At 42.5% G+C, this 72,089-nt stretch overlaps 1 protein-coding gene across 3 annotated transcripts in view; it reads left to right on the top strand.

The window, feature by feature from the left end:
* LOC111142485 (trafficking protein particle complex 8) overlaps positions 1-344 on the top strand; it is a 76,740-nt gene extending 76,396 nt beyond the window's left edge. For all 3 annotated transcript variants that reach the window (XM_022495687.1, XM_022495686.1, XM_022495688.1), the window contains one exon: positions 1-344. This exon is cut by the window's left edge and continues 700 nt beyond it. The gene's annotated coding sequence lies outside the window, so the exon portion shown is untranslated.
* The last annotated feature ends 71,745 nt before the right edge of the window (positions 345-72,089 follow it).

Below are 72,089 nucleotides of genomic sequence, written 5' to 3'. Positions count from 1 at the left end.
CAGTTTTGACCTTTGGTTATAGAGTCTTCATACTTCAGTATCTGGTGGTTCCTATGGCTTATACATAACTTTGTAAAAAGAAAAAAAATTTTTCTGATGCTTTGAATATAGTTTTGAAAGGAGTTTGACTTTTTTTTCCTTCATTCATCTCAGCATAGGGTGCACTATTTCACAATATGAAAATTTTTTCATTTAAATTATCATATTCTTTATTATGTAACTTTAACAATTGAGTTGATCTGTTTAAAATATAAATCTACTCAAGTTAATTAAAAATAAGCTTTTCAGAAATGTATTATATTTATAACAAATGTAAATAGAATAAAGACATGCTATTCACTGTATAGATTTATTAGAATTATTTAATTCAAAGGACTTAACATAGTCTTTATTTAAAATGAATGCCAACCATATTTAATTGTAGCAGGCCAAACAAATTTCCTGAGAAAACTTTGTTTCCAAACATGAAGTACAGTTTTTGTTCCTACAGTCCTCAGTGGCTATGTTTTACACAAGCAAATGAATTTTGTCTTCAGATGTGTCATGTCTGATGCCCCGTTACAAATTTGGATAATTGTTTTATATCCTGGGAAAAAGGAAGATCATGCTTACCGAACTGTTGAAAATAACCACATGGCTGACTGTGCTGCTGCGTATGGTAGACCAGGTGATTTAGCTTCCAGCCGAAGAAAAGTAAAGAGTCTAAATAAGAGAGAAGAAAACAGCTTACTAAAAACAAAATGTTAACAATATAGTCCGTTATTAGTGGACCAGAATCTAGGAGAAGAAAGTCTAGAGAGAAGAGACCACCATTTGGGGCTACTTTGCCTTGGGAGTGTTTATTTACTTAGGAAGAAGCAGCTGAGAGGCAGAGCCTTACATTTGATGCACTCTGAAACGAGAAATACGGGTCAGGAGAAATCAGGTACGCTGAAGCAAGAGGACAAAAGTTTGGAAAAATAGTCACAAGAAGATAAAGGACCTACTGGTTTCAGTGAAAAAGTTTTATGTTTATTTGGAGTCCCAGAAAGAGGAGAGAGAGAGGGTAGGGCAGAGGTGGTATTTGAAGGGAATTTCTGAGGATTTTCCAAGACGGACATCAAGTTACAGATTCCCATAGTAAATCCCAACAACATAAATATAAAGAAACTGTATCGGAGGCCACATAGTGAAACTCTTGGGAATTTTAAAAAGGGGATATAGTCTTGAATACAGAAGACAAGTGGTAGCACAACTGATAGCAGACTTCTTGTCAAAAATCATGGAAACCAGAAAATGGGGTTGAGGGGTGGTATCTTTAAAGCGTTGAAAGAAATGAGCTGTTAGACCAGAATTCTAAACTCAGGAAATATACCTTTTAAGAATGAAATGAAACAAAGATATTTTCAGACAAAACCAGAGAGTTTATTTTCCAGGTGGCTCTAGGATAATGGTGTTTAACAAAATCTTAATCATTCCATTCATCTGCAATTAAATATACAAATCACCAAGCACAAATAAAGCTACACCTAAGTCATACTACTGGCATAACTAGACAGAAGACTAGTAACTTCAAATTATCTGTAAATAGAGAGTTTAGCACTGAAGGCCAACAAGCTGCCTCAAGCATGTACTTAGAAGCCTTTGTAGAGAGTGGAGGTGGGGAAGACAGGAATCCAGAAGGAATTGTGGAGAGACGACAAGAGAACGCAGGGTTTAAGGGCCATCTGAAGAGTCACTCTGAAACAAGTCTCTCCCCTAACGGTAAAAGTGCTCAACAAGTGATCTGACCGAGCTCTAAAGACAGGCTTTGTAGTGGGGCCTTGTGGAGCAACAAGGGACAGGGTCCATTCATCAGGCAGCTAAGGAAATGCCTCCTAACAGGAGTAATCTTACAAATTGGCGACTTAGAAGAGCATTGAGTATTTTCAATCTTGTAGTGTCTCGAAAGAACGTTCAATCTCAACTGAGATTTTTCCATTTAAGATTCATACCCCTAAGCCTGATTTCCAGAAGACTCCATTAAAATGCAAATACCTGCAAATACCCTGATAACCTACTGTACTGCAACCTACTAAATAACCTACTTGAATGCAAATACCTGGGAATACCCTGATAACCTACTATAATCAGTAATACTTCACAAGTATAAGCACCTTGTGAGAGCAAGGCTTTACTTGGAATGGGACCCAAACACTTTGCTTAGAAGGGAGGTGAGGGGTGCTCGCCAGAGGAGCAGAAATGGGGTCAAGGGGCTGAATGGGCCAAAGAAAAACTTAGCCTGTTAACAGACTTTTGCTTAGGGTCAACCCTGTTTGGTAATATTCTATTACTCCTTCCCAGGATTATTTGGCCTCAAGAAAAGAGTTTGCATGTCATGTTCCCCTTTCTCCCCCTTGTTTCTCTTTTGATTTGTAAGCTGTGCTAGAAGTCCGCTTTCTTAACTTCAACATTTCTTCCCTTCCTTAGTGATTGAATTAATTATGCTGTACTTGGTGGCAGAAAGGGACACATCTGAGAATTAGGTGTTTTTGTGAAAGGCAAAAAAATGTTCTGTTTTGCATTTAAACAGAATGTCTTGCTTCAGTAAACATTCCAGGAGGATTATCCTTTGAAGACTATTACTACCTGTTGATTAGAAAGTCTGATTTCAAAATAACTTTTTAACCAGAGAAGGGACATTTAGCTGGGAGAGGCGCATCTAATTTTACTACAGAACCTTGGTACATGGCAGATAAAGGATGAGGAGGAGGCATTTCCAAGGGAGGCCTCTGTAATTGCAAGAGGAGGACAGGCTGTGGTGTGGGCTGGAGGGAGCCAGGCTTGGCCAAGTCTGGAGTCAGTGGAGCAGAACCCGTGCCTGCTGGGGCTGCCATAGTTTGTTCTACTCTGCATCCCAGCAACCCTCTAGGGGGAACTGCAGGAAAGTGAGGAGAGCTCAAAAGACCTCATTCAAAAACACTGAAGATTCAAAACAGCGCAAAACAGCTCTTGTTAAGAGCAGGGTTGTGGGGCACCTGGGTGGCTCAGCAGGTTAAACCCTCTGCCTTCGGCTCGGGTCATGATCCCAGGGTCCTGGGATCGAGCCCCATATCGGGCTCTCTGCTCGGCGGGGAGCCTGCTTCCCTCCTCTCTCTCTGCCTGCCTCTCTGTCTACTTGTGATCTCTCTCTGTCAAATAAATAAATTTAGGAAAAAAAAAAAAAAAAGCAGGGTTGTGCACTTCTCTGACACTGCTGCTTGCACTGTTGGGTCTTGTGCTACTGTCCCCAACTCTGCATTCAGTGACGTCTTGCACTGGCAATTGGAATTGCCCCATAGTGGAATATTTACCCCAGGGGCATCAAATACTACATATTAGGGCTTGATGTATTGATTTTTGCTGTTTACTCTAGATCTTGAAAGCAATGGAGAAAATGTTAATAATGCAGATTAAGTTTAAAAGTGTTACATGAAGGTAGCTGTTAAATTACGAATAGCACAAGTACTTGAAGTATTATTCCTCCAGGATCTGAGAACTATTTGGCCAGATCGGCAAAGAAGTTGCTCAAGTTATTGATGAACAACATCAGGTGAGGATTAGCATATCTTCTCACTTTTTTCTTCCCCCTTCACATAAACAAAAATCTCAATCAACGGTCATACTGGATTATTTTCATTTGTTAATTGCAAGATAGGTTGGTTGTCCAAGAGCTTGGCAAAACTCAACAAGGGCCCTATGTAAGGATCACTGGGCTATATGGAATTTGCAATATAGAACATTGCCCTTTTTATTATTTGTCAGTTGTGTGCTATGAAGACTTTATATCTGCTTTAAAAGTTTTTTTTTTTTTTTCCCCTGCAATTTGATAGACATTTACCAGCATATCTTTGGGTATGGACATAGACCATAAAAAGTTTAGTATTCTGACATCCACACTGCGGTTAACCAGGAGCTGAAGCATCTTCTGGAATATTCCAGGCTTTAGGACTCAATAGGGCAGTGATTTGCAAAGTGTATGGCCCTAATTTTTTACTACTAAAAATGTAACTCCAAGAGGATACTTCCCCAGAGATTGGTGGTCTACCTGCCTAGATCAATTTTGTTGGTCTGGTTTGAATATGGAATCTTGTTTTTGTTGTTGAGGTTTATTTGTTTGTTGGTTTTAACAAGCCCTGATACTGAAGAGGGGACCTGTACACTACACTTTTGGAAACATGGCCTTTGGGAGCCTGAGAAGCACTGTGTCTGGATGCAGATTTTTATTAAGTTTGTTTCTATATATTTTTTGGTCACATCATGGAAATTATTCTTCTTCAAAAGTTCTAAGTGACTAGGCCAGTGTTTTAAACATATGCCCCTAAAATGTGACAAATTGTTCAAAGATTAATTTTCTACTTAAGGATACTGAAAGAAAAATTGAGTTTATAATAGCTGTTTGCTCAATTAAAGTGAACAGTGGGGTTGTGGGTAACATTCAATCCCAGCTTGCTGGTCACTTTATTATTTCTTGGCTGTTGATCATAAGTAACTATCAGATCTTACTAGCTTTGGGTGTTTCCAGTTCTGCTATTCACAGTAACTGGATTCTTTTGGGCTGGTATTTGTAGTCTCTGCTAGAGATTATAGATAGGATGACCATGTAAGTCTTTACCCAAAATGAGATAATTTGAGATTGAAAGGAGGCGCTATTAATAATCACAGTGGGACAAACAGACATAAACTGGGTCCGTTCCAGGCACGCTAATATGTGTTCATATTAGCGTAGGGTTTTCTTCCTCTCAGGCTATTTGTTGACTAGTGCATTACAATGAATTCTGCTGCGTGTACAAATACTGCACATTCATAAGGCGGCTATAAGCCTCATTCCTAGATGCTTGGAGAAGTTCTAGTTCCCTGCTTTTTTGGCAGAAATGTTCACTCAGTTCAGATGTGATGATGAGTGGCAAGATTCAGCTAATCTTCAGATTGGAGTCAGTGACAGAATTCCTTGATACTTAAGTGGCCTGAACCAGGACTAAATTTTTGTCCTAAGCAGAGATTGTCACTCCAGGGGGTATGGGCTACTGACCTATTAAGATTCTTATACCTTTCCATGTAATTGTGGAAGAACTTGTACATAATATTTCTAGCCAATACACATATCTTGAACCACTTATATCACCTTTATGTTGGTAATACTCTCCAATGCTAAGTGAGGCAGCTGATATTTGAAAGGTTTGGGTAGCCATTTTTGGATTATGGACTGAAAAGATATTCAATGGCTAAATAACTACCCCTGGGTTAGGTACTTCAGATGTTTTTTAACTACTCCTAGGTGGTTAAAATGAACTTGATTTATTTATCACCCTTTGGTGAGCTATTTTATTTCTTTTTAAGATTATTTAGAGACAACAGTGAGAAGGGGAGAAGGAGAGAGAAAATCTCAAGCAGACTCTCCGTTGAAGGCAGAGCTGTCACAGGGGTCCATCCCATGACCCCAAGATCATGACCTGAGTGGAAGTCAAGAGTTGGGTGCTTATGGGACGCCTGGGTGGCTCGGCTAAGCGTCTACCTTTGGCTCAAGTCATGATCGTTAGGTCCTAAGATCAAGCTCCGCATTGGGTTTCCTGCTCAGTGAGGAGTCTGCTTCTTCCTCTCCCTCTGCTTGCAGCTCCCTGTGCTTGTACGTTCTCTTTCCTGATATCTATTCAAGATAAATAAATCTTGAAAAAAAAAAAAAAAGTCAGACCCTTAACCAACTGAGCCACCCACACACCCGTGGTGAACTATTTTAAAGTAAATTATACTCAATAAAATGTTGGGTTGTAATTTAAGTAAATGACTAGATGTACCAGGATGGAATATTTCCTCTTAGATTGATAAGAACTGTAATAACGGGGTGCCTGAGTGGCTTGGTTAAGAATCTGCCTTTGGCTCAGGTCGTGATCCCAGGGTCCTGAGATCAAGCCCCACATCAGGCTCCTTGCTCAGTGGGGAGCCTGCTTCTCCCTCTGCTTGTGCTCTTTCTCTCTCTGTCAAATAAATAAAATCTTAAAAAAACAAAACAAAACTGTAATAAAACTTAAGTTTTCAAGCACAATATTATAAAATGGTATTTCCCAGAATGTTTCCCACTGAGTAGGATGTTAATAGATATTAGATGAAAAGAAAGAAAAGTTCCCTGACTATAAACAAAATTAGCGGTTTCTTTACTGCTCATGTGCATTCATGGCAGTTTCCCAAACATACTCAACTAGGAATCATCCCTCCCTTGTCAAGCATTTCTCAGAACTAGTGATATGCTCATAAAGTAAATATGGGTAAGCTTTTTCTGTAAAGTATCAGACAGCCTTTCAGGTCTGTGGGGGAACATACAAACTCTGGCTGCCAAACACAAGTTTGTACATGAATGGGCGTGGCTGTTTTTGTAACTAAACACCTGTTTCTGTAAGTAAGAGAACAGTAAGTGTTATTTGTTTTAAAACTAAGTGACATCATTAGTACATCTTGGGAAACTGGACAGGACCAGAGAATAAAGGAGGAAAAAGGAGAGAGGACTGAGCATAAGGAGAAGGAATGTCTCCTTCCTCTGTGGCAGGTTTCACTAAGACTTGGCAAGTGATTCTCAAAACCATCTACACCCACTAGAGGGCACCAGGAATGCAATTTTCTTTGGCTGCCATTCTCAACTTTTGCTTTTAAAATGTTGAAATTAGCATTTGATGAGGTAGCACTTAGTGGAGTTTGGTTTAGCATTTTTCTTCTGCTACAGAGAATTAGAATCAGGCAAGTTAATGATAATTTACCAACCTAACATATCAATGATACTAACCCAGGAGATCTTTCATAATTAAAAGGATTATGGACTTTTTAGTAGCCTTTACATTATCTGTAGAATCAAGATGGATGGATTCTCTTGAAACATTTAATATCTTATTTTTTTATTGGGTGGGAAGGGGCAAAGGGAGAGGGAGAGAAAGATTCTTAAGCAGGCTCGACATGGGCTTGATCTTGGGACCCTGAGATCATGACCTAAGTCAAAATCAAGAGTCTGATGTTTAACCAGCTGAGCCACCCAGGCACCCAAGATTTTACTTACTTATTTATTTATATTAATTTATTCATTCATTTTATTTATTAAAATATTTTATTTTTTTATTTGCGAGAGAGAAAGAGTACAAGCAGGGGAAGGGCAGAAGGAGAAGCAGACTCCTAACATGGGGCTTGATCTCAGGACCCCTGGATAATGACCTGAGTCGAGGGCAGACACTTAACCAACTGGGCCACCCAAGTGCCCAAAGCTTTTAATATCTTAAGACACGGTAAAGTTTTACTGATCAGAGAGTCATTTAAATTTGTCATAGTAGAGGGGTGCCTGGGTGGCTCAGTCGGTCAAGTGGCTGTCTTTGGCTCAGGTCATAATCCCAGGGTCCTGGGATCGAGCCCCACATCGCTCTCCCTGCTCAGCGGAGAGCCTGCTTCTCTCTCTCCCTCTGCCTGCCGCTCTATCTACTTGTGCTCACTATCTCTCTGTCAAATAAATAAATAAAATCTTAAAAAAAATTTGTCATATTGCCATCTAAAATGGAGGCTAAAATTGGAAATTGTTAAATCAACAAAACCTCTGATAAATGATGAGGATAAGAATTCCTCAATCTGGGGTTACCTGCCTGGGTCAGATTACGAGACTCTTGATTTCCAGGTTTTGAGTGCAAGCCCACATTGGATGTAGAAATTACTTACTTAAAAATAAAACCTTTTTTTAAAAAAGAATTCTTCCATCCCCACTTGTTGGCTATGGACAAATCTTTTAACTTCTTTACTTCCGTGTGTGTGTGTGTGTGTGTGTGTGTGTATCAGTGACTGACAGGTAATAATTAATACATGTTTTCAAATATGATTTACTTAAATTCCCTCTGAGAATGCCCTTCATAAGGTCTTCTAACAGATGCAGTTTGAAATGGCTGCGTAAACCATAAACCCATAATCTATTCTATCTATAGCAGCCATTGCACTATTTTAAGTTTCCGGTTTTGTTCAAGATTATAGGTTTTATTTTGATTGCAGGCTTGGGCTCATGTACATTAACCATGAGATTTGCTTCCTTCATATCATCCCCTAATACCTGTAGCCATGCTGGATGCACCATAGAAATGCTTTTGAATTGAAGAATTGATTAAATTATCTTTTGTCCAACAACCTGAATGAATTTCATGATTAGCAGTGCCAATATACAACAGCTCTTCAATGGCTTTAATATAATATGTATGGAATGCTTTATAAATAACAATATTCATAATCCTGGCACTTAGTTTGCTAAAAATGAGCTTTCAAAACTGAATTCACGTAATTGTGTGCACAGGAATTCATTTTCTTGTTTAAAGAATGGGAAAAACTGTAAAAACTGAGCCTTTTACCCATGATAAAAAGTTTAAGGAATTTAGGAAAGTGGAAACATTGGATTTGATTCTGTATTGTGTTTTCTTGCCAACATTGTCATTAAATGTGATTGTATAGAAGTTATAATGTGTCCTTTATCCAACAAATATTAATAGACTCTTTCTCTGGCACTATTTTTTGGGCTAGAAAAATGGAAGTTATAATGTGTCCTTTATCCAACAAATATTAATAGACTCTTTCTCTGGCACTATTTTTGGGCACTGGCTGCGGGGATATCTAATGTTAATTTAAGAGATTAATTTTTTTTAAAGATTTTATTTATTTGACAGAGATCACAAGTAGGCAGAGAGGCAGGCAGAGAGAGAGAGAGGGGAAAGCAGGTTCCCTGGTCAGCAGAGAGCCCGATGCGGGGCTCGATCCCAGGACCCTGGGATCATGACTGGAGCCGAAGGAAGAGGCTTTAACCCACTGAGCCACCCAGGCGCCCCAAGAGATTAATTTTTAGCTTAACAGAGATAGCAGTCTTTGGACAACAACTATATGAATACTGCATTTGTGAAGAACCGGAATTTAATTTTGAAAGATGCAGGAAAATGTTTTGCTGTGTACATTTACTAGACCAAGCAGTGAAATATTTTGTTCACATTTTACTGGTTATTACATTTAAATTCTTTTGTTCACTTTACTTACGTACTGTAGAATTAATTGCTTCCTCACAAACGTATGTAGTCCTGTGACTGCCATCCAATGCAGACACAGAACAGTTCCACCACCTCCCCAAGTTCCCGCCTGCTGCCTCTTTACTTCGGTTTGCTACGGCTGCGATAACAAGGTACCGCAAACCGGCTGGATCACACGACAGAAATTCACTGTCACAGTTCTGGAGGTCGGAAGTTCAAGGTGTTGGCAGTGTTGGTTCCCTCTCTGAGCGAGCGTCTGAGACTCTGTTCCTTGCTTCTCCCCTGGCTTCTGGTGATTTGCTGGCAGTCTTTGGCTATTCCTTGGCATGTGGAAGCATCACTCCGTCCCTGCCCTAGTCTTCATGTGGTGTGTCCGTGTCTGTGTCCCAGTTTCCCCTTTTTGTGAGGACACCAGTTGTTGGGGACGGGCCACCCTACTCCGGTGTGACTTCATCTTAGCTAATGACACCAGCGATGACCCCGTTTATAAACAAGGTCACATTCTGAGGTACTGAGGGGTCAGGACTTACACATATGAATTTTGGGGGACGCAGTTCAACCCGTAACGGTAGTCAACCACTCTCCTAACCCTCAGCCTCTGGCTGCCACGGACCCGTTCTGTTTTCTAAGTGTTCCTTTTCCAGAATGTCATATAAATACAATTATACAGTACACGTACCCTTGTCTCTGGCTTCTTTCATTTAGCATACTGCACCTGAGATCCACACACACTGTGTTTCTTGTTTGTTTTTTTAAAGATGTTATTTACTTATTTGACATAGAGCACAGGCAAGAGTGGCAGGCAGAGGCAGAAGCAGCTTCCCCGCTGACGTGGGGCTTAATCCCAGGACCCTGGGATCATGACTTGAGCTGAAAGCAGACGCTTAAGGAGTGAGCCACCCAGGCGCCCCCATAGACACTGTTTTATGTATGTGTCAGTAGTTTGCTTTTATTGTTGAGGATTATTCCAGGATGTACTAAGTTTGTTTATCCACTCACCAGTTGAAGGACAGTTGAGTTATTACCAGTTTTTGGAGATCATAAATCAACTTGTTATAAACATTCACATTCATGTTTTTATGTGAAAATAGTTTTGACTTCTCTTTGGTGAATTCCTATGAGTGGGGTTACTGTGTCATGAATGTGCAGGTAGTGTATGTTTACTTTAATAAGAAACTCAAATTATTTTCTAAAGTGGCTATACCGTTTTCATTCTCACCGGCAATGAATGAGAGTTCCTACTGCTCTTCTCCTTGTAGCAACTAGTATTGTCAGCTTTTTAATTAATGTTTAAAAACTCCAGTTTTTAAAAATTAATGTTTAAAAATTCCAGTATAGTTCACATACTGTATCATATTAGTTTTGGGTGTACAGTACAGTGATTCGGTCCTTCCGTACATCACCCGGTGCTCATCATAAGTGCCCTCCTTAGTCCCCATCCCCTCTTTAACGCATCCCCCCACCTACCGCCCCTCTGGTAACCAGCAGTTTGTTCCCTATAATTAAGAGTCTGTTTTTTGGTTTGCCTCTCTCTTTTTTCCCCCCTTTTCTCATTTGTTTTGTTTCTTAGATTCCACGTATGAGTGAAATAGTATGGCATTTGTCTTTCTCTGACTTATTTCACTTAGCAGAATACTCTTTAGTTCCATCCGTGTTGTTGCAAATGGCAAGATTTCATTTGTTTTTATGGCTAATATTCCATTGTGTATGTACACCACATCTTTTCTTTATCCATTCATCAGTTGATGGACATGTGGGCAGTTATAAATGTACTCTTAATCTCCTTCATCTATCTCACCCATCCTCCAACCTACCTCCCCTCTGGTAACCATCAGCTTGTTCTTTATAGTTAAGGGTCTGTTTCTTGGTTTGTGTCTCTGTCCTTTTTTTTTTTTTTCCTTTGTTCATTTGGTTCTTAAATTCCACATATAAGTGAAATCATATGGTATTTGTTTTTCTCTGACTGGCTTATTTTACTTAACATTTTACTCTCCAGTTCCATCCATGTTATTGCAAATGGCAAGACTACAGATTTTGGTTACTAGCCTTTTACCTGTTAAGACATTTTCAAATATCTTCTCCCATTCTGTCTATTATCTTTTGGTTTTGTTGACATTTCCTTTGCTGTGCAAAAGATTTTATCTTGATGAAACCCCAATAGTTCATTTTTGCCTCTCTTTCCTTTGCCTTTGGAGTCATGTCTAGCAAGAAGTTGCTGTGGCTGAGGTCACAGATGTTGCTGCCTGTGTTCTCCTCTAGGATTTTGATGGATTCCTGTCTCACATTTAGGTCTTTCATACATTTTGAGTCTATTTTCGTGTATGTTGTAAGAAAATGGTTCAGTTTCATTCTTCTGCATGCCTGGTGTTTTGGGTTTTCCACATAAAGTATCATGTCATCTGTGAAGAGAGAGTTTGACTTCTTTGCCGATTTGAATTGTTTTTATTTCTTTTTGTTGTCTGATCGCTGAGGCTAGAACTTTTAGTCCTATGTTGAATAACAGTGGTGATAGTAGACATCCATGCTGTGTTCCTGACCTTAGGGAAAAGCTCTCAGTTTTTCCCCATTGAGAATAATATTCACTGTGGGCTTTTCTTAGATGGCTTTCATGATATTGAGGTATGCTCCCTCTATCCCTACACTGTGGAGAGTCTTAAGAAAGGCTGCTGTACTTTGTCAAATGCTTTTTCTGCATCTATTGAGAGGATCATACGGCTCTTGTCCTTTCTTTTAGTAATGTAGTGTATCACATTGATTGATTTGTGGATGTTGAACACCCTTGCAGCCCAGGAATAAATCCCACTTAGTCAAAATGAATAATCCTTTTAATGTAGTGTTGGATCCTATTGGTTAGTATCTTGGTGAGGATTTTTGCATCCATGTTCACCAGGGATATTGGTCTGTAATTCTCCTTTTTGGCAGGATCTTTGGTTTGGGGATCGAGGTAATGCTGGCCTCATAGAAAGTCTTTGGAAGTTTTCCTTCCATTTCTATTTTTTGAAACAGCTTCAGAAGAATAGGTATGAATTCTTCTTTAAAAGTATGGTAGAATCTTCCTGGGAAGCCATCTTGCCCTGGACTCTTGTTTGTTGGGAGATTTTTGATTACTGTTTTAATTTCCTTACTGGTTATGTGTCTGTTCAGGTTTTCTATTTCTTCCTGTTTCAGTAGTTTATGCATAGTTTATACCAGTAGTTTGGTAGTTTATACATCTCTAGTAATGCATCCATTTCTTTCAGATGCTTAATTTGTTGGCATATAGTTTCTCATAATATGTTCTTATAATTGTTTGTATTTCTTTGGTGTTGGTTGTAATCTCTCCTCTTTCACTCATGATTGTAATATTTGGGTCCTTTCTCTTTTGTTTTTGATAAGTCTGGCTAGAGGTTTATCAATCTTAGTAATTCTTTCAACGAACAAGCTCCTAGTTTTGTTGATCTGTTCTACTGTTCTTTTGGCTTCTATTTCATTGATTTCTGCCTCAATCTTTATTAATTTTCTTCTCTGGCTGGGTTTAGGCTTTGTTTGCTGTTCTTTTTCCAGCTCCTTTAGGTATAGGGTTAGGTTGTGTATTTGAGAACTTTCCCTTTCTTGTTTCTTGAGAAAGGCTTGTATTGCTATATACTTCCTTCTTAGGACCTCCTTTCCTACATCCCAAATGTTTTGAACAGTTGTGTTTTCATTTCCATTTGTTTCTATGAAATTTTTTCCATGAATTTTTAATATTCTTTAATTTCCTGGTTGACCCATTCATTCTTTAGTAGGCTGCTCTTTAGCCTCCATGTATTTGAGTTCTTTCCAAATTTCCTCTTGTGTTTGAGTTCTAGTTTCAAAGCATTGTGGTCTGAAAATATGCAGGGAATGATCCCAGTCTTTTGGTACTGGTTGAGACTTGATTTGTGATCCAGGATGTGATCTATTCTGGAGAATGTTCAATGTGCACTAGAGAAGAATATGTATTCTGTTGTTTTGGGATGGAATGTTCTGAATATATCTCTGATGTCCATCTGGTCCAGTGTATCATTTAAAGCCTTTATTTACCTGTTGACCTTTTGCTTAGATGATCTGTCCAATTCAGTGAGGGGGGGTGTTAAAGTCCTCTACTATTATTGTATTATTGTTGATGTTTTTCTTTGATTTTGTTATTAATTGGTTATGTAATTGGCTGCTCCCATGTTAGGGGCATAGATTTTTTTTTTTTTATTGTGTTATGTTAGTCACCATAAAATACATCATTAGTTTTTGATGCAGTGTTCCAAGATTCATTGTTTAGGTACAACACCCAGTGCTCCATGCAATATGTGCCCTCCTTAATACCCATCACCAGGCTCACCCATCCACCATACCTCCCTCCCATCTAAAACCCTCGTATTGTTTCTCAGAGTCCATAATAAGGGCACAGTTATTTAAAATTGCTATATCTTCTTGTTGGACAGACCCTTTAAGTATGATATAGTGTCCTTCCTCATCTTATTATAGCCTTTAGCTTAAAATCGAATTTGTCTGATATAAGGATTGCCACCCCAGCTTTCTTTTGATGTCCATGGTAAATTGCTTTACACTCCCTCACTTTAAATCTGGAGGTGCCTTTGGGTCTAAAATGAGTCTCTTACAGACAACATATTGATGGAGCTTGGTTTTTGTTTTTGTTTTTGTTTTAATCCATTCTGATACCCTGTGTCTTTAATTGGGGCATTTAGTCCATTTACACTCAGGGTAACTATTGAAAGATAATAATTTAGTGCCATTGTATTGCCTCTAAGGTGACTGTTACTGTATATTGTCTCTGTTCTTTTCTGATGTATGTTACATTTAGGTTCTCTCTTTGCTTAGAAGACCCCTTTCAATATTCCCTGTAGGGCTGGTTTGCTATTTGCAAACTCTTTTAGTTTTTGTTTGTCCTGGAAACTTTTTATTTCTCCTGTTTTCAGTGACAGCCTAGCTGAATATAGTATTCTTGGCTGCATATTTTTCTCACTTAGTTCTCTGAATATATCATGCCAGACCTCTCTGGCCTGCCAGGTCTGTGTGGATAGATCTGCTGCCAATCTAATATTTCTACCTTTGTAGGTTACAGACCTCTGTCCAGCGCCGCTGTCAGAATTTTCTCTTTATCTCTGAGACTTTTAAGTTTTACTATTAGGTGATGGGCTGTTGACCTATTTGTATTGCTTTTGAGGGGGGTTCTCTGTGCCTCCTGGGTTTTGATGCTTGTTTCCTTCCCCAAATTAGGGAAGTTTTCCTCTATAATTTGCTCCAATATACCTTATTCCACCCCACACTTTCTTCTTCTTCTGGGATCCCAGTTATTCTAATATTGTTTAATCTTATGATATCACTTATCTCTCAAATTCTCACCTCGTGATCCTGTAGTTTATCTCTCTTTTTCTAAGCTTCTTTATTCTCCATAATTTGGTCTTCTATATCACTAATTCTCTCTTCTGCCTCACTTATCCTAGCAGTAAGTCTCCATTTTTTATTGCACCTCATTAATAGCTTTTTAAAATTTCAACTTAGTTAGATTTTAGTTCTTTTATTTCTCCAGAAAGGGATTCTCTAGTATTTTCTAGGCTTTTTTCAGCCCAGCTAGTATCTTTATAATCATCATTCTGAACTCTAGGTTTGACATCTTACTAATGTCTGTAGTCTGTATTGATTAGGTCCCTAGCAGTTGGTACTCCCTTTTGGGTTTTTTGTTGTTGTTGTCGTTTATTTGTTTGTTTGTTTATTTTATTTTATTTTAAACATATATTTTTATCTCCAGGGGTACAGGTCTGTGAATCACCAGGTTTACACATTTCACAGCACTCACCATAGCACATACCCTCCCCAATGTCCATAACCCCACCCCCCCTCACAACCCCCCTCCCCCCATCAACCCTCAGTTTGTTTTGTGAGATTAAGAGTCACTTATGGTTTGTCTCCCTCCCACTCCCATCTTGTTTCATTTACTCTTCTCCTACCCCCTTAACCCCCCATGTTGCATCTCCTCTCCCTCATATCAGGGAGATCATATGATAGTTGTCTTTCTCCGATTGACTTATTTCGCTAAGCATGATACCCTCTAGTTCCATCCATGTCATCGCAAATGGCAAGATTTCATTTCTTTTGATGGCTGCATAGTATTCCATTGTGTATATATACCACATCTTCTTTATCCATTCGTCTGTTGATGGACATCTAGGTTCTTTCCATACTTTGGCTATTGTAGACATTGCTGCTATAAACATTCGGGTGCACGTGCCCCTTCGGATCACTACGTTTGTATCTTTAGGATAAATACCCAGTAGTGCAATTGCTGGGTCATAAGGTAGTTCTATTTTCAACATTTTGAGGAACCTCCATGCTGTTTTCCAGACTGGTTGCACCAGCTTGCATTCCCACCAACAGTGTAGGAGGGTTCCCTTTTCTCCACATCCTCGCCAGCATCTGTCATTTCCTGACTTATTAATTTTAGCCATTCTGACTGGTGTGAGGTGATATCTCATTGTGGTTTTGATTTGTATTTCCCTGATGCCGAGTGATATGGAGCACTTTTTCATGTGTCTGTTGGCCATCTGGATGTCTTCTTTGCAGAAATGTCTGTTCATGTCCTCTGCCCATTTCTTGATTGGATTATTTGTTCTTTGGGTGTTGAGTTTGCTAAGTTCTTTATAGATTTTGGACACTAGCCCTTTATCTGATATGTCGTTTACAAATATCTTCTCCCATTCGGTCAATTGTCTTTTGGTTTTGTTAACTGTTTCCTTTGCTGTGCAAAAGCTTTTGATCTTGATAAAATCCCAATAGTTCATTTTTGCCCTTGCTTCCCTTGCCTTTGGCGATGTTCCTAGGAAGATGTTGCTGCAACTGAGGTCGAAGAGGTTGCTGCCTGTGTTCTCCTCAAGGATTTTGATGGATTCCTTTCTCACATTGAGGTCCTTCATCCATTTTGAGTCTATTTTCGTGTGTGGTGTAAGGAAATGAGCCAATTTCATTTTTCTGCATGTGCCTGTCCAATTTTCCCAACACTATTTATTGAAGAGGCTGTCTTTTCTCCATTGGACATTCTTTCCTGCTTTGTCGAAGATTAGTTGACCACAGAGTTGAGGGTCTATTTCTGGGCTCTCTATTCTGTTCCATTGATCTATGTGTCTGTTTTTGTGCCAGTACCATGCTGTCTTGATGATGACAGCTTTGTAATAGAGCTTGAAGTCCGGAATTGTGATGCCACCGACTTTGACTTTCTTTTTCAATATTTCTTTGGCTATTTGAGGTCTTTTCTGGTTCCATATAAATTTTAGGATTATTTGTTCCATTTCTTTGAAAAAAATGGATGGTACTTTGATAGGAATTGCATTAAATGTGTAGATTGCTTTAGGTAGCATAGACATTTTCACAATATTTATTCTTCCAATCCAGGAGCATGGAACATTTTTCCATTTCTTTGTGTCTTCCTCAATTTCTTTCATGAGTACTTTATAGTTTTCTGAGTATAGATTCTTAGTCTCTTTGGTTAGGTTTATTCCTAGGTATCTTATAGTTTTGGGTGCAATTGTAAATGGGATGGACTCCTTAATTTCTCTTTCTTCTGTCTTGTTGTTGGTGTAGAGAAATGCAACTGATTTCTGGGCATTGATTTTATATCCTGACACTTTACTGAATTCCTGTACAAGTTCTAGCAGTTTTGGAGTGGAGTCTTTTGGGTTTTCCACATATAGTATCATATCATCTGTGAAGAGTGATAGTTTGACTTCTTCTTTGCCGATTTGGATGCCTTTAATTTCCTTTTGTTGTCTGATTGCTGAGGCTAGGACTTCTAGTACTATGTTGAATAGCAGTGGTGATAAGGGACATCCCTGCCGTGTTCCTGACCTTAGCGGAAAAGCTTTCAGTTTTTCTCCATTGAGAATGATATTTGCGGTGGGTTTTTCATAGATGGCTTTGATAATATTGAGGTATGTGCCCTCTATCCCTACACTTTGAAGAGTTTTGATCAGGAAGGGATCCCGTACTTTGTCAAATGCTTTTTCAGCATCTATGGAGAGTATCATATGGTTCTTGTTCTTTCTTTTATTGATGTGTTGTATCACATTGATTGATTTGCGGATGTTGAACCAACCTTGCAGCCCTGGAATAAATCCCACTTGGTCGTGGTGAATAATCCTTTTAATGTACTGTTGAATCCTATTCGCTAGTATTTTGGTGAGAATTTTTGCATCTGTGTTCATCAAGGATATTGGTCTGTAGTTCTCTTTTTTGATGGGATCCTTGTCTGGTTTTGGGATCAAGGTGATGCTGGCCTCATAAAATGAGTTTGGAAGTTTTCCTTCCATTTCTATTTTTTGGAACAGTTTCAGGAGAATAGGAATTGGTTCTTCTTTAAATGTTTGGTAGAATTTCCCTGGGAAGCCATCTGGCCCCGGGCTTTTGTTTGTTTGGAGATTTTTGATGACTGTTTCAATCTCCTTACTGGTTATGGGTCTGTTCAGGCTTTCTATTTCTTCCTGGTTCAGTTGTGGTAGTTTATATGTCTCTAGGAATCCATCCATTTCTTCCAGATTGTCAAATTTGCTGGCGTAGAGTTGCTCATAGTATGTTCTTATAATTGTCTGTATTTCTTTGGTGTTAGTTGTGATCTCTCCTCTTTCATTCATGATTTTATTTATTTGGGTCCTTTCTCTTTTCTTTTTGATAAGTCTGGCCAGGGGTTTATCAATCTTATTAATTCTTTCAAAGAACCAGCTCCTAGTTTCGTTGATTTGTTCTATTGTTTTTTTGGTTTCTATTTCATTGATTTCTGCTCTGATCTTTATGATTTCTCTTCTCCTGCTGGGTTTAGGGTTTCTTTCTTGTTCTTTCTCTAGCTCTTTTAGGTGTAGGGTTAGGTTGTGTACCTGAGACCTTTCTTGTTTCTTGAGAAAGGCTTGTACCGCTATATATTTTCCTCTCAGGACTGCCTTTGTTGTGTCCCACAGATTTTGAACCATTGTGTTTTCATTATCATTTCTTTCCATGAATTTTTTCAATTCTTCTTTAATTTCCTGGTTGACCCATTCATTCTTTAGAAGGATGCTGTTTAGTCTCCATGTATTTGGGTTCTTTCCAAATTTCCTCTTGTGATTGAGTTCTAGCTTCAGAGCGTTGTGGTCTGAAAATATGCAGGGAATGATCCCAATCTTTTGATACTGGTTGAGACCTGATTTAGGACCGAGGATGTGATCTATTCTGGAGAATGTTCCATGTGCACTAGAGAAGAATGTGTATTCTGTTGCTTTGGGATGAAATGTTCTGAATATATCTGTGATGTCCATCTGGTCCAGTGTGTCATTTAAGGCCTTTATTTCCTTGTTGATCTTTTGCTTGGATGATCTGTCCATTTCAGTGAGGGGAGTGTTAAAGTCCCCTACGATTATTGTATTATTGTTGATGTGTTTCTTTGATTTTGTTATTAACTGGTTTATATAGTTGGCTGCTTCCACGTTAGGGGCATAGATATTTAAAATTGTTAGATCTTCTTGTTGGACAGATCCCTTGAGTATGATATAGTGTCCTTTCCTCATCTCTTATTATAGTCTTTGGCTTAAAATCTAATTGATCTAAGGATTGCCACTCCTGCTTTCTTCTGATGTCCATTAGCATGGTAAATTCTTTTCTACCCCCTCACTTTAAATCTCGAGGTGTCTTTGGGTTTAAAATGCATTTCTTGTAGGCAACATATAGATGGGTTTTGTTTTTTTATCCATTCTGATACCCTGTGTCTTTTGATTGGGGCATTTAGCCCATTAACATTCAGGGTAAGTATTGAGAGATATGAATTTAGTGCCATTGTATTGCCTGTAAGGTGACTGTTATTGTATATTGTCTCTGTTCCTTTCTGATCTACTACTTTTAGGGTCTCTCTTTGCTTAGAGGACCCCTTTCAATATTTCCTGTAGAGCTGGTTTGGTGTTTGCAAATTCTTTCAGTTTTTTTTGTCCTGGAAGCTTTTAATCTCTCCTCCTATTTTCAATGATAGCCTAGCTGGATATAGTATTCTTGGCTGCATGTTTTTCTCGTTTAGTGCTCTGAATATATCATGCCAGCTCTTTCTGGCCTGCCAGGTCTCTGTGGATAAGTCTGATGCCAATCTAATATTTTTACCATTGTATGTTACAGACTTCTTTTCCCGGGCTGCTTTCAGGATTTTCTCTTTGTCACTAAGACTTGTAAATTTTACTATTAGGTGACGGGGTGTGGACCTATTCTTATTGATTTTGAGGGGGGTTCTCTGAACCTCCTGGATTTTGATGCTTGTTCCCTTTGCCATATTGGGGAAATTCTCTCCAATAATTCTCTCCAGTATACCTTCTGCTCCCCTCTCTGTTTCCTCTTCTTCTGGAATCCCAATTATTCTAATGTTGTTTCATCTTATGGTGTCACTTATCTCTCAAATTCTCCCCTCGTGGTCCAGTAGCTGTTTGTCCCTCTTTTGCTCAGCTTCTTTATTCTCTGTCATTTGGTCTTCTATATCGCTAATTCTTTCTTCTGCCTCATTTATCCTAGCAGTGAGAGCCTCTATTTTTGATTGCACCTCATTAATAGCTTTTTTGATTTCAACTTGTTTAGATTTTAGTTCTTTTATTTCTCCAGAAAGGGCTTTTATGTCTCCCAAGAGGGTTTCTCTAATATCTTCCATGCCTTTTTTGAGCCTGGCTAGAACCTTGAGAATCATCATTCTGAACTCTAGATCTGACATATTACCAATGTCTGTATTGATTAGGTCCCTAGCCTTTGGTACTGCCTCTTGTTCTTTTTTTTGTGGTGAATTTTTCTGCCTTGTCATTTTGTCCAGAGAAGAGTATATGAAGGGACAAGTAAAATACTAGAAGGGTGGCAACCACCCCAGGAAAATATGCTTTAACCAAATCAGAAGAGATCCCAAATCGTGAGGGGGGAGAAAGGGGATAAAAAGAGGTTCAGAAAGAAAAAAAAAAATGAAACAATTAAAAGAAGAAAATGAATAAAGAACAAATATAAAAAGGAAAAAATATATTAGATAAACTAGTTTAAAAACGTTAAAAAAGAAAAGGGTAAAAGTTTAAAAAATTTAGTAGAAGAAGAGAAAAAAATTGAAAAAGAAAAAAAAATAACTGCAAGGCCAAAAGAATCATGGGGAGAAAGCCATGAGCTCCAGCTTTGCTTTCTCCTCCTCTGGAATTCCGCTGCTCTCCTTGGTATTGAAACTGCACTCCTTGGTAGGTGAACTTGTTCCTGGCTGGATTTCTTGTTGCTCTTCTGGGGGAGGGGCCTGTTGTAGTGATTCTCAAGTGTCTTTGCCCCAGGCGGAGTTGCACCGTCCTTACCAGGGGCCGAGCTGAGTAATCCGCTCGGGTTTGCTTTCGGGAGCTTTTGTAGAGTTCCGGAGGACAGGAAGATGACAGCCTCCCATTCTCCGGCCTGGAGGAGCCGAGAGCCCAGGGCCCCCCTCCTCAGTGCGCCCTCAGAGAACAGCACCCAATTATTCCCTTCACCCTGGCCTCCGGCTGCGCTCCGAGCTAACCGAGCCTGCGACTGGTTCAAGGTAACCCTGAGCTTAGAGCTCACTCCTCGGCTCTTCTCTGTAGCCGGCTTCCCCGTTCTAATACCTGTAAGCTCTGCGGCACTCAGACACCCCCGATCCTTCTGTGACCCTGCGGGACCTGAGGCCACACTGACCCCGCGCGGGCTTCACCCCAGTTAAGCCTCTGGAGCGATGTCCCTCAGCGGAACAGACTTTTAAAAGTCATGATTTTGTGCTCCGTTGCTCCGCCGCTTGCCGGGAGCCGGCCCCTCCCCCCGCGGTCTATCTTCCCATCGCTTTGAATTCACTTCTCCGCCAGTCCTACCATTCAGAAAGTGGTTGATTTTCTGTTTCTAGAATTGCAGTTCTTCTCTTCAATCTCCCGTTGGATTTGTAAGTGTTTGCAATCTTTAGATAAGCTATCTAGCTGATCTCCCGCTACCTGAAGTAGTCTCAGCCTGCTACTTCTCCACCATCTTGACTCCTCTCCCCTGTTTATTTTTTGAGGTGAGTTTTTCCACCTTGTCTTTTTCTTCAGATGAATGAGAGAACAAAATGCTAAAAGGGTAGCAACGACCCCAGAAAAAATATACACTAAACAACTCAGAAGAGATCTGAAACTGGAGGGAAAAGAGGGGGAAAAATATGATCAGGCTGCTAAATAGAACAGAGCCACACAATTGATTTTGGTTGTATTTTGTTCTGTTAGGAAGAACTGCCTCCCAAAATTTTAAAGAAAGAAAAACTTACATATATACAAAAATAAGAGTAAATATGATGAAGGGATGGAGGATGACTGTAAAGATGGAAATAAAAGGAATTGATAAGTTGGTTGAAAAAAGAAAGAAAAAATTTAAAAAAAAAAGGAGAGAATGTGATCAGATGGGAGACTAGAATATAGACTTATGCTAGGTTTAGGGTATATTTTGGTCTGTTAGAAGAAATGTTTCCCAAAATTTTAATGAAAGAAAAACTTATATGTGTACAAAAAAAGTTAAATACAATGAAGGGAAAAATATGAATATAAAAATGAAAATTAAAGATTTTTTAAAAAGTTATTGATAAGATGGTTAAAATAGGAAAGAGGGAAAATTAAAAAAAATGAAAAAAGAAAAAAATAAAGAAAATTAAAAGAATTTAACTTTGTAAGACTAAAGAATCACAGGAAAAAGGCCATGAATTCTATGTGCTGTATTCCTCTCGCTCTGGAGTTTTGCTGTTCTCATTGATTGGTAAAACTTGGTCTTGCTTAGATGTTCTTGCTGATCTTCGGGGGAGAGGCCTTTTGCAGTGATTCTCAAATGTCTTTGCCTGAGGTGGAATTGTACCACTCTTGCCAGGGGCCAGTCTAAGTAATCTTCTTGGGTTTGCTCTTGGTAGCTTTTTTTCCCTGAAAGCTTTCTGTACAGCTTTGGAAGACAAGAATGGAAATGGTGGTCTCTCAATCTCCAGCCTGGAGGAACTGAGAGCTTGGGGTCCCCTCTTCAGTGAGCCCTCAGAGAAAAGCCATCAATCACTTCTGTCTCCCTGGTCTCCGGCCATGCTCCATGCTCACCTAGGCCTGTGACTGAGCATTTCTATCTCTGGCACACCACCTGTTTGGAGTCTTCAAACTCAGCAGATTCCTGCAGCACAATCCCACACTGCTTCTTGCAGGGAAGGAAGTGGAGTCTGCCCAGATCTGCCACTTATGGGGTTCTTCCTCAAAGAACAGTGGCCCAACTGTGCCAGGGATCATAGTTTATGGCAACACTGAGCTGAGAACCCTCTTCTTGGCTCTGTCTTTGCAGCTGGCTTCCCTGCTCTAATACCTGGGAACCCTGACACACTCAGGCTCCCCCAGTCTTTCTGTGACCCCGAGAGACCTGAGACCACACTGTCCCAGCGAGGGCTCCACCCCCCGATTAGCCGCTAGAATGATGTTCCTCAGTGCAGCAAACTTCTAAAAGTTCTGATTTCATGCTCTACTGCTGTCACTTGCCTGGAGCCAGCTGATGGAGTCTCCCTCCCACCACGGTCTATCTTCCAGTATATTGCCTTGGATTCACTTCGCACATCCTACCTTCCAGAAAGTGGTCACTTTGGTATTCATAGAATTGCTGCTATTCTTTTCTTTGATCTCCTGTTGAGTTTGTAGGTGTTCAGAATGGTTTGATGACTACATAGCTGAATTCTTGGCACCAGATGAAATTTAGGTCTCCTACTCCTCCACTATCTCCTCCTGAGACTCATTTTGAACAAGGGGATACATCCAGACTGAAAGTGAAGGGATGGAGAACCATCTTTCATACTAATGTACCTTAAAAGAAAGTGGGGTAGCCATTTTTATATCAGACAAATTAGATTTTAAGTTAAAGACTGTAGTCAGAGATAGAGAAGGACACTATATCAGTCTTTGTTAAAAAATTATTTTATTTATTTATTTGACAGAGATCACAAGTAGGCAGAGAGGCAGGCAGAGAGAGAGGAGGAAGCAGGCTCCCTGCTGAGCCGAGTGCCCCATGTGGGACTTGATCCCAGGATCCTGAGATCATGACCTAAGCTGAAGGCAGAGGCTTAACCCACTGAGCCACCCAGGCGCCCAGGCACTGTATCAATCTCAAAGGGTCTATACAACAAAAAGATCTAACAACTGTAAATATCTATGTTCCCAACTTGGGAGTAGCCAACTACATAAAGCAACTATTAATTAAACAAAGAGACATATTGATAAGAATATGTTAATTGTAAGGGATCATAACACTCCACTCTCAGCAGCAGACAGATCTTCTAAGCAGGAAATCAACAAAGAAACAAGAGCTTTGAATGACACACTGGTCCAAATGGACCTCATAGATATATACAGAACATTCCACCCTAAAACAACAGAATACTCATTCTTCTCGAGCACACATGTTACTTTCTCCAGAATAGACCACATACTGGGTAACAAATCTGGTATCAACAATACCAGAAGATTGAGATTATTGCCTGTATATTCTCAGACCACTTTGAAACTGGAACTCAGTCACAACAAAAAGTTTAGAAGAAATTCAAACACTTTGAAGCTAAAGACCATCCTGATCAAGAATGTTGGGTTCAACCAGGAAATCAAATAAGAACCTAAACAATTCATGAAAACCAATGAATTAAAAAACACATCAGTCCAAAACCTAGGGGATATGGCAAAGGCGGTCTTAAGGAGGAAATATATAGCCATCCAAGCCTCATTCAAAAAAATAGAAAAATCCAGAATATGCAAAACCTATTTCCACCTTGAAGAACTGGAGAATCAATAACAAATTAAGCCTACCCCCATGCATGAGGAGGGAAATGATTAAGATTAGAGCAGAGATCAATGAATTAGAAACCAGAGATACAGAAGAACACATTAATGAAACAGAAGACTGAAAAACCACTGGCCAAACTATTCCAAAAGAAAAGAGAAAGGACCCAAATTAATAAAATTATGAATGAAAGGGGAGAGATCGTGACTAACACCAAGGAAATAGAAACAATCATCAGACTTTATTATCAACAGCTATATGCCAATACGTTAAGCAACCTAGAAGAAATGGATGCATTCCTGGAAACCTATAAACTTCCAAGACTGAAACAAGAAGAAATTGACTACCTGAATAGACCAATATCTAGTAACGAGATTGAAGCAGTGATCAAAAACCTCCCAAAAAACAGGGCCCAGGACCCGATAGATTCCCTGCGGAATTCTACCAAACATCCAAAGAAGAAATAATACCTATTCTCCTGAAGCTGTTTCAAAAAATAGAAACAGAAGGAAAACTTACAGACTCTTTCTATGAAGCCAGCATTACCTTGATCTCCAAACCAGGAAAAGACCCCATCAAAAAGGAGAATTTCAGACCAATATCCCTGATGAATATTGGTGCCAAGATTCTTAACAAGATCCTAGCTAATAGGATCCAACAGTACATTAAAAAGATTATCCACCATGACCAGGTGGGATTTATCTCTGGGATGCAAGGGTGGTTCAACATTCACAAACCAATCAATGTGATAGAACAAATCAATAAGAGAAGGGAGAAGAACCACATGGTCCTCTCAATTGAGGCAGAAAAAGCATTTGACAACATAGAGCATCCATTCCTGATTAAAACTCTTCAGAGTATAGGGATCGAGGGAACATTTCTCAACTTCATAAAATCCATCTCTGAAAAACCCATGGCAAATATCCTTCTCAATGTGGAAAAGCTGAGAGCTTTCCTCTCAAGATCAGGAACATGACAAGGATGCCCACTCTCACAACTATTGTTCAACATAGTACTAGAAGTCCTAGCAACAGCAATCAGACAACAAAAAGAAATAAAATGTATTTAAATGTCAAAGAAGAAGTCAAACTCTCTCTCTTTACAGAATGCATGATAATTTATGTGGAAAACTCAAAAGACTACACACCCAAATTACTTCAACTCACACTGCAATTCAGTAATGTGGCTGGATACAAAATCAATGCACAGAAATCAGTTGTATTCTTATAAACTAACAATGAAACTGTAGAAAGGGAAATTAGAGAATTGATTTGATTTACAATAGCACCCAAAACCATAAAATACTTTGGAATAAACCTCACCAAAGAGGTAAAGGGTCTGTAATCTAGGAACTACAGAACACTCATGAGAGAAATTGAAGAAGACACAGAAAGATGGAAAAATATTCCATGCTCATGGATCTGAAGAATAAACATAGTTAAAATGTCTATGCTGCCCAGAGCAATCTATACTTTCAACACCATCCCAATCAGAATACCGTCAGTAGTTTTCAAGGTGCTGGAACAAACAATCCTAAAATTTGTATGGAACCAGAAAAGACCCCAAATTGCCAAGGAAATGTTGAAAAATTTTTTAAAAAGCTGGGGGGCATCACGTTGCCTGATTTCAAGCTGTATTACAAATCTGTGATCACCAAGACAGCATGGTACTGGTACAAAAACAGACACATAGACCAATGGAACAGAGTAGAGAGCCCAGGTATGGACCCTCCACTCCATGGTCAAATAATCTTCAACAAAGCAGGAAAAAATATCCAGTGGAAAAAAGACAGTCTCTTCAATAAATGGTTCTGGTAACACTGCACAGCCACATGCAGAAGACTGAAACTGGACCATTCTCTGACACCATACATGAAGACAAACTCAAAATGGATGAAAAACCTCAATGTGAGACAGGAACCCATCAAAATTCTAGAGGAGAACATAGAGCCAGTAACCTCTTTGACATCGGCCACAGTAACTTCTTGCAAGACATGTCTGTAAAGGCAAGAGAAACACAAGCAAAAATGAACTTTTGCAACTTCGTCAAGATAAAAAGCTTCTGCACAGTGAAGGAAATAGTCAACAAAACAAAGAGGCAACCCACGGAATGGGCAAAATATTTGCAAATGACACTACAAAGGGCTGATATCCAAGATGTATAAAGAACCTGTTTAAATTATACACACACACACACACACACACACACACACACAAATTTTGGGCCTAGCTTCAGGATTGCAAAATATGACACTAATAAAGATTTTGTCATCAATTCCAGTTTTATACTGGAAGAGAAATGCATGACCTTTAAAATATGCAAAAAAAAAATTCTTCATGTGTAGGTTACTATAAACAGAACCATTAATCCATATAAGAGATTATATAAAAGAGCTATATAAAAAGTACTCCCCCATTACCCAGCAATTGCTCATCTCCACTGGTCTTAGAATGTGTACTGGGCACCTGCATGGCTCAGTTGGTTAGGCATCTGCCTTTGGCTCAGGTCATGGTCTCGGGGTCCTGGAATCGGGTCCCACCTTGGGCTCCCTGCTCAGCGGGGAGCTTGCTTCTCCCTCTCCCTCTGCCTGTGGTTCCCCTTGCTTGTGATCTCTCTGTCAAATGAATAAAGTTTAAAAAGAAAATTGAGGGAATCAGTCCAATTTTGTCCTCTTATTACTTATGAGTCCTTCCTGAAGAAAGTTACTACTGACTACCCCAGAATGAGTAAAGCCTTTGGACCCACAAGACCTGTGACTCATATGCTCATAGGTTTGAGCAGTTCCTGTCCACTCATTCTTGCTCTGTTTCATGGAAGGTTTGAGCAGTTCCTGTCCACTCATTCTTGCTCTGTTTCACGGAAGGTTTGAGCAGTTCCTGTCCACTGATTCTTGTTTTGTTTCATGGACCTAGGAGGGCCCGTGCCTAACTCTGTAAAAACCATCTTGTCAAGCGTTTCTACATATCAGAAGATAAAATGCATTAATACAAACATCTATGGTAATGGAAAAACAGATGCCTGATGGCTATCTCAGAGAATTATAGTAATATGTACCTATGTTGACAGACGATACAAATTACACACACACTGGGAGGCAAATATTTGCAACAAGTAGAGGCAAACAAAGAAGCTTTCAGTCATCCTAGTATTAGTTTTAATTACAGCTTTACTACTTTTTATTTGAAAAGTCTCAAGAAAAGAATCTTGCCTAAATTTAGTGTCCTAATCGATTGAATGGGGGAAAATGTGGTAAAGCTAGAAGAGTTATCTAATGGAGTTAAAAGAAAAATGTGTATAATGCACCCAACATTTATTAGAGACTGAGTAAATTATAGGAAAATATAAAAATGCTTTATAGGAAGGTAAATTAATGTGAATATTTAATATAGGTAAGAAAGTTGGAGGCCCACTGGAAAGCACACATGTGTATCAGAAATGTACTTTCATAAACACTGTCAGCCTGCCTGACCACAGTCTGGAAAGAATTTGTTAAACATCAACTTTAATTATTTAATTATTTATCTATTAATTTATTAATTAAAATTTTTATTGTGTTATGTTAGTCACCATAAAATACATCATTAGTTTTTGATGCAGTGTTCCAAGATTCATTGTGTATGTACAACACCAGTGCTCCATACAATACATGCCCTCCTTAATACCCACCACCAGTCTCACCCACCCCTGCTACCCCCCTCCCTTCCAAACCCTCATTTTGTTTCTCAGAGTCCACAGTTTCTCATGGTTCATCTCCCCCTCTGATTTATCCCCCTTCACTTTTCCTTTCCTTCTTGTAATATCTTCCATGTTATTCCTTATGTTCCACAAGTAAGTGAAAACATATGGTAATTGACTTTCTCTGCTTGACTTATTTCACTGAGCATAATCTCCTCCAGTCCCATCCATGTTGATGTAGAAGTTGGGTATTCATCCTTTCTGATAGCTGAGTAATATTCCATTGTATATATGGACCACATCTTCTTTATCCATTTGTCTGTTGAAGAGCATCTCAGCTTGTTCCACAGTTTAAAAATGAATTTTAAATTATGTTGGCCAAACCCTAATCTCATTACATTCTCTCTCTCTCTCTGTCTCTCTCTCTTTCACACACACATCCTAAAAGATGTCTTAAAATAACACTTTAATTGGAGGAACAAGGCCACTATACTTAGTAGCAGAATATATTAGATTTTGATGAGTGAGATTTTGAGAAGAATAGAAAGGTTAGAAGGGAGTTCTGGGAGGAAATCAGGCCTTTACTCTTATAATTTGAAATGTAATGGCAGTAGCTTTTATTTTTATGGTTCCTTAGAATTTAAAAATGGCTTTTACATACATCTTTTTCTGGGCAAATTCTCATTCTGATAGCACCTTCCTTAGAGCTGCCTTCATGGCAGCTGAATATCTAGATAGCTGGATTGAATGTTGGCGGTTTCACTGTATACAATATGGAGAACATGAGGTCCATACCTGATTGGGAGTCAGAAAAGGGGCGGCAGAAACTCAAGCCTGCAGTGGAGAGGAAAAAAGGTGACCATGAACAGGTGTGGTAGGCATGTGGTGAAGACTTTGGTCTGACACCCTTGGCTGATGGGGTCCTCAGCACGGCAGAGAAGATGCGAATGAAGGAGACCATGATGGACGCCAAGCAGATGAATGCTGCTGAAGTTGTGACGGTAGCCACTGCAATCCCATGGATGAATTCATGAGAACAAGCCCGAATCGCCACACAATGCTGGTCAATTCTCACGAGCTTTCTGCCCAAATCGATATTGATCAATTGATATTGATTTGGGCAGAAAGCTCGTGAGAATTGGCCAGAAACCTCTTGAGAACTCGCTTCTGGTGGCCAGGGCCTTCAAGGGAGCTGCCTGGGCCTGAACCGTGGTCCAGGGGGTCGCAGCCCAAACCCTGCAAGAAAGCACACAAAAAGGCCATGCCCTAGGCCCAAATTGCCTCAGAGCTCGGGCCAAACCCACCATGTCCTCAGCCCCCTGGGAATCCCACCTCAGCGCTGGTAGATGGGGCCTACTGTGCCCCAAGGCCCTAAAGCTAACCCTAGGTTGGGCTTTCAGGCTTCCATCCCCAGATGACTGGTCCTCCAGATTGGGGAACCCTGAGCCAAGCCCAGGAGTCCGCCTGACACCCAGGAGGAAACTGTGTGGTTTGGAGCTGTGCAGAACCCTCTGAGCAGGAGAAACTGGCATGCACCCCTGAGGGCAGCCCTAGAATTGCCATCACCCCTGGACACAAACCCAAGGGCTGACACACCATTAGACCCCCACCCTCAACCCAGCCCCCCAGTGAGCCTGCCTCAGCGCTGGCAGAACGGGCCTGCAATGCCCCTAGGTCCTAACCCTAACACTAAGTTGGGTTTTCAGGCATCCATCCCCCAGACCTGGCCCCCCAGCCCTCCAGATAGTGGACCCCTGAACCTCACCACTTGACTCTGCCTGCCACCCAGGAGACACTGTGCCATTTTGAGCTGTGCAAAACGCTCTGAGTAGGAGAAACCTGCATGCCCCCCCTGAGGCCACCCCAACCTTCAGCGCCCCACTGGGCTGACGCTCAAGCTGGACCCCCTCCCTCAACTCTGCCCCCAGAAAGCTCCACTGCAGGAGAGCCCTCAGGGGAGCCACGTGTGCCAGCCTGTGTTCCCGGATCGCTGCGACACACACCTGGCGAGAAAACACTCTAGACCGTGGGCACCAGCATGGCCGAATCGCTGTCCAACATGGGCCAATTCTCACGATCTTTCTGCCCAAATGGATATCGATTTGGGCAGAAAGCTTGTGAGAATTGGCTGGAAAACCTCCAGCGAACTCACTTCGGGCAGCGCGGGCACAAAGGGCAGCCATCTGGGCCTTGCTTCAGGTCCTGAGTGGTCGGGACCCGAATCCTGTGAGAAAGCCCTCTAGGAGCCAGGCACATGTGAGGCCAATGCATCCCGCTACTCAGCCCCCTGGGGTGCCCTCCCTGGCACTGGCAGATTGGACCTGTCATGCCCCTAGGCCCTCACCCTAACCATAGGTCGGGTTTTCACGTTTCCATCCCCAGAGACCTACCCCCAAGCCCTCCAGATTGGGTACCCCTGAGCCACACCCCAGGTCACCACCTGCCACCCAGGAAGAAACCCTGCTATTTTGAGCCGGGACATGCATCTTGAGAGAAAGTGGTCTAGACAGCAGCTACCAGTGCAGCCTGAATTGCCGCCCAACGTCGGCCAATTCTCAGGAGCTTTCTGCCCAAATCAGTATTGAGCAGAAAGCTCGTGAGAATTGGCCAGCGCTGGGCTACGATTCGGGCTGTGCTGGCTCCCACGCTCTAGAACGCTTTCTCTATAGGCGAGTGTCATGGCCATTTGGGAGCACGAGCTGAGCTCCTGTGGTTCCTGCGAGGACCCCCTCTCAGAGCAGCTTTCCAGGGGCAGAGCTGAGGGAGGGGGTATGGCTGAGCATCAGCCTCCGCGTTTGCAGCCCTGTTTCTTAAGTGGTAATTAACTTCCTTCAAAAGCCTACCAATACCCTTGTCCTTTTTGGAGAAGTAAATATACTCTTCTAAACAAACACTCACCTCCTCGGTTCCAAATGCAACATGAGTCAGGTTGGGATTCACCCCCCCACCCCTGCCCCAGCTCCAGACCCCTACCGGGAGGACTCTTCTGAACCATCCCAACAGCACATTGCCAGCAAACTGGGCAAACAGGGCACAAGGCTGAGTGGGGGCCCAGCTCCAGTGGTTGTTACCATCACTCTTGAGCCTGGAGAAACAGAGAATCTTCAGCTCACCACTCCTTCCTGTAAAACCAAGCTGCAGTGTCTCACTTTTCAGGGTCTCTCACCCAGCACCTCACCACTGCACTCAGAGCCAACAGGCTGCACAGACTCCTCTTCTGGCGAGTTTCCCACTGCAGCTCGCCACTGCCTCCAGTGGTGGCAAGCAGCATTACTGTGCCTTCCAAGGACTCTCTCACTGCACTTCACTGCCTCCCTCCAGTGGCGTGAACCGGCATTGCTGGGCCTTCCAGCGTCTCCTAATGCAGCTCACAACCCCTCCACTGGTCTAAAGCCACACTTTCACTGTCCCTCTAGATTGGCTACATCTGAGCAAAACCGAGGATTCCACCAGCCACCCAGGAGGAAACCATGCCGTTGGGAGCTGCGCAGAACGCTGAGAATGGAAGAAACCTGCATGCCTCCCTGAGGCCACCCCTACATTTGACAGTCCCCCTGGTCATAAATTCACAGCCTGACATGCTTCCTGACCCCCGTCCTCAACAAAGCCCCCCAGGGATCCCACCTCAGTGAGAGGCAGGTGTGGCCCGCCATGCCCCTATGTCCTCTCCCTAACCATTGGTTGGGTTTCCAGGCTTCCGTCCCCGGAGACCTGACCCTGGTCAGGGTACCGCTGACGCACACGCCAGATCTCTGCAAGCCACCCAGGAGGAAGCCCCGCAATTTGGAGCTGCGCAGAACCCTCTGATGGGAGAAACCAGCATGTCCCCCTGAGGCCAGCCCCAGGCTTGGCGTCCCCCCGGACACAAACCCAGAGCCTGACACACTCAGGAGCCAGATGCACCCTGCCCTCAACTCAGTCCCCTGGGGAGCCCTCCTCAGCAGCGGCAAATCAGGCCTGCCATACCCCTAGATCCTAACCCTAACCCTAGGCTGGGTTTTCAGGTGTCTGTCCCCAGAGGCTTGCCCCCAAGCCCCCCAGACTGGGGACTCCTGAGCCCCACCCTACAACTCCGCCTGCCACCTGGGAGGAATCCATGCTGTGTGGAGCTGCACAAAACCCACTGAGCAGGAGAAATCTGCATGCCCCTCTGGGCCACCCCCATCTTTGGATCTCCCCAGCCCACAAACTGGGCACCTCACGCTCAGCTTGGACCCCTCCCTCAACTCTGCCCCTGGAGAGCTCCCCTCAGCAGGGGCCCTCAGGGGAGCTGCGTGGACTGGCCCATTGTCCCAGATGGTCGCAACACATACCTAGTGAGAAATCGCTCCACACACCAGCCATGCACCCGACCTGAATTGCCACACAGTGCCGGACAATTCTTATGAGCTTTCTACCCAAATCAATGTTGATATGTGGAGAAGGCTCATGTGAGTTGGCTGGAAAATTGGCCAGAAACCCCAGCGAACTTGCTTCCTGCGTTAGGGGCCTTAAGGGGAGCCACCTGGGCCTGGCCGGTTGTTCCATAGGGTCCACACCCCAGGACTCCAACTTCCACGCAGGAGGAAACCGTGCCATTTGGAAATCCAGAAAGGATTCAGATGAACTGAAATCTGCATTCCCACCTCTGGGCACCCCCATATTCAATTTGCACCTGGATGCAAACCAGGAGCTTGACACTCACCCTAATCCAATTCCTCAACTCCGCTCCCCAGAAAGATGGTAGAGCACCAGCAGATCTGGCCATTTGGAACTCTGGGAATGGTGAACAGTGGAAGGAATCTGCATGCCTATCTGAGGCCATTCCCACAGTGAGTGGACCCCTGTCCAAAAAAACCCAGAGCCAGTCACTCACCCTGACCCACACCCTCAACTCAGAAGCCCAGGAAGCTCTCCACAGAGTCTTCAGATTGGTCCTGCCATGCCCTTAGGCCCCAACCCTAAGCCTTGGTTGGGTTCTTATAGGTCTATCCTCAAGGGCCTGTCCTCAAAGCTCAAGGGATAGGGGACAACTGAGCAATACCAGCAGACTCAGCCTGCCATCCAGAAGAAAACAGCACCATTTGGAACTACAGAAAGGATTCAGAGGAGCAGAAATATGCATGCGTGAGGCCATCCACACATTCAGCGGCTCTGTGGACAGAAGCTTGGAGTCTTATGCTCACCCTGACCCATGCCCTGATCTCAGTCCCCAAGTCTCCTCCCCGTAAAGTTTGAAACAGCACTGACAGATCAGCCCTGCCATGTCCTGAGGCCCTAATCCTAACCATAGTTTCAGTTCTGAGGTTTCTGTCCACAGAGGTCTGGTACAGAAGCCCTATAGTTTGGGGACACATGAGCAATAGCAGAGGACTCTGCCTGCCACCCGGAAGGAAATCATGCCATTTGGAACTCCGGAAATCATGAATAGCAATAGAAATCTGCAGGCCCACCTGAGGCCACATTCACACTGAGTGGACCCCTGGACACAAAGCCAGAGCCAAAAACTCAGCCTCACCCATGCCCTCAACTAGCCCCCCAGACAGGTCTCCATTGGGTCTTCAGATGAGGGCCTGCCATGCCCCTAGTCCCTAATGCTAACTCTTGGATGGCTTCTGAGAGGAATTTCACCAAGGGCTTTGCTTCTTGGTGACAACACAGCCTGCTAGCCAGAAGGACACCATGCCATTTGGATCTTCAGAATGGTTTCAGAGCAGGAGAAATGTACATGCCCACCTCAGGCAATGGGCAAATTTAGTGGACCTCTAGATACAAACCCAGAGACAGCATTCACCCTGACCCATGCTCTCAACTCAGCCCTGGGAACACTCCCAAAAGAACCTTTAGATCCATCTTTCCATGGCTCTGGGTCCTAACCCTAACTCTTGATTGGGTTCTGAGGGGTCCATCCCCAGTGGCCATGCTCCAAAGGGCAGGAGTTCAGGACACCTGGGCAGTAGCAGAGGACTTACCCAGCCTCACTGAAGGAAATTTTGCCCTTTCGAACTCTGGAAAACATTCCAGTGCTGGAGAAAAATATGCATGCCCATCTGAGGCCTCCCCCACATTCAGCGGCCCCCTGGACACAAAGCTGGAGCTTGACACTCACCCTGACGTTCTCTGTCAGCTCATCCCCCAGTAGAGATTGAAACACCTGGGCAGTTCGTGCCTGACATGCCCCTAGGCCCTAACCTTAACCCTAGGCTGGGTTTTCTCTGTCCCCAGAGTCCTGGCATGCATGCCCTACATGCTGGGGATCCCTGAGCAATACCAGAGGACTCTGCCTGACACCCAGAAGGAACCTGTGCCAATTGGAAATCTGATAAGGATTCAGAGTAGGAGAAATCTGCATGTCCACCTGAGGCGACACCCACATTTAGTGGACCCCTGGACACAAATCCGGATCCTGACACTCAACCTGACCCATGGCCTCATTGCAAACCCCCCTCCCCCACCCCGGGAAGCTCACAAATGTACCTTTACTTTGGTGCTGCCATGCTCTAGGCCCTAACACTTACACTAGGTTGTGTTCTGAGAGGTCCATCCCCAAGGGTCTGCCTCTAATGCCCCAGGGAGTGCGGACCACTGAGCAATACCTGAGGACTAAACATACAACACAGAAGGACACTGCCATTCGGAACCCTGGAAAGGTTTCAGGGCAGGAGAAATCTGAAGGCAAAGCTGGGTGCATCCCAGAAATCCCCCACTTTCATTAACCCCCTGAACACAAACTCTGAGCCTGACCCTCATCTTATCCCTAAACTAACCCTAATCCCAAATCCTCAACTGTAACCTTATCTCCTAACCTCTAATGCCTAACCCTCACGCTAAGCAGAAGAAGAAATCTGGAGAATGGTAGAAGACATTTCAGACAGTCGGGCAGGTGGACACAGTTGAAGTGGGCCTCTGGCCTTTTTTAGAAGGTGGAACTTGTAATGATCTCATTTCAGGTTATATGGTGGTTCTGCAGGACACTGTCCCTCTTTGGGATCAAGTGCACTGAAGCATCCTGTCTGAAGTGGCTGACATGGTAAAGAAATGACAGGTGGGGAGTCTGAGTGTAGAGATGAAACACATTTGTGCTACCGTAACAAGTTGACTGCACATTGAAACAACTGCAGAGGAAATTACTCTTCCAAATATCCACATTAGCACCACGTCACAGAAGGAGAGAGGACATTAGACTTCGGGATGGAGGCCAAGCCCTGCCATATCCAGTTCCCCTAACATGGAGAGGCCACTCACCCTTGCAGGAGGCCACATCTTAGCAAGAGACACGTGGGAGGATTAAATCAGGGGCCCCCCTGTCTTGGGTGCAATAGCAGTGGAGGGATTTGGAATTCCAATTCTCTACAACACTCTACCACAACCTGGCTAGAACTGTGAAAAAGCACGAAGGAAGCCTCAGTAAAGTGGACTGGGGACTCCAGAAGGGGAGGCTGGAAGGGACAGCCTCCCGCTCAGTGTCCATGTGGCACCAAACATGACCCTGGCCTGGTGCAGACCCACACTCTGACCTCAACTAAGTCTCAAGCCTGGCCCTGACCCCAATCCAAGACCAGAAACCTAGCCCCCAACCCAAACAGTGTTCACAAGAATCAAAAGGTAGAAACTGCAAATATTTATCAATTGTGAATGCATAAACAAAGTGTGGTGAAGGATTTGAATTTGGGTTCAGGTTCAGGTTTCAGTCAGAATTCTAGATCAGACTTTGGGTTTAGGGTCAAGGTGAGGAATTTCAGTGAGGGGCAAGGAAACAGAGTTAGAGTTTAGGGCTTTGGGTTTATGATTTAGGCTTTAAGACTCAGGGCTTATGGGATAAAGTTCAAGGTCAAATTTAGGGTTTGGGTTCATGCTGGGATTTGGGTTCAAGGTTCATGACTCAGAGTTCTGGTTTAGGGTTTAGGTTCATGGTTCAAGGCTTGGATCCAGGGCTTGGGTTCAGTCCAGGCTTTGGGCTTGATTTCAGATTTGGGATTCAGGGTTCCAGTTTGGGCTTTAAGGTCAGGTTAGGTTTCAATGTTAAAGTTAGGGGTTAAGGTTAGGTTTAGGGATGGCAAATTTTCTTCAGTTGTCAACATGGATACAAAATTTCTATTGGAAGTTTCTAAATCTGAAATGTATTTCGTCTGGGTGTCAGGAGCTGGTTTGGAACTTAGGATCCCAATAACTCCCTACCAACAGCATTCTGGTCCTAGAGTCTCCCAGTCACGCAGAAGCGTTTTTGTCTTGGCTCAAACATACCTATAAAGTGCCAGTGTGTTAAAAAAATACCCTTGGCAGAGAAGGATGAGCTGCTGCCAAAGTTGGGATGATTTCACAACCAAATATCGGGGATATCTTCATGGAAAATGAAACAGGAGACAAATAACTGGTCAACTCCTGATTCTTCCACAATAACAAAGACCAAGTTTCCAACAGAATCTGATAATGTTCCCTAGGAAGGCCTATGGTACTCATTACCAGTCTTGAAAGAGGGCCCCCTCCCCTGCTTTAAACTAAGAATCACAGGAGGATATTTCCTAATTTGTGTCAAAATAAAATTTTATTATTTGGCTGTTCCCATGTACAATTTGTGGGAGCACTGACAACACGTTCCTTTTTTCAAAACCTCATCAACACATGGGTAAAGTGCAGGCAATGTTGTAATGTACTGCTCAAGGAGGGCTACTAGAAACAATAAAAAGATATCGAATATGAAACCTAGAAAAACCACCCTTTATGGGCACTTAATGAGGATCCCTAACCATAGGATCTAACGTCTCATCCTATGGAATTTGCCCCTAAAAATCATCAATAACAATAGCCTGCTGACCACTGTAACCACCTCACCATCGACCTCTGGGTTTGTAATACACACTCCAACCATTAGAGACACACTTCTCAGCAGCAGAATAGGACTTGCTCACTCCCGGTGGACCAACTCTAACAGTGAAGCCAAAAAAACCTCACTCCTTGGAAATCCCAGCCATTAGGACAAAGTCAAAGAAACCACACCCATAACTCAATAAAGGACAGACATCTCATGAGGTGGATGCTGCAAATCACCACCACTCCCATGAAGTAACTCTACAGTGGACTCCAGGCCTGTCCCCTGCCTGGGATTACACGGGGCACCGTGTTCTTCCAATACTCCATCCTGAGAACAAAACCATGAACTGTCCTCATCAGTCCCATGTGCCGGCTCACAATGAGCCCTGCGAAAGCCAGACATCTACCTGATAGCACTTAGCCTCCCACACCTATCCTATCAGATGGAGAGTGCTGCTCACCCCAACTTCCATACCAGCAAGACAATACTTGGAACAAGTCTTGCCATACTCCATGCAAAAGGCATATTCTCCATCTGCAAAATGATGGACAATGAAATGCCACGTATTCCCCACACCTTCTTGAACCTACGTAAGTAGGAGATACAGCTTGGCCAAAGCTATTTTCCCCAATCCCCTACACACACACACCCTTCCCTTGTACACTCCGGACCAGTTCCCATCCACTTTGCTCACTCCCAGCCATTGTCTCTGCAGAGTATTACAGTAGTACTGAGGTGCTGGGACTGAGGTGCCAGGTGCTAAGCCAGCATCTTAGAGCCAATTACTATTAGAAATTAATATTCATTTTATTAACAGATGCATCCCAGAAGATCTTGCCACCATGGCCGTTAGAAAAGTCATTACAACAGAGGTCTTAACAACCTGGGCCACTCTCCATGGCTCCACTCCCTGGCTCTAGGGATTGGCTCATCCATGGACATGTGACCTGGTTCCAGCCAATGAGGTGGGAGGAACCTCACATTTCAGCCTGTAGAGCCAAGCATGGGGTGGACCACCCAGGCCAGGGGCTTTTCCATTCCAACTGCAGAAGTGGCCTAGGCCAAGCCTGTGTTAGTGCTACAGAGGGCCAAGGAAGCCAGGTGATCTAATATTGCTGAGGACTAAATCAGAATCATCCTGAAACCCACACGTGCTAGATCCTCTGTTAATTTAGGAGAACCCTAAATATGCTCATGGTCTTGTCCTGAACAAGATGACCATCTGCGTGGTATAGAACCCACAAGATATACCCTCCAGGCAATGGGAACGTACTCAGCCAAATAATACCTACCTGGAATTCAACCACAGACAAATGTGTTGTGGGAAGCTCGAGGCCTACAGAGAAATGTGGGGGGAACTCTTGAGACCTTAATTGTTGTCCAATCTCACTATCATCTTTTTCTCCTTTCAAACGGAGGGGCCAGGGTCAGGTAAGATGGATCCTAGTATATTCCCACTCTACCACTAGAAAAGAAGAGCCCTCTCCCCCATCATCCATCATGTTGCAGATCTGGGGTCTGGGGTGTGGGAAACTACTACCCATGGGCCAAATGGGATCTCCCCCCATATTCTGTCAATCAAGTGTGGCTGGAACTTTAGTCATAGATGGTCTGTGGCTGCTTTCAAGCCACAAGGTTAAGAGTGGAGTCACAGAGACACCACATGGACTACAACACCTAACAGAAAATCTTTACAGAAGACTTTACAGAAAAGTCTATGCCAATCCCTGGTCTCAAAGATTCTAGGACCATTTCACTTCTTTGAGTAGAACAGAGAGCCTTCTGGGTAAAATCTAATTTCTTCACCCCCAGAGGCAAAGACTTCATCCTTTTAGCCAGAACTCCATCTCCACCCTCCTCTATTTATACCTTGAATGGCATGTCTACATGTCTGCAGCCCAATGGGAATTCACTGTAGTTTACATGGTAGTGATACTCAGAAACAGAGGTGTGTGAACCTGAATGTGAGTGTGCGTTACCTCTTAGTTAGCCACAGTGTGCAAGGATAATACAATACAGTAACATGTTTTCTGTCTCATAGGAATGGCTGTACAATGTGGTTCCATAATGATCTCAGAAGAAAGCCACCTTCATAGAACAAATATCATCCGGAAGGACTCCCAAATCCCTTGTCCTAGACACTATGATCCACCAATGCTGGTGGCACATAGAGGGACAAAGACTCCCCCTGCCCATCAGGGTTTTGAAGGATGCCTGCTGTTTCAGGACAAAAGATCCCGAAACCATTCATCCACCTGTCATCCAGTCAGGCATTTGTGAGAGAGATCTACTCCAAGCAGAAAGAGAAGACCAAGAGACAACAAATGACAGCCTTGTGTGACAAGTGTCATGACAGGAGACACTCAGGAGGACTGGGGGTGTGCAGGGCTGGCCAGATTCAGGGCCAGGGGACTGGGAATGCTCCAGGAGGATGATCGCAACTATGTCACTAAGAGGGATGCTCGGGAGGACTGGGGGTGTGCAGAGTTGGCCAGGCCAGGAGTCAGGGTGACCAGGAATGCTCCAGGAGGATGCCATAGTTGTGCTTTTGTGTGGCTACACGTGTTAGTGTCACTGGGCATTGGCCAGACAGGAAATGACAGGGCAGGTGAGGAGCAGTGTCCCTAAACTGTCTTCTGCAAGGCAAAAGTTCGGTAACAAGATTTCTTTCAGTACAATTGCATTTCACACGCATCTATGAGTCCCTAAAGCTGATTGTGCAGAACACGAAGTACGTAGTTGGTCATTGGTTTCAAGTCTGAGGTGCTGTGAGCAGAGCACACTTGATACTTCCTTTTGTTGTTTTCAGAGTAGGATGACTTTTCCTGCCTTCATCTCCCACCCAAGGACAGGGAACAAAGGCAACAAAAACCTGCACTTCAAAATGTCAACAGAAATCTGCAAACCCAAGTTCTCACAGGAGCTAAAGATTCAGGACCAGGGTGACAGAAAGGGGAGGCAAATAGCAAGGAACCAAAAGAATACGTCATGTGTATGTGAGCTGGCCCACTTCTCTACCTGTTGGAAGCAAACCATGCCTGATTGGAGGGAGTCACACCTGCACCTGGTCCTTCTGTTTGTTGCCTTTGAGCAGAGCAGAGGATGTGCTGAGCTGCGTGTAGGTGCCGGGGGGAGATGGCCAGCTGGCCACATATGCTACCTGCCAAGTACCTGTGGGACCAGCATCTGGTCCTCAGCTAAGATGAAACAATAATCATGTTTAGTTACCTATTTCCCGGGGCAGGTAATGTGCTCAGTGCTTTGGTGATTAAGTCCTCTCCCATTTTATTTTTTAAAAACACTTTCGGCAGATAAGATTGACATACGAAAAAGCTGTCCATGGCTAATGTATGCAACTTGACCCTGGCCCTATCCCTAATATCTAGTTAAATTATACTCAATTTAGAATATCACTCATAAATTAGAGGATGGTTTTTAGGAGCTAAGGAATTCAGGGACCAACCTTCTGTCTTATTCTCCCTTGAATCTGTTAAGTCAGAACACATTCTGCCACATGCTATCTGGAGAGTGGCCACACGGGGACAACAGTGAGTAAATATTGGCACAAACCTCACTCCAAAGCCAATTCTTCCTTCATCCTGTCAAACCTTGTTCGTTCAATGTTTACAGATCATTGTTTAGATTATGAAAAGTGAGACTTTGTTGAATTTTTTAAAAACAAAACTAATTCTTTCAACCTGTTAAGAATAGAATATGTTTTTTAAAATCTCAGAGTTGACGAGCAGATGAAGGCCCAGGAGCCTGGGAAAAGGCTATTACTATTGGATCTATTCAGGTCTACATAGGAAACAAGGATGACTTCTATTCCACTTCTTTTCAGCAAGAATTTGTGTCAACTAACAGTACCGCATCCACACAAAATAGTGCAGCTCAGAGGAAAACAAAAGGAGAATCCACAGCCTCCAAAAGCAGAGGAAGAGGACACCCAGGAACAAAGAAGACAGACCACAGAGGCTCTGCTCAGGCCAGTTTGCGGTCTGTAGATCCTCTGTGGCTAGAATGTCCCCAGTGCCCGTGGGGGTCATGGGTCAGGCAGAGCGCACACCCTGATGCTGCACTGTTGTAACCCGTGACAAGCCTCCTGGTCCATTCCTCAACGAGACACCCCTACCCCCTGATGACTCCAGCCTGCTTCTTGGAACTCCCATTCCCCTTTCTGACCCCATCACTCACTTTTCCCATCACTGCCATAGTATAGAGTATGTTTAACTACATACTATTTTGTCATTTAAACGTTTTTTGTCATATTTGCTGTGGAACTATACCTTGCATCATCTACCCTGATGTAGAATCACTTGTTGCATTGCATGACTTAACTGTAGATTCTGAGTGCCCTCACAGTGTCATGCGGCTAGTGTCCTGGGCCAGGTCCTCACTAAGCCAGCTCAGCTGTTGCAGGCACTGCTTGATCCAGGCACTGCTATTTTTGTGCAAGTAAGACAACACAGCTAAAACCTTGGTTTGGGTTCAGAATTGCTCAAGGCCCCTCATCCACATCAGATGGCATGGGGGCACACCCCGAAAACACTTGTTAGTCCAATGTTGTCCTAGGTAATTTCCGTGAAACAGCCATTGTGTTCAGTAGGGGAACTCAGTAGGAGCGGGAAGGGTGGGAGTCAGAACTGAGATAGAATCCATCTTGGAGACTGCCCAGAACTTCCTTGGAGTTCATTCCATACTCCTGAATGAATCAATTAATCTAAAAACTTTTCCTCATTTATTTTTATTATTTATTTCATCATTTATTATTTTAAAGATTTTATTTATTTATTTATTTATTTATTTATCAGATAGAGAGAGAGAGCGTGCACAAGCAGGCAGAGTGGCAGGCAGAGGCAAAGAGAGAAGCAGGCTCCCTGCCGAGCAAGGAACCTGATGCGGGACTTGATCCCAGGACTCTGGGATCATGACCTGAGCCTTTGGCATGGCTTAACCAACTGAGCCACTCAGCCATCCTAAAATTTTTCTCTGTTTTAGAAATGATCAACCTGAAGCTCCAATGAACTGACTCTCCTAGGTCATATGGAAATCAGCAAAAAAGCCAGACTGAGATGTGAGATGGCCTCCAGCATGATCCCCCAAAGTGGCTTTAGCTAGAGCTGCAATTACCCATTTATCTTTCCTGGACTCCCAGACTCTCATGGGACTCTTCATGGGGCATATTCTGGGAACAAAGTTCATGTCAGTGCCACAGAAACCTTGGACACTGGTTATAACAAGACTCTGTGATGTCAATGGAGTCCCAAGCCATAAGCCATCTCAGAGTTTGTCTGCAAAGATATGGCTGGAGGGAAACCTACATGCTGATAGATGGTAGAGGAACATGGAAAAAAGCTAGGGAAAGAGGGGGTGTGTTCATGTCACATCTGGCCCCAGATGACATGGTGGTGTCCAGCAGGGCAAGCCCCCCAAATGCCCCCTACTGCCTTCACAGAACTCACCCCTAAGGATTGAAGGTGAACTTCATACATGTGTCATGAGTGCTCCAGCTAGCTCAGGGAAGCATGACACAGGACATAATAAAGCCGCAGCCTTGACAGATATATATTCATGGAACAATAGATTTCTCCAAATATATTCTGAAATGGTAAAAAATTCACTGATAAAACATGGATATTTTTGATTAAAAAGAGCATCATACTTTTCAATTAATAAATATTTATGGAGTATCTACTTAGTACAAATGTATAGCTCTAGTCCCACCTGGGAGCTTCCAAAGTACGTGAGATATAATCAATTGGTCAAAAATAGGAAGGAATGCAGGCTAAGGGCTAAGAGAGCCATCCTATTCAGAGAGGCCCATTAAGGAAGCCCACTGAGAATATCCTTTTCAGCAAACCCCAGAAAGACAGGGCCAGCAAATCCATCTGTAAGAAGACTGACAGAGCAACTCAATTTTTACTTATTTTGACCATAAAATATAAATGTCAAGAAATATTGTCTTAAGTGTTGCTTTGGAACATTTGGTTCTTCTCTGTAAGTATTTGGGTTACATGTTAACCTTTACTCATTGTAAAATACTCTCAGAAAATGTCTAATTTAAGCATAGACAACTTGTATTAAAAGGCAAATAAATTAACCCTGGCAAACTCCTAAACTACCCCTACCCCTAACCCATAACCCAAACCCCTGAGCCTAACCCGTGACCTTAAACTCTGACCCTAAACCTGACCCCAAGCATGACACTAGGTTGGGCTCAGAGGAGTCTGTCCCCAGAGACCTGGCACCAAAGCCCCAGGGACTGGAGACACCTGAGCAATCCCAGAGGGTTCCGCCTACCACCCAGAAGGAAACCATGCCATTTGGAGCTCCAGAAATGATTCAGAGCAGGAGAAATCTGCATGACCACCTGATGCTACCCCCCACATTCAGTGGTCTGCTGGACACAAACCTGGGACTTGAGACTCACCCTGACCCATGCCCTCAACTCAGCCCTCTTGGAGTCTTGCTTCACAGCTGGCAGGTTGAACCGGACATAATCCTGGACTCTAACCCTAGCCCTAGGTTGGATTTCTAAAGGACCACACCCAGAGGCCTTGTTCCAAATTGCCAGGGAATGGGGACACCAGAATGAAGCAGAGGGCTCATCCTACAACAAAGTCAGAAATCATGCCTTTTGGAACTCCAGAAAGGATTTAGGGCAAGAGAAATCTGAATGACATCTTGAACCAATCCCTGCTTATTTATACTTTCATACCATACTGAACACAAACCCTGAGCCTGATACTCTCCTTAACCCTAGCCCTCAATTCAGATGTCTCTGAAGGTCTCCATACCTAAGCAGATCACACCTTCCATACTCCTGGGACTACCCCTATCCTAGCTTAAGACATAGGTGAAAATGTGAACACACCAAAAGGACATACAAGAGACCAAGAGACACACAAAATAGTGCTCCACATCAATAGCCATCAGGGAAATACAAATCAAAACCACAGTAAGATACCACCTTACAACAGTTGGCATGGCTGAAATGATCAAGGCAGGGAACAACAAATGTTGGCGAGGATGTGGTGAAAGGGGAACACTCTTACACTGCTGGTGGGAATGCAAGCCTGTATAGCCACTCTGCCAAATGTTATCAAGTTTCTTCAAGAACTTAAAAATTGAGCTACCCTACAACCCAGCAATTGCACTACTAGGCATTTACCCCTAAGATACAGATTGAGTGAAAAGTAGTGGCACCTGCCCCCCAGTGTTCATTGCAACAATATCCACTCTGGCCAAAGTATGGAAAGAGCCCAGATGTCCACAGACAGAAGAATGGACCAAGAAGATGTGGTTCATATCTACAACAGAATATTATTCAGTTGTCAGAGAGGATGAAGACTAACCATCACAGCCACCTGGACGGAACTGGACAGTATTATGCTGAGCGAAATAAGTCTGTCAGAGAAAGACAATCAGCACATGGGTTCACTCATATGTGAAACAGGAGAAACACCACAGAGGATCAGAGGGGAAGGGAGAGAAAACTGAATGGGTAGTCATCAGAGAGGGAGAAAAACCACGAGAGACTCTTCATTACAGAAACAAACTGAGGGTTGCTGGAGGGGAGGTGAATGGGGGATGGGATAACTGGGTGATGGGCATTAAGGAGGGCACACGATGCAATGAGCACTGGGTGTCATACACACCTGATCTATTATTGAATACTACACCTGAAACTAATGATGTACTATAAGTTGGCTCATTGAATTTAAGTTAAAAAGAACTCAAGCAAACACTCCTAAACATTTGTATGGAACCACCAAAGATACTGAACAGCCAATGCAATGTTGAGAAGAAAACCAAAGCTGGAGAATGCACAATTCCAGATTTCAAGTTATACAGCAAAGCTGTAGTCATCCTAGCCGTATGGTACTGGCACAAAAATGCACACAGAGACCAAGGGAACAGGATAGAAGCTCAGATATAAACCCACAATTATGTGGCCAATCAATCTTCTGCAAAGCAGGCAATAATATTGAAAAGGAAAAGGACAGTCTCTACAACAAATGGTGTTGGGAAAACTGGACAGCTATGCACAGAAGAATGAAATTACTCTGCTTCCTTATACCATACAGATAAATAAACTTAAAACAGTTTCAAGACCTCAATGGAAGACCTGAAACCATAAAAATCCTACAAGAAGGCACAGACAGTAACTTCTTGACATGGACCAAAGTAACATTTTTCTAGACTGTCTCATGAAGCAAAGGAAATAAAAGCAAAAATAAGCTACTGGGACTATATCAAAATAAAAAGTTTCCACACAGCAGAAGAACTAGGAAAAAGTAATAATGATAATAAGACAACCTACTGAAAGGGAGAAGATATTTGCAAATATGCTATGCAATAGTGTCCAAAATACATGGAGTGTATACAACTCAACACCAAAAAAAAAAAAACCCCCCCAAATAATCCAGTTAAAAAATAGGCAGAAGACAAGAACAGACATTTCTCCAAAGAAGAACTATGGATGGCCAATGGTCCCATGAAAAGATGTTCACCAGCACCCAAGCTCAGGAAAATGCAATTCAAAAGTATAATGAGGTATTACCACATACTGTCAGGATGGCTCCCATCAACAGCACAAGGAACAACAGGCGCAGGGAGGGTGTGGCAAAAGGGGGACACTCGTGTACTGTTGGTGGAAAAGCAACCTGCTGCAGTCACTCTGGAAAACAGTATGGAGGTTCCTCAAGATGTTAAAAATAGAGCTACCCTAAGATCTAGCAACCATACTACTGGGTATTTACCCAAAGCATGTGAAAAAAGGATACATGCACCCCTGTTTTCTTGCAGCATTATTTACAAGATCACAATATGGAAGCAACCCAACTGTCTGTTTATAAAGTGATAAATTAGATGGTAAATGTGTATACATGCACACCTACATACACACACAGTGGAATATTAGCCATAAAAAGAATGAAATCTTTCCATTTGCAGCCACACGGATGGATCTAGAGAGGATTATCCTAAGTGAAATCAGTCAGTCAGAGAAAGACAATACCATATGATGTCACTATTATGTAGAATTGAAAAAACAAACATACATAAATAAAGGAGAAAAAAGAGACAAACCAAAATACGATTCTTAACAATAGAGAATTGTTAACCTTTGATGGTTATCAAGGGGAGGTGGATGGAGGGATGTGTGAAATAGATGAAGGCAACTAAGAGTACAATTTTCTTTTCTTTTTTTTTTTAACGATTTTATTTATTTATTTGACAGACAGATCACAAGTAGGCAGAGAGGCAGGCAGAGAGAGAGGAGGAAGCAGGCTCCCCGCTGAGCAGAAAGCACGATGCGGGGCTCGATCCCAGGACCCTGAGATCATGACCTGAGCCGAAGGCAGAGGCTTTAACCCACTGAGCCACCCAGGTGCCCCAAGAGTACAGTTTTCTTGGTGAGCACTGAGTAATATACAGAATTACTGACTCATGCTATTTTTCACCTGAAACTAATATAACACTGTATGTTAACTTGACTGTAATTAAAATAAACAATAAAAAAAGATTTTTCTTCCAGTAACTTGTTTGAAAAAGCTTTGGTACACAATGTTCATATGCCCTGCTTGGGAGTATTTCCTTAACAATATTTGTTCGTTCTATGCCTGGAATTTCACTGAATTCTCATATTTTACCTGTTAATCTTACCCACAGGAGCCATGGTCCCTTTCCATCTAGGATCAGCTCCTATGCATTCAAGAGAGTATAAGTAGAGATAGATGCCATGTCATCATCCAGAAAGCTATTACTGTTTCTGTCTTAGTATGAGATGGTCACAGAGTGTGGGACAGGTTTCAGAGCAGGTTTGTTCTCTATCCTGGATCACTAATTCAGTGGTCATTACTTGGAATCATTTGGCTAATAGATTCCCTGTGGACAAGCTTGCTTCCAAGCACATCCATGGAAGGTGCAAAGGTGGGTGGGCTCAGTGCAGGACAGGAAGAGGATCAAGTACAGACAAGGGTACAGTTCCTTCCCTTGATCCAGGAACTGCCTTGAGTATGGGTATGGGAGAAAGAGGCAATGGGAAAACACCAAGCTCACAGCTGAATGCAGGAAGTACAGGTCAAAGGATCTTGTGATGTGGGGCATGGTGGCTTCTCTGAGCTACCTCTGGGAGGGAGGGGGGAAGGAATGAGAAAGAGAAACTGCCTGCACCTGGCGCCTGCCACCTGCCCACCACTCTTGGAACACCTCTGTCTACAGCAGGCTCAGGATGCCTAAAAGGCATGGGAGGTTGACCACCTCCCCCCCAAGTCTCACACAACCTTCCTCTGTCCCCATGAAGTCGTGGTCTGCCCTCACAAAATACCCCAGGAAACTAATCTTTAAACTGAATGCTTCCTTCACACTCTGGTTCAAATCTTGCCCAACCACAATAGTATGAAAGTAGAAATCAGTCACAAGAAGAATATGGGACAGTCACAAATATTTGGAAATTTAACAACCTGCAAGTAAACAACAAATAGTCAAATAAGAAATCAAAAGAAAATTTAAAAGTACTTTGAGACAAATGAAAAAAGAGAAACTATGAAAAGTTATGGGATGTAGCAAAAGTAGCTCTAAGGGGGAAGTTCATAGAAATTCAGGTCCTTATCAATCCATCTGAAAGTTCTCCAGTAACCAACCTAATATACACAGGAAAGAAGTGGGGGGAGGGGGGGAACAAGCAAAGCCCCAAATCAGTAGATAGAAGGAAATAATAAAAAGGAAAGTGGACATAAATCCAATGGAGACTAAAAAGACAAAAGAGCAAGGAAAATATAAGTTGCCTTTTTTTGGAAAGATAAACAAAACTGACAAACTTTTAGCTAGACTCACTAAGAAAGAGAGAGCGCTCAAATATAATCAGGAAAGAGAAAGAACTGATTCCTGTCTCACATCAAAATCCTAGAGGAGAACACAGATAACAACCTCTTCAACTTTGGACGCTGCAACTTCTTGCAAGACATGTCTCTAAAGAACAGGGAAACAAAAGCAAAAATGAACTATTGGTACTTCATCAAGATAAAAATCTTCTACGCAGCAAAGGAAACAATTAACAAAACTAAAAGGCAACCTACAGAATGGAAGAAGATATTTGCAAATGGCATGACAGATAAAGGTCTGGTATCCAAGATCTACAAAGAATTGCTCAAACTCAGCACTCAAGAAACAATGAAACCACTCAAGAAATGGGCAGAAAACAGGAAGAGACACTTCTCCAAAGAGGACACACAAATAGCCAACAGACCATGAAAAAGTGCTCCACATCCCTTGTCATCAGGGAATTCAAAACCACAATGTGATACCACCTTAAAGCAGTTAGAAAGGCTAAAATTAACAGGACAGGAAACAACAACTGTTGGCGAGGATGTGGAGAAAGGGGAACTCTCTTACACTGTTGGTGGGAATGCAAGCTGGTGCAGTCACTCTGGAAAACAGCATGGAGTTTCCTCAAAAAGTTAAAAATAGAGTTGGGCTACGACCCAGCAATTGCACTCCTGGGTATTTACCCCAAGGATACAGATGCAGTGAAAAGAAGGGGCACATGCTCTCCAATGTTCATAGCAGCAATGTCCACAAGAGCCAAACTGTGGAAGGAGCTGAGATGTCCTTCAACAGAGGAATGTATAAAGAAGATGTGGTACATACATACCATAGAATGGTATTCAGCCATCAGAAAGGATGAATGTCCACCATTTGCATTGACATGAATGGAACTGGAGGGGGTTATGCTAAATGAAATCAGTCAAGCAGAGAACAACAATAATCATATGGTGTCACTCATATGCAGAACACAAGGAATAGTGTGGAGGACCACAGGGGAAGGGATGGAAAACTTAATGGGAAGAAATCAGAGAGGGAGACAAACCATGAGAGACTCTTAGTCATAGGAGACAAACTGGAGGAGAGGTAGGTTGGGGGGCAGGGTAACTGGGTGATGGGTATTAAGGAGTAAACATGTGGTGATGAGCCCTGGGTGTTACATGCAACTAATGAATCATTGACCATTATATCAAAGACTATGCCTTGGCTAACTGAATTTAAATTAAAAATGTAAAAAACTTAAAAAAAGAAACAAGTTATTACAAAGAATATCACAAAAATGCAAGGGATCTTTAGAGAGTACTAGGAGCAAGTAGAGGCTGATACCTTGGACAACCTAGAAGAAATGGATAAGTTCCTAAAAACAACCTGGAATGAACCATGAAGGAAAAAAAAATCTGAACAGACTGATCACTAGTGAGCAGAGTGTGGACAGAGGCCAGGGAGACATGAAGGACTGACTGCTTTTCTATGAGGATACACTGAGGAGTGGGGCCCCGAGCTCTCAGCTCCAGTGCTAGAGATAGGGAGGCCACCATGTTCATTCTCATCCCAAAAGATTGGGATCATTCCCTGAATATTTTCAGACCATAATGCTTTGAAAATGAAAGTCAATCACAAGAGGAAAGGTGAAAAGAACTCAAATACATGGAGGCTAGAGAGCATCCTACTAAAGAATGTATGGGTCAACCAGTCAATTCAAGATGAACTTTTAAAAATTCGTGGAAACACAAGAGAATGAAAACACAACTGTTCAACATCTTTGGGATATAGCAAAGGTGGTCCTAAGATGGAAGTATATAGCACTACAAGCCTTTCTCAAGAACCAAGAAAGGTCTCAAATACACAACCTAACCCTACACCTAAAGGAGCTGGAGAAAGAACAACAAAGAAAGCCTAAACCCAGCAGTAGAAGAGAAATAATAAAGATCAGAGCAGAAATCAATGAAATAGAAACCAAAAAAACAATAGAACAAATCAACAAAACTAGGAGCTGGTTCTTTGAAAGAATTAATAAAATTGATAAACCCCTGGCCAGACTTATCAAAAAGAAAAGAGAAAGGACCTAAATAAATAAAATCATGAATGAAAGAGGAGAGATTGCAACCAACACCAAAGAAATACAAACAATTTTAAGAACATATTATGAGCAACTCTACGCCAGCATATTTGACAACCTGGAAGAAATGGATGCATTCCTAGAGACATATAAACTACCAAAACTGAACCAGGGAGAAATAGAAAACCTGAACAGACCCATAACCAGTAAGGAGATTAAAGCAGTCATCAAAAATCTCCCAACAAACAAGAGCCCAGGGCCAGATGGCTTCCCAGGGGAATCCTACCAAACATTTAAAGAATAATTTAATAATAATAATTATAATAATAATAATTTAATTCCTATTCTCCTGAAACTGTTCCAAAAAATAGAAATGGAAGGAAAACTTCCAAACTCATTTTATGAGGCCAGCATCACCTTGATCCCAAAACCAGACAAAGATCCCATCAAAAAAGAGAATGACAGACAAATATCCTTGATGAACACAGATGTGAAATTTCTCACCAATACTAGCCAATAGGATCCAACAGTACATTAAAAGGATTATTCACCACGACCAAGTGGGATTTATTCCAGTGCTGCAAGGTTGGTTCAACATCCTCAAATCAATCAGTATGATACAATACATTAATAAAAGAAAGAACAAGAACCATATGATACTCTCAATAGATGCTGAAAAAGCGTTTGACAAAGTACAGCATCCTTTCTTGATCAAAACTCTTCAAAGTGTAGGGATAGAGGGCACATACCTCATTATCATCAAAGCCATCTGTGAAAAACCCATAGCGACTATCATTCTCAATGGAGAAAAACTGAAAGGTCAGGAACACGCCAGGGATGTCCATTATCACCACTGCTATTCAACATAGTACTAGAAGTCCTAGCCTTGGCAATCAGACAACAAAAAGAAATTAAAGGCATTCAAGTCAGCAAATAAGAAGTCAAACTCTCACTCTTTGCAGATGATATGATACTTTATGTGGAAAACCCAAAAGACTCCACTCCAAATCTGCTAGAACTTGTACAGAAATTCAGTAAAGTGTCAGGATATAAAATCAATGCACAGAAGTCAGTTGCCTTCCTATACACCAACGACAAGACAGAAGAAAGAGAAATTAAGGAGTCAATCCCATTTACAATTGCACCCAAAACTATAAGATACCTAGGAATAAACCTAACCAAAGAGGCAAAGAATCTGTACTCAGAAAACTATATAGTACTCATGGAAGAGACTGAGGAAGACACAAAGAAATGGAAAAATATTCCATGCTCATGGATTGGAAGAACAAATATTGTGAAAATGTGTATGTTACCTAAAGCAATCTACACATTTAATGCAATCCCTATGAAAATCCCATCTATTTTTTTCAAAGAAATGGAACAAATAATCCTAAAATTTATATGGAACCAGAAAAGACCTCGAATAGCCAGAGGAATATTGAAAGAAAAAGAAAGCCAAAGTTGGTGGTATCACAATTCTAGACTTCAAGCTCTATTACAAAGCTGTCATCATCAAGACAGTATGGTACTGGCACAAAAACAGACACATAGATCAATGGAACAGAATAGAGAGCCCAGAAATAGACCCTCAACTCTATGGCCAACTAATCTTCGACAGAGCAAAAATAATGTCCAATGGAAAAAAGACAATCTCTTCAACAAATGGTGTTGGGAAAATTGGACAGCCACATGCAGAAAAATGAAACTGGACCATTTCCTCATACTACACATGAAAATAGACTCAAAATGGATGAAGAACCTCAATGCGAGAAAGGAATCCACCAAAATCCTTGAGGAGAAAACAGGCAGCAACCTCTTTGACCTCAGCTGCAGCAACTGCTTCCTAGGACTGTCACCAAAGGCAAGGGAAGCAAGAGCAAAAATGAACTATTGGGACTTCATCAAGATCAAAAGCTTTTGCACAACAAAGGAAACAGTTAACAAAACCAAAAGACAACTGACAGAATGGGAGAAGATATTTGCAAATGACATATCAGATAAAGGGCTAGTATCCAAAATCTATAAAGAACTTATCAAACTCAACACCCAAAGAACAAATAATCCAATCAAGAAATGGGCAGAGGACATGAACAGACATTTCTGCAAAGAAGAGATCCAGATGGCCAACAGACACATGAAAAAGTGTTCCACATCACTCAGCATCAGGGAAATACAAGTCAAAACCACAATGAGATTCCACCTCACACAAGTCAGGAAATGACAGATGCTAGTGAGGATGCGGAGAAAGGGGGACCCTCCTACACTATTGGTGGGAATGCAAGCTGGTGCAACCACTCTGGAAAACAGCATGGAGGTTCCTCAAAAAGTTGAAAATAGAGCTACCCTACAGCCCAGTAATTGCACTACTGGGTATTTACAAATGTAGTGATCTGAAGGGGCACGTGCACCTGAATGTTTATAGCAGCAATGTCCACAATAGTGAAACTATGGAAAGAACCTAGATGTCCATCATCAGATGAATGGATAAAGAAGAAATGGTATATATATATACAATGGAATACTATGCAGCCATCAAAAGAAATGAAATCTTGCCATTTGCGACAATGTGGATGGAACTAGAGGGTATTATGCTAAGCGAAATAGGTCAATCAGAGAAAGACATTTATATGATCTCCCTGATATGAGGAAGTTGAGAGGCAACGGGGGCGGATTTAGAGGTTAGGAAGGGAATAAAATGAAACAAGATGGGATCGGGAGGGAGACAAACCATAAGAGACTCTTAATCTCACAAAACAAACTGAGGGTTGCCAGGGGAGGGTGGGCAGGGAGAGGGTGGTTGGGTTATGGACATTGGGGAAGGTATGTGCTATGGTGAGTGCTGAGAAGTGTGTAAACCTGGTGATTCCCAGACCTGTACCCCTGGGGCTAATGATACATTATATGTTAATAAAAAAATAATAATTTAAAATAATTTAAAAAAAGAAAAGAATAGAATAGAATAAAATAAAACAGTAAGTGTGTACAGCACACTTTTATCCAAATAGAATTCCTTGTTCTTTCTCGTATGGACAGACCTACATTGCCCATACTAATGACAGACACAACAAGTTCAGTCCTCATGTATATAGTTGACCTTATGTTTTTCCTTTTGGTATTTGTATCTCGAAGTCAATGTCTCAATTGGTTTCTTAAAATAAGAAGAATAATAATGACATGTTCATGTAAAGGTCTGGATCTCCATGACCAGATAACATGGTTCTGGTTCAGGTAAGGATGAAGAAACAACCTCTTCCCAGGAAGTAAAGCCCACACCCTGAGGGATACTGACACGCTTCACAGGTGATGAATTCTTTTGCTCCATGTAGTTGTCTGAGTGCAAAGATTAGAGGCACCCTCCAGGGTTCATTCTGTTTCCTTCATAAATTCCCAGTTCAAGTCACAAGTGATCCACCAGGTCAGGTTTCAGAGCCCATGATGGGCCATCAGGTGAGCAGCCACACACACACACACCACTTCCCCTGTCCCCTGCCCCCACTAGGGAAGGGTAACAGGGGCTTGTGTTCCATTGGGAGCACAATGAGCCACTCCCCAGGCCCCTAAACACCCTACATTCCTCCTCCATTTCTCCCGCTCACAAAGGACACTGCACCCTGTTACAGCTCTAGGCTACGCTTTACTTTTAAAAATAATTTCTTTTTTAAAAGATTTTATTTATTTATTTGACAGAGAGAGACACATCAAGGGAGGGAACACAAGCAGGGGGAGTTGGAGAGGGAGAGGCAGGCTTCCCACCAAGCAGGGAGCCCAATGTGTGACTCAATCCCAGGACCCTGGGATAATGACCTGACCAAAGGCAGTTGCTGAATGATGGAGCCACCCAGGCGCCCCTTAAAAATAATTTTGAATACTAGAAAGTAGTTCACAGAAGAGAAAAACATGAACCCCCACAAAAGATTCGTTGACTATTTCAGAAGACTATTTTCCCATTGTTTAATGAAAACAGGAAAGAAAAACACATAGACTTTCCCTTCCACTAGCAGGTCTGATTCACTTCAGTGATTGAAAGAAGAGCAGGAAATAAGAGGAACAGATGTTCTGATGACCCATCATTCTAACCATCAAACTTTTAAAACTTCACCCACATGCAAAGAAAGAAGCACAAACCAACATCTGGGCCTGGCAACCTGGAGAAGTCAGAATTGGAGTGACAGGGACAGACGATGTGGTTGTGTGTGTTCAGTGAGGCTGGTGGCATGGAAGAAGGTGCTCTGCCAGCTCTCCACCTGTCCCTCACCTGTCCTTAGCCAGGAACAAGCTCACAGCCCTGATTTGTGACAACAGTTACATGGGAGACATATAGCCACCCCTGCAGCCAGCCCTGCCCACAGACTCTTGCAGAATGCACTCAGCTCTCCCCCTGAACCCCTCTCAGCTCTAGGCAGACCTGGAACTCCCCTGTCTGCTGCAAAGTTCTAGGACCCCCTCTTCTTCCAAAATTACACTGACCCAAGTCTTTCATGAGGAAGAAAGAAGCCTACCTTCTGAATGGTTAACACCTCCTTTCCCCTTCTGTCATATTTGTATCCACTTACCTTTCTTTCTTTCTTTTTTTTAAAAATATTTTTATTTATTTATTTGACAGACAAAGATCCCAAGTAGGCAGAGAGAGAGAGAGAGAGGAGGAGGAAGCAGCCTCTCTGCCAAGCAGAGAGCCCGATGTGGGACTCAATCCCAGGACCCTGGGATCATGACCCGAGCTGAAGGCAAAGGCCTTAACCCACTGAGCCACCCAGGCGCTTCACTCCACCTACCTTTCTACCTTGGCAAACATAGGTCATATAGGAATGGAACATGAACAGGCTCTGAGATCTGAATTTTTCATTGCAGCTTTCCAAGGACTACTTATACAATGAGAAACTAGTTTATCCTTCCACAGTGTGTTTGAAAACTATCATCTACAGAATAGGAGAGTGAAAATCACTCCATTTTTACCTCACTCTTCGTGAAGCAGAACATGGTCTTCTTCTTTTCTTCATTGATTTCAATTGCAATTTGTTTCCATGCAGTGGTAATTCCTTTGCTTCAGGGGTAGGATTTAGTGATTTCTCACCTGCATACAACAACCAGAAGTCATTACAACAAGTGCCCCCCATAATAGCCATTGCCTATTTAACTCCCCACCCCCAACACCTGCCCTCCAGCAACCCTTGGTTTACGCTCTAAGGTTGAGTCTGTTACCTCATTGGCCTATCTTTCTCCCCTCACTATGTTCATATGTTTTCTTTCTGAAATTCCATAGGAGTGAAGTCATGGGGTATTGGTCTTTCCTTACGGATTTTGCTTAGCTTAATCCACTCTAGATCCATCCACATCCTTGCACATGATAAGATTTCATTCTTTTTGAAGCTGGATCCTATTCCATTGTGTGTGTGTGTGTGTATATACATACACACACATATATCTCCCACATCTTCTTCCTCCACTCATCAGTGAATGGACATTAGGGCTACCTCCATAGTTTTGCTGTTTTGTGCTGTTTGTGCTGCCATAAACATCATGGTGCTTGTACCCCACTGAATGTGCATTTTTGTGTCCTTTGGGTAAATACCTAGGAGTACAATGGCTGGATCCTAGGGTTTTTGGTTTTTAGCTTTTGGAAGAACCACCAGACTCTTTTCCAGAGTAGCTGCAACAGCCTGCATGCCTACCGACAGTGCAGGAGGGTTCTGCTTTAAGAAGAACATTAACTGCCAGCAATTTCCTAAGGAGGAAATGGAAAACCTATGGGATAATCTGACTTGCCCAGTGTCAGGCAAGCAGTTACAGAAATTCACCCCAGAGTTTCTGACGCCAAGTCCCTGGAAGCCACCAGCGTGTCTCTATCCAGGAGAACTCCCAAAGACTCTCCTCCTGACTTCACCACCAATGAAACTACAGAGAAAACACGGCATGTCCATCTATCTAGATGATACATTTAGTGAAACTACAAAGTCAAGCTTCAAATTTTAAGTTGTGAAAGTCTCTTTAGAATCATTTTGAATTTTTCCTCTGCCCTCATTGGAACTCTTTGGATGAAAAGACTAATCCATTAGGATACATCACCTTTGACAAAGGACAAGACATCATCCAAGTCTCTATCTGACCACAAACAGCCACCTAACTCTAGATGCTGGCCATTCCACCACAGCCTAGGCCCAATGGAATAAACACTGTTAGATGAAGGAACACATTGTAGGTTCAAAACACAAACCGAGCTCATCCTCTCTTTCTAATCAAAGTGATTGCCTAGGAAAGAGATGTTCCAAATACCTTTGTAAGCCAGAAATTAACAGAGAAATGGGGTCCCCTGCCATGTTCTACCTGCAGGGAAACTCAGGAACTCTTGCACCCACTCTAGATTGGTGACAGCTGCTTCAGTTTGACTTTGTGGCTCTGCTAGAGACAAGAGAAAAGCCCAAGAGGTTTGGGGTTAAAGAGAAATTTTACCTCCCATCCTGACATTGATGTGACATTGAGCCCAATGTACCTGCTGCTTTCTCTGAATGCTGACTTCCTGTGACAAGCTGCATGACTGACTCAGATGTTGATTTCAAAACTTCAGGTCTCGTGGAGCCAGAGTGGAAAAGGCTTTTCAGGTGGGGACAAGCAGGCACCTCCCACCTAAAGCCTGCACACCTGCTCCAGTTCCTGGGAGAATGGGACACACACACTTGTTTCTTAAGTGGTAATTAGCTTCATTCTAAAGTTGACCAATGCTGTTGTTCTTTTTGGAAAAACAAAGTTTTTTCTTCCAAAAAAACACTCAACTCATTGGTTCCAAATGCAACATGAGTTGGGTCTGGCTTATCCCTGGCTCCAGACACCCACCTGGAGGACCCTCCTGAACCATCCTGATGGCCCATTACCACCAAACTTGAAAATATGGGGCACAATGCTGAGTGGGTGGGCAGGTCCAGGGGTTGTTACCACCACTCTTGAGCTTGGGGAAATAATGACTATACAGCTTATCACTCCCTCCTGTAGAAAAAAGCTGCAGTGCCTCACCTTTCAAGGTCTCTCACCCAGTACCTCGCCACTGCCCTCAGTGCTGATTGGCTGCAATGTCTCCTCTTTCAGTGTCTTTCATATTGCAGTTCGCCACTGCATCCAGTGGTGGCAAGCAGCATTGCCATGCCTTCCAGTGACTCTCACACTACAGCTCACCACGCCCTTCAGGGTGTGAACCTGCACTGCTGGGCCTTCCAGCATCTCACAATGCAGCTTACAACTGCCTCCACTGGTCTCAAGCTGCACTGGCACGTCTTCCACCGTCCCTAAGACTGCAACTCAGCATTGCCTCCAGTGGAAGAAAGCCACACCGAGTCGCCTTCCCACACCTTGCACTGTGTCTGTCCACTGCATCCATTGTCTGGAAGCTCCAGCAGCACATCTTCCAGTGTCTCGCCGATAGCAACTGACCACTGCTTCCCTTGGTGGCAAGCTGAACTGCCTCATCTTTTAGCATTTATTGCACTGGAGCTCAGCACTGCCTCCAGTGGTGGAAAGTTGAATGATGAGAGCTGCTTGATGGCATGGCAGTGCAGAAGTCTGTCACTGGAGGCATCTTTAGCTGCATTGGGAGAGCTGCTGGAAGACATGCCAGTGCAGCTTGCAGGCACTGGAGGCAGTGTTGAGCTGCATTTCGAGACCCTGGAAAAAATGGAAATGTCAGTTCCCGCCCCTGGAGGCAATGGTCAGCTGCAGTGCGAGGGATGCCAGAAGGATTTGCAGTACTTCCGACGGCCATGAGAGGCAGTGTTGAGATGCAGTGTAAGACCATGGATGGTGTGGCTGTGTAGCTTGTCGCCACTGGAGGCAGTGCTGAGCTGCCATGGGGGACACTGGAAGGAGTGACAGTGAAGTATCCCACCACTGGAGGCACTGGTGGGTGCAGTTTAGGATGATGCAAGGAGTGGCAGTGCAGTTTCCTACCACTGGAGGCACTAGTAGCTGGAAGAAGAGGCAGTATGCGTTCCTGCCACTGGAGGCAGTGGTCAGCTGAGGTGGAAAGGATGCCAGAATGCTTTGCAATGCTGATTACCGCCACTGGAGGCAGTGGTGAGCCATACCATGAGAGGAGCAAGGAGACATGACACTGCAGCTTGCCTCCGCTGGAGGCAATGTTGAGCTCCAGTGTGAGATGCTGGATAATGCTGCAATGCCCTTTTATGCCACTGGATGCAGTGGTGAGCTGCAGTGTGAGATGCTGGAAGGAGGGGAAATGTCAGTTCCCGCCACTGGCAGCAGAGGTCAGCTGTAGTGTGAGAGACACCAGAAGGCTTAGCAGTGCTACTTACGGCCACCAGAGGCAGGGTTGAGATGCAGTGTAGGACCAATGATTGTGAGGTTGTGCAGCTTGTCGCCACTGAAGACAGTGGTGAGTTGCAGTGCTTGACTCTGGATGGAGTGGCAGTGTTGGTTCCTGCCACAGGAAGTATGAGATCTCAGTCCAAATCTCATGAGAACTCAGACAGTACTCATGAGATTTTTTTACCCAAATATCATGAGAACTCATTCCAAATATGAGATGAGAACTTATTCCAAAGCTCAAGAGATCTCATTTGAAGTCATCTGAGATCTCAGGCAATTCTAATGAGAATTCTACCCACATCAAGTGTTGAAAAAGAAAAAACAAAACTGGGGCATCACGTTGCCTGATTTTAAGCTTTACTACAAAGCTGTGATCACCAAGACAGCATGGTACTGGCACAAAAACAGACACATAGACCAGTGGAACAGAGTAGAGAGTCCAGATATGGACCTTCAACTTTATGGTCAAATAATCTTTGACAAAGCAGGAAAAAATGCACAATGGAAAAAAGACAGTCTCTTCAATAAATGGTGCTGGGAAAATTGGACAGCTATGTGTAGAAGAATGAGTTGGGTAGAAATCTCATGAAAATCCATTTCAAATATTGTGAGAACTCAGGGACATCATGCGGTATCTGTCCAAATCCTGTGAGATTGCAGTCCAAATCCCATAAGAATTTACTTCAAAGCTTGAGAGATCTCAGTCCAAATCTCCTGAGAGCTCAGGCAATTCTCATGACAATTTTACCCAAATATGTCGATTTGGGTAGAATTCTCAAAAAAATTGGGTAGAAACCTTGTGAGAAGTCATTTCAAGTATCATGAGAACTCAGAGACATCACATGACCTCAGTCCAAATCCTGTGAGGTCCAGTCCAAATCGCAGGAGAACTTATTTCAAAGCTTGACAGATCTCAGTCCAAACCGATTTGGGCAGGAAGCTAATGAGAATAGGCTATTCAGCCTGCACAGCTGTCCAGTGTTTGGAGTCCTTTCTCGTTAGGTTCATATTGCAACTGTCTGGAATTATGGGCTGGGCCCATGCGGATCCCCTGAGGGCCCCTGCTGAGGCAAGCTCCCCAGGGGAAGAATTGAGGGTGGGGTCACACTGAGACTCAGGCTCCGGGTTTGTGGCCCAGGGTTGTGGGGGGGGGGCACCAATGGTGGGGGTGGCCTCACAGGGTCATGCAGGTTTCTCCTGCTCTGAGGGTTTTGCAGAGTTCCAAACAGCATAGTTACCTCCTGGGTGGCAGACAGAGTCCTGGGGTGTGGCTCAACGGTCCCCAATCTGGAGGGCTTGGGGGCCAGTACCCAACCTAGGATTAGGATTAGGGCCTAGGGACATGGCAGACCCGATCTGACAGCGCTGAGGCAGCCTCCCCAGGGGGATGAGTAGAGGGAGAGGGTGGCCGGCATTCTGAAGTGATTTGGGCCACCCACGTGCCTGGCATTTAGAACACTTTCTCACAGTTTGGGCTGTGACCCCTCAGGACCATGGGCCAGGCCCAGGTGGCTCCCCTAAAGGCCTCTGCCACCGGAAACAAGTTTACCAGGGGTTTCTGGCCAATTCTCACAAACTTTCTGCCCCAATGATATGGATCTGGGCAGAAAGCTCATGAGATTTGGCTGGCACTGTTTGGCGATTCAGCCACACCTGCCTGGTGTTTGGAATGCTTTCTTGCTAGGTTTGTCTTGGGACCATCTGGAATCATGGGCCGGGTCCAGGAGGCTCCCCTGAGGGCCCCTGCTGACAGGAGCAACTTGAGAGGAGGGGTCAGGCTCCGGGTTTGTGGTCCAGTTGCGGGAGGCGGGAACTGACAGTGGGGGTGGCCTCAGGGAGGCATGCAGATTTCTCCTGCTCTGAGGGTTTTGCACATCTCAAATGGCATGGTTTCCTCCTGGGTGCAAGCAGAGTCCTGGGGTGTGGCTCAGTGGTCTCCAACCTGGAGGGCTTGGGGGCAAGGCGTCTGGGGACAGAAGCCTGAAAACCCAACCTAGGGTTCGGGTTAAGGTCTAAGGGCATGGAAGGCCCGACCTGCCAGCACTGAGGCAGGCTCCCCAGGGGACTGAATAAGGGGCAGGGTTGCAGGCGTTCTGAAACCATTTGGGCCACGTGTGTACCTGGTGTTTAGAGTATTTTCTCACGAGGTTCAGGACTGCAACAGCTCAGGACCAGGGGCCATGCCCAGGTGCCTCCCTGAAGACCCCTGTCACCAGCAGGGAGTTTGCTGGTAGTTTCTAGCCAATTCTCAGGAGATTTCTGCCTGAGATATTGATTCGGGCAGAAAGCTCCTGAGAATTGGCTTGTGTTATGCAGAGATGTGGGCTGTGTTTGGAGCGCTTTCTTGCTAGGTTTGTGTTGCGACCATCTGGGACCATGGGCCGGGCCCATGTGGCTCCCCTGAAGGCCTCCACTGAGGCAAGCTTGCCAGGGGCAGAGTTGAGGCAGGGGTCAGGCTGATTGATTGGTAAACTGGGTCTTAGCCAGATGTTGTTTCCCATCTTCTGGGATAGGGGCCTGTTGCACTGATTATCAGGAGTATTTGTACTGCCCTTGCCACAGGGCCAGGCTAACTAACCTGCTCAGGTTTGCTCTCTGTGGCTTTTATTCCTTGAAGGCTTTCCATATAGCTTTAGAGGATGGGAATGAAAATGGCGGCCTCCCAATCTCTGGCCTGGAGGAGCCGAGAGTTCAGGACCCTACTCCTCTGTGAGCCCTCAGAGAAAAGCAGTCAAGCACTCCTGTCTCCCTTTTCTCCATCCGCACTCCATGCTCACCCAGCCTGTGACCCAGCATTCCTATCTCAGGCACACGACCGCTTTGGGGTCTCCAAACCCTGTGGCCTCCTGTGGGGCACACTGGCTGAAGGCTCTCTCCCCTGCGGTTTATCTTCCTATATATCACCTCAGATTCACTTCTCTGCTTGTTCCACCTTGCAGAAAGTGTTTGCTTTTCTATTTGTAGAATTGAAGCAATTATTTTCTTAGTTCACCAGGTGAGTTTGCAAGTGTTCAGAATGATTTCATAGCTATCTAGCTGTATTCCTGGGACCTGACAAAACTAAGGTCTCCTTTGCCATCTTGGACTCCTCCAAAAAAAAAAAGTTTTTTGTTAATGTGCTAGGTACCCACCCTTTCTAGTATAATTGTTATTATGTGTGTGAGTCTAGTTATCTCTTGATATTTGAGGGCTCTCTCTATGTTTTGCTTAATGGAAAATAATTTTGTTTTCATTAGAAGCTTAAGACTTGTAATACATATCAAGGAGCATGTGACATAATTCTGCCCACAGGCCTTTACTTATAGCCTTAGTTTAGTAAAACTCAGTTTGAGTTTTATTATTTCTTGGTTTCCTGTACTGAAATGTAGTATTTTATCTTAAAACAATCTAACAACCTCATTTTGTTTAAAAAAAGAAAAAAATTCCCTAAAGCATTACCAATGTTAAATTAGGTTTGCTTTCTAAAATTTGAATGGATTATAACCTCCAAGCCAATATGAGTCAATTGTAGCAGCTATTTAAATACATATTTGGGAAAACGAATGCTTTTTAGGTTATATTTCTGGAAGGTTAGAGGAGAACCTTGTAATGGTTGCCTCTGGACTGGAAAGGGGAGGGAATACTTGTGGGACAGGAGGAGGGGGTGAGGGGAGACTTCCTTTTACTCTATATTCTTTGTCATCATTTATATATCAATCCATGTAAATACCTTTATTTTAAAATTTTCAATAATTAAAAACAAATAAAAGCTAATTTCCAACCCCATGCCAGATATTTTAATTAACAGCATTTGAGTAGGGAATCATGAATTTACATGAATTTACATTATTGTTGTAGAATGTAATGTTCAATTATATTAATGTTGTAATGTAATGTTCATTTCTTTGGTTTCCTCAGGAATGTGACATTTTTATGAATGCAATGATAACATTTAGAATTATCTCCAGAATGAATGCACGGTATCAATATTTACCATTTGTCACTGGCAGTTATCATAGTCTTCATATCAACTAGATCAACAATCTAGTTTTTGCCTCTAAATGACATTTTTTGGATCCATTCCCCTTGATAACAAAGAACTCAAGTATTCTCACAGAGGTTCTCTGGAATTAAGTAAGTGAAATGTAATTGACATATGTACAACATATGATTTCGATATTTGTATACACTGGGGAATGGCAAGTACAGGCTTCCAGTTAAGGAAGGAATAAGTCACAGGGATGATAGGTACAGCAAAAGGAATATAGTCAATGATATTGGAATCATTGGAATTGGAAGAGTCCCATTTCATTCATTATACAGAACAATTTAGGTTTCTTCGTGTCAGTTTTATTGTATATTGGCCATTTCCTAAAGGTAATACAACTAAAATGACCCAGCAGAATTTTTGAGTCTGTTGTACTCTTCATAAAGAATTTTACTCTGCTCATTTCCATTTCATTTCTCTTGATGTTTTTCAATTTTGTTCTCAATATCCCTGCATTTTCAGCAATATCTAACTTTTGTGCTGCTTCTAATATAGACCTCACTTGTATATTTTTATTGCCTGCTTTTTTTCATGTCATTCTCATCTCGTTCTTATGATCTTATGTCCCTTGTCCTCACGCTCTTGTTCTGTAGAGGGGATTGCTTCATTAAGTGTTTTCTAATTTGATGGATCTATGTTTGGTCACATACTCTGTCTGCTCTATGGCAACATTATTCAGGTACTTTTTCTTGTTTTTCCTTTTTCCTTCTAGTGTGTGTGTACACACACACACACACACACACACACACACACACACACACACACACATATATATATATATATATGTATATATATTCTAGTCTGGTTTCTAAAGTCATCCTCAAAAGAAATGAGTTCCTTGACCAACTAGGTTGCGAGAGGCTCATGGAGAGAAGGTCGTGTATATTTGTTAATGCTGAGAGGCAATCATTTTGTGTGCATATGTGTGTGCCAATAATTTTCCTTATAATCGAGGGTTATATATATGAATAATTTTAACGTTTGCTGTTTTGTAGCCAAGATTAATAACTGGGGAAGTTCCTTGTGAATATTTTGCCTCTACTCTACCTCGTTGCAAGATGTTTTCTTACAGAAAAGGCTTGTTGGTGTAATTTCTAGTGCAGCCCTACCTTCTCTGTTTTTCTTAGATTCAAACTCGAACAAGAGAGACTCTCATCTTGACTTTCTGGTTATCCTTCAATATGTCTGATGTTCATTATGAGACTCTTTTTAAAGCTCATTTTTTCTTTATTCAACCATCAACAGTTCGGTCTAATCCTTTGTTAAAGAGTGGACTGGCTTTGGCACAAAATGAGGTTTCAATGAAAAGGAGAGGCTTGATTCCACTCCTATTTTTAATTCCCATGCTTGCATGGCATCTTGGGTTAGTAATCATACACAATCACAGGGAAACTGACTTTTCTCCTGAATTTTTAGGATGCATAATTAAGTACTTAAAAATTAACAGTGCTCAGGACTAAATGAATTAATAAAAAGATAACACAGAAATAGCTTTATAATAAAATTTCAGAGTAACAAGATAAAATAAATTTTAAAAATATTCTTATATAATAAATGAGAGGTAAGCATGATTTCTTTAGAAAACTATTCCTCTATTTTGAAAAATAGAATTGTCAACTCAAGGAAGGTTAATTAAAATCTAGGAAATGTCTGTCAGCCAAAAATGAATTGTACTTCAGGGAGGTTCAAAACTCCTTATTATGTTTAATATTTTAAAAATTGCGACTGTCCACCTAGTAAATTTTTTATGCAGCATATTTCACATTAATGTATTGAATCAATCAGAAAAATGGATAATTGCAAGTCAGGTATCACATGTAAAATAAATTATTATTGCTAATGTAATAATATAAGTAATGTAATATAATAATTCTTATGTTTCTATGTATTTACACAAATACTCATCTACCTATTATAATTATTTTAAAGTGTAAATTTAGGGGGCGCCTGGGTGGCTCAGTTGATTGGGCAACTGCCTTCAGCTCAGGTCATGATTCTGGAGTCCCAGGATAGAGTCCTGGATCAGGCTCCCTGCTCAGCGAGGAGCCTGCTTCCCTCTCTGACCCTCTCCCCTCTCATGTTCTCTTTCTCTCACTCTCTCTCTCTCTCTCAAATAATTAAAAATAAAAAATATTAAATGTAAATTTAGTTCTGTCTTATAGGAATTTGGAATTGGATACTTTTCACAAACTCACATTTGTCAGTTATAATTATTTTTATTTCATTTATTTTTTATAAGGTTTATTTATTTATTTGAGAGAGAGAGAAAGAGAGAAAGAGAGAGAGAGAACACAAGCACCAGCAGGGGGAAGGGCAGAGGGAGAAGGGGAGAGAGTGAAAAAAAAAATCTCCAGCAGATGACCCATTTGAGCGCAGAGACCAATGAAGGGCTTGATCCTACAACCCTGAGACCATAATCTGAGCCAAATTCCAGAGTTGGATGCTTAACCAACACGGTTACCCAAGTGCCCCAGTTATAATTATTTTTATAGGTGAACGTAGATCCATCATTTTGAACATGATGATCAATTATAAATTTATATCTCCAATCAAAATTTCTCTCTGAGCTTTAGCCCTAGATATTCAAACTCAGCATGTTTTGAGCTATCCCACCTTCCCCCACCTTGATGCTCCTCCCTTGTCTCACCACACACCAAAGCCAAGACACAGAGACTTGTCCCAAACTTCTTCCTCTCCCTCATTCTCCACAGCCAATACACTGTCATGTTTTGTTAATGCTATCTCCGATCACATGAATTTGTGGAGCCCCACCTCCAATCTAGTTTCTCAATTATGGCCAGAGTTTTCTTCTAAAGTGCAGATCTGATCAGGTAATTGAAAGTATTCTGTGCAACGTCTGGGAAGCGTCCTTCTTGGGATGGGATGTGCCTTCCTTCTCTCATTACTCTTGCTGAAGGCCAGGATGCAGAGTAGGCTGGCTGGGGCTAGAGCAGCCATCTTCAGCCACAAGGTGGAAGCCATGTATTGAGAATGGGTCGACTAGTTAGGAGAAGCCTATAGTCCTAATATAGTCCTAAATGACTGCAGCATCTACATAGTAGCTTGGAATTCTTTACTTGGACTTTTGTGAAAAAGAAATGAACTTAATTTTTATCTGAGACATTGATATTTTTACTATCACCCTAATAAATTTGTGTAGCCATTACCAGTAAGTCTGGTTTGGTGTGTCATAGTATATTGTTTATGCCCTATTTCTAATACAGCAGTTAATTTGGTTGGGTTTAGCATTGCTCTTGGAGGCCAATTATCCCCCCAAATTCTCCATCTTCCATACTCAATTGTTTGAAGTCTTATTTTTGACCAGGTCCCCTCCACTATCTCTAAGGATGCTTTTCTACTGTAAGGCCATCTTGGTTCTGCTTGTCTGGAGAGCCACTGCTCTCACTTCTGCAAACACGTCTGCCATTGGGCAAGTAACACACTTCTCTTTGGCTGCGGCTTCTCCCATGCCACTTGACCTCAGTGTGAGCCAACCCACATCCTTCCTTAAGGCCCCAAAGCACAGCTGATACTAAGCTATAGCACTGGAACAAGAATTAACAGAAGGCTTGCAGTTAACAAGAACACAAACTAGAATCTGTTTTCTAAACAGAATAAAATTGTCCAAATGCCCAATTTTCCTAATTTAAACAAAAGCGTGAAGTTCGGGGTTTTGTTTTTTTTTTTTTGGATTTTTTTTTTAATTTTATTTTTTATAAACATATAATATATTTTTATCCCAAGGGGTACAGGTCTGTGAATTGCCAGGTTGAAGTTCGGTTTTTGCCAATCCATTTGTCTCATTGGGTTTTTACTGGTTGACAGTGGGGCAACATCGATTCAAACTGCTGTTTATAAAATATTTACATCTTTTGCAGTGGGCTGTAAGCACACCTGCCTTACCTTCCCTGCACACAGGGACATTTGCTTTGTTCTCCTGGACACTAGCTTCCAAGGCTGCTCACTCTCCAACTATTCTAGAAGAAGGAGGTCTGACACAAAAGGCCAGGTAATGCTCTCAGGACATGCAGATATGCAAGACCCATGGAGAACTGTCTTCCAACAGAAGGCCATTATGCCCCTTGCAGGGTACCCCAAACATTTAAGATGCTTCCTTGAGTAATATTAAGAGTAGCAAGACACTTTTAGAATGTACTCCACCTGGAAAATTATCCATGGCATGTAGTCTTATAGAGAAAAAGAAGTGTTATATCAAGAAATTGTTAGGATTGCTAGCCAGGAACCTTAGAATATGAATAGCCTTAGAAACCCTATTTATAACCTCTTGTGTTACATCATAATAATCTGTGCTAGACATTTATTTCTTGGCATCACAACATGATTGATGATAATCAGAAGTTCTTTGCAGATGAAAATGATTGTTCTGTAGTCTGTATGGGCTTAAATGACAGATAATGCAATTCCAGGCTTCCCAAATTTCACACGAACCTTTCCATTTGGGGAGACTTACACCTGGCCTGCAGCTTGTTATTTCCTTTTACTTATTTCCTATTTTGACTTGGTATGCATCCAAAATGTTCTATATGTTTTTAAAGATGTTATGTATTTATTTGACATAGAGAGAGCACAAGTAGGCAGAGCATCAGGCAGAGGGAGAGGGAGAAGCAGGCTCTCTGCTGAGCAGGGATCCTGACGCAGGACTCAATCCTAGGACCCTGGGATCATGACCTGAGCTGAAGGCAGCTGCTTAACCGGCTGAGCCCCCCAAGAGCCCCCCAAATGTTCCACATTTAGTGTGACATGTGAAATGGTGTGATATTATAAAGAATTTTTAATTCTTGCCAGCTGAAGTAACTTTACCTTCAGTCCCTTATTTATGGTGGAAATACAACTCTCATAATTTACAGCATGTTTTGTTCTTTCATTTTTCTTTTCTGGGATGGTATAATATGGTGGGAAAGCTATGATTTTTAAAAGAAAGAAAGAGACAAGCCACCCTAATTGAATAAACTGAATTCTGAATTTTATGTCAACTTTTAAGGGATTGTGACTTTGGGAGTTAAAATTCTATGTCCTTCAATTTGCCGATTAAAAAAACATGTGGGTGTGATACACACTTCCTAGTTTGTAACATTTATGTATACATTTATTTAGTGGTTCATAGAAATAGCTATTTTGTAAACTAAAATATTTGCAATGTTGGTCAAAACAACATCCCTTCATGGCTGGAACGGATGCTGAGGTTTTATGCAAAGGAAGCTCTAGTTTGTTTATTAAGTTCATTTCAAATTTTCACTTGTTAAATTCTCTTAAAACACCTGGTCTCATACTGTCTCCATTTTGAATGTCAAGCTAGGAGACCAGGTGCTGCAGAGGCTGTCTGCTGCTGGGCCCGCACCGGCTGCTCTTCCCAAACTTCTTTACATAGTGGTAGTTGCCTTGACCAGTTTACGGCTTTCAAGGGACTGTTCCAAAGCCTGGTATTCTCAGAAAGTGGGCTTTGACAGAAAGCTAGGAGATGTGTTATGTGTGTAGATGGAGGGATGTGTGTGGTCACACGTGCACACACACACACACACACACACAGAGGTGAGTGTTTAATGTATGCCCATTACTAATTAATGCAGTAGGACCGACATGTGGATCCAAAAGCTCCCACTGTCAGAGCTGTCCTGTGCCTTCTTACAGGCAAGCTACCACGGAAGCCAAATTATAATCCAAATGTTGTTTGAAGAGTATAGAGTCAGAGCCCAAAGAGTTATTTATTTATTTTTTTTATTTTTGATTTAAATCTTCAGTGGCACTGACCTTTCTCATGAAGAAGTCATACCTTGTTTCAAAAATTTGGGAGTGAACTTTAAGTACAGTCTATGTTTGAAAAGTTTCCAAATATGCAGTCCTCCAATCTAGATTACTTTGGAACAAAGGACAAGAAAGTGATCATAATTTAGTCAGAGGAAAAACAAATTATATGAAGCCCTGTTTGGAGAAAGACTGCTTGAACACAAGGGGATCAAAGTCAACAAGTCAAAGCTTGTTCCTAAAGAACCAGAGTTTGGCAACACCTATGCAAGAAAAATTGTGCCTTCAGTTCTGCCTTAATCCCTACCAGCTGGTGACCTAAATGTGATGTTCAGATCCTTCTGATATTTCCTCATTAGAAAATGAAAAACCCTCACACCAGTGCTGTGATCTGAATGTTTGCATTTCCCTTTATTATGAGGAAGCTTAAAAGGAGTTCAGGCTCCTGTGGTATTAGGAGAGTGTGTCAGCTGAAATCATCTTCAGAAGCCTCTGTGCTGGCCCTTGAAAGGACATGTTTCTCAAAAAATAATTTTTCTTTTTAAAGAAATAACACCAGTTTATTATATGCAACTAATGACTCATTGAATGCTACATCAGAAACTAATGATGTACTTAATGTTGGCTAACTGAACTTAAAAAAAAAAAGAAGAAGAAGAAATAACACCAGTGAGTGAATTAGGTCTTTTCAGTGTGTGTCAGGTGACTGAGATTTTTTTGGTAGGAAACATAGAAAAGTGAAAAAGCAGAAGAAACCATCCTATTTACAAAGTATCCAGCCCTCAGGAGACAGAACATCAGGGCTCTCTGAGTGTGACCGCAGCCGATGGGTCGCCCCTCAGGAGCCTCGCCCCTTGCTTCTGTTCTGATGATGCTTCCATTTTCTGCTTAGTTTCTGTGTCCCGGACAGACTCTCGTTGCTTCTACCTTGCTTGAACCTCTCTCTACCCTACTCTTCTCTACTTACAAGTTTACAACCATTTCTTAGAGAGTCTATCTGGTTTTGCTGCTGAGATCTCCCTTTCTATCCATGTGTCACCATCAAAAGCCCCTTGGGGTTGGGTCTGGATTTTTAAAAAAGATATTTATTTATTTACTTATTTATTTATTTGAGAGATAAAGATGGCACATGTGTGCGGGAGTAGGGGCAGGGCAGAAGTAGAGGGAAAGAGGGAGAGAATCCCAAGCCAACTCTGAGCTGACTGAGCACCAAGCCCCATGCAAGCTGATCAAACAACCCTGAGATCATGACCTGAGCCAAACCAAGAGTCAGATGCCCAACTGACTGAGCCACCCAGGGCCCCCCACTCTGTTTCTTAGAGCCCTTGTGGGAAGCAGCCTTGAAGCGTCGGAGAGCGAAGTTTTTGTCCCACAGAGTTGAAGAATGAATCTCTGGGACAACAGAGAGTGATTAAATTATTAGAAGTTTACTAAGTGAAGATACAGAAGAAGCTTTTAAGAGTGAGAGGGGTCCTGACAGGGCTGCCACTGAGGGTCTTTAGAGTTGGTCTTTTATAGAAAGCTAACCAGGGAATTTAAATCCTTTTAACATTTCTACTGATATCACTGTTGAGCAAGGAGCAGTGATAACACCTTCAATGGCTTACTTCCTTTTTTGAGTCTGGTTATTCTTTGTTGGTCACAGGCGATTATCATAAAAAAAAGACATCCATCCCACGTGCCTAGGGCAGGGTGGTCCAGTTCATTCCCTTATCTCTGGTTTCCCCAAACCTCCACATTTTTAGGATTTCTGTGAACCTGATCACCTGGTCCTCTATCTGTCTCTCCCTACCTACCTCCCCCTCTCCCTTACTCAGCCTGAGTCCAGGCCACCTCATAGGTTCCTTATTATGGGTAGTGGTTCCCAAATGTGGTTAATCATGGCAATCACTTGGTGGGTGTATTTAAAATGCAGAATCCATCCCTTCTCAGGGAATTTTTGTCAGTGGGTCTAGTTAGTTTCTCACAAGACTTCTTTGTGAGAAATTTTCTAGATGATTCTGAAGAACTACTTTAGATGGTTATCTCTATGTTAGGCATACATTTCTGGTCTAATCGGTCGTGTTTATGATTGTCGGATCCACTTACACAGAGAATGAGAGAACTTCATTTAACTGCTGTTCCAAGAAGAGGGGAGTATCACTGGCAGGCCCTTTGAAGCTTTAACTTGTTGAATGCCATGTTGGGAATGGTTGGTACCTTAGCAGCATAGTGAAGACCTATTGGAGGAGTTGAAATCTGAGTGGACCTATGGAGCATGAAATTTTACTTAATTGAGTTCTGATGCTTTGATTAATGAGCTCTGGAACACATCTCCTATTTTTGGGTCTTCTGTCTGGTAACCTGGCTGTCTATAAATTGTAAATCCAGAGCAAATTCCATTGGATGCTCACAGAAATAGAGTCTATAAGCAAGCTTTAGGAAATGCAGGCATGGGGCGCCTAGGTGGCTCAGTTGGTTAAGTGACTGCTGTCGGCTCAGGTTATGATCCCAGAGTCCTGGGATCGAGTCCTGAATCAGGCTGCCAGCTCCATGGGGAGTCTGCTTCTCCCTCTGATCCTCTCCTCTCTCATGCTCTCTCTCACTCTCTCTCTCAAATAAATAAATAAAATCTTTTTTTTTTTTTTAAAGGAAATGCAGGCATGGAGGTTAACAAATTTAACCATGTTATTTTAAAAATCTTTAATATAATATATTCACCAACAACTCCTTGAGATTTCCTTGAAAGGCAAAAGGATCTTGTTCATTCTCAGAGTGTTTTTTTTTTGTTGTTGTTGTTGTATGATCTGATTACACCAGGGAATAAAAACAGTGACACATCTATTACCTCAGCATTGAAGATCTTGACTGGCGGTACCAAGTGTTCACTGACGATACGTATTAGCTTTCCTAGGCCTGTCGCAAAGAAAATGGCCATGTGTCAGGGACACGTTTTAATTTGCTGTGTATTTATCAGCTAATGGAGCCTTGAAGGAAAACATAATTTGGGTGGTGTTTATTGAAACTGTGTTTAGGTATTGGCGTGAGGAATGTATTTCTTTGTTATGCTTTTTGTTGCAAGTGAGAAAACCAAATCAAGGCAGAGGTTACTGGCAACAGCTCCAAACTCCTTACCCTGTGTAGTTGCTACCTTTAAGAAGAGAGAGACAGACTTGATTCTCCCTTGGTTCCAAGGTCCCAAGTTCCAGGAATGAGCCTCACTGAACTCACCTGACTCAGGTCTATACCCCTGGCCAGTGGACTGTGGCTGAGGGGTAGGAGTAGGAAAAGAATGACTTTCAGAAGAAGGGAGGTGGGGGTGAGGGGAGGTTATGGAGAGAAATAAAAAAGAAATAACAAGGGAGGAAAGGAGAAAGGTAAAGACATGGAAGGGAAGATTGCTGACATCCTAAAGTCAGCAGCCACAGTGCATTAGTGTTACGATGTCACAAGAGTGGCAGGGAGGTGCCCCATAGGTTGGCTTTTGTTCCACAGGCCTTGACAGAGGTGCTGTGTTGTCAGTGGTTGATAATAAATGACTGTTAGTCCATCTTAACATGTTGTGTGTTCAGCGATGACTTCAGGGAGGAACAAAGAATTTAGAGAATTGCTTTAACTTAGAGTAGAGTCTCCTCAAGGAGAGAGCACTGCAAAGGATCATTCGATAAAGTAAATGAGGGCAACCAGGGGCTTCTGCGTGGCTCAGTTGATGAAGCATCTGACTCTTGATTTTGGCTGAGGTCATGATCTCAGAGCTTTGCATTGGCCTCTGCCCTCAACAGGGAATCCGCCTGGTATTCTCTCTCCCTCTCATTTTGCCCCTCCTATCCCCACCTTGCCACATATGCACCCATATTCTCTCTCTCTCAAGATAAATAAATAAAACAAAAATTAAAAAATAAAGGAAATGAGGGTAACCAAAGGGATCAAGTAAGGGGAAGGGATGAGAGAACTGGCCAGTTGGGGTGGGACTGCTGCTGCCTCCACTTGCCTGCCTTCATGTCTTTCCCCTAAAATCCAGCTTGAGCAGATGCCCCCCGCCGCCCCTCCATTTTTCATTAGTATCTTTAGGTTAGGAATATGTTTCCTTTTCAAATCACATCCCTCCCCAATGCTTTGTAGAGTGAACTGCATTTCACCCAGAAAGACTTATGGGACTTCAGGGCCTTTTGCGAGGTGTCTTGAGGGGGACTGAGGAAAGTACTGCCAACAGGATCTGGGCTTTTAGAGAAACTGGTAAATAGGACCTGGAAGTTTTTGTTAATATTTACCTGTCTGCTCCCTAGTATAGGGTCAACAGTCCTTGTGTTCTTGCTTAGAGACAGGAGGACAGTTGGTATTGCCTGAAGCACTATCAGTGTAAAACAAAGAGGAGCAAAGACATAGCAAATTCAAATATTGAAAAGGTTGATAGAAATTGGGCACATTTTCTGACATGCTTGGGATGAAGGGGAGAGGTGGGGAGGGGCATCCAGATGAGGAGGGACATACATTCTGAGTTTTAATTTTATGTAATTAAAAAAAAATTTAATTCCATTTTCCAAGGAGATTTCCCAGTGAAAAGAGATTATTGCAAAAAAAAAAAAAAAATAGAGAGAGAGAGATTATTGCAAATTATAAATGTTGAAGTTGGTTTTCTGTATCAAATTCATTCTATTTGAGCCTGAATGTTGGGACCCCATTTCTTGGGGCCTCGCATCACCCTAGGATGAATAGAACATTGAGAGTCTGGTGCCAAAGTTTGAAGTATTTCTGAGTAACTGTGAGGACTTCCTTGACTTCCTATTTCCCCCAAATTTCAAGATCTAAAAACCCTTTGAAAAAAAATTCTTTTTGCAAAATGGTCATAAA

The sequence above is a fragment of the Enhydra lutris genome, unplaced genomic scaffold (genome assembly GCF_002288905.1).
Source record: "Enhydra lutris kenyoni isolate GAN:26980312 unplaced genomic scaffold, ASM228890v2 scaffoldscaffold8, whole genome shotgun sequence".
NCBI classification, from domain to species: domain Eukaryota; kingdom Metazoa; phylum Chordata; class Mammalia; order Carnivora; family Mustelidae; genus Enhydra; species Enhydra lutris.
The sequence above is the reverse complement of the archived record's forward strand: the minus strand, read 5'-3'. Positions and strand labels throughout refer to the sequence as shown.